The sequence below is a fragment of the Triticum aestivum genome, chromosome 6B, assembly GCF_018294505.1.
Source record: "Triticum aestivum cultivar Chinese Spring chromosome 6B, IWGSC CS RefSeq v2.1, whole genome shotgun sequence".
Classification (NCBI taxonomy): Eukaryota; Viridiplantae; Streptophyta; class Magnoliopsida; order Poales; family Poaceae; genus Triticum; species Triticum aestivum.
In genome coordinates, this window is record NC_057810.1 from 166,719,189 (window position 1) to 166,791,277 (window position 72,089).

Consider the following 72,089-nt stretch of genomic DNA (forward strand, 5'->3'; position numbering starts at 1 on the left):
GGTGGCCTTGAAGGAGAAGATCAAGGCCGACGAGACGCTGCTGGCGAGTGCTGCTGCCGCCCAGAATGCTTTTAGGGAGACTGTGGAGCACTGGACCGAGGGTCTCGTGAATGTTGCCGCCGCCATCGACGGGGAGCTGGCGCAGCTGGGGATGGAGGACCTCGGGTATTCTTCCGACGAGCATCTCCAACCCAGTGCCAAGCTCAGCTTGTTCTTCAAAGGCGTGGCGACGGCCCTCCAGCGACTCCGGGAGAAGATCCCAAAGCAGCTGGCCGACGAGTCGCGCAAGATCTGCGCGGGAGTTCTTCAAAAGGTGCTGGTGAAGGTGGCCTTCCGCAACCCAGGCCTCAACCTCACCAACGTCCTTAGGTCCATGCCGCCGGATGCTGATCTGGAAGCGCTCAAGGCCCTTGTCGCACCCATTGTGGACAAGGTGAGCGAGATCAAGAGGGTTGAGGGCGATCGCGTAGACTAGGCTGCTCGTTTTCTCTTTTTCTTATCGCTGCTGGTCATGTTACAAGAACAATCTGTTAGAGCTGCGACAAGCTATCTTGTAATATAACTCTGTTTTGGATAGCAATTGCTGTGTTATTTACTTTACTTGATTCCTTCCTTTGTATGTTTTTGCCCTACGCTTTTAGGGAACTTGTCGGCGCAGGCACCTTAGCCGCGAGCGCTGAGTGCGGGACATCAGCAGCCTGCTGGCGGTGCCGCTTCCGACAAGAAACCTTGTCGCAACTAGTCGCAACTCACTTAAGTTGTTGAGCGGACTCGAAACAAAGTAAGGGCGCAACTAGCTACGAGTTGGTTCCTCCGCGCATAGGTTTTCCATACAAAGCACGGTCGTTCGAGGAAGATAACTTAAAAATTAAAACTGATTGCTCAAACTTTGGCAACTTAGCTTTTCTGTCGTTTGCTTTCCGGTAAGGTGAAACTTCCTTGAACGATGCCTGGTCCACACCATTATCTCCTCCTTTCCCCCCGGCAAACTTGTGGGCGAGGGAACCTTCCTTTCCTTATTGAGAAATAGAAAGAAGAGAAAATAAAGATATGGAGCCTTATGGCTCGCTATTGCTTACCGGAGGTAGGCGCTGCACAAAGTGTCAGATAACGCATGCCAAAAAATAGTATAAAGCATGAAATTGACAAGATGTGCGGGGCATATGAGCTTTACTTATGCACGGGTTCTGCGCCCGGCTTTGTACAAAGGATTACATGCAACATCGGCAAGACTTGTACAAAAGGTGGTTGCCAGAACAGGTTCCGGCAACCGTGCCCTACGGGTAAAACTTACGAAGGTGTTCAATGTTCCAGGAGTTGCTCACCGGAATGCCATCTTCGGTCTCAAGGCGGACAGCGCTAGGCCTAGTGACTCGTTTCACCCGGTAAGGGCCTTCCCACTTTGGCGTCAACTTGTTGAAATTCTTGGCGGACTGAACGCGCCGAAGAACAAGGTTGCCTTCCTCGAAACTTCTGGCATTAACTTTGCGGCTATGGTAGCGGCACAAAGCTTGCTGGTATCGAGCAGCTCGTACAACAGCCTGAAGACGGTCCTCCTCAAGGAGCAGCGCGTCATCTTGTCACAACTGCTCTTGCTCAAGCTCATCATAAGCGAGCACTCGAGGTGACCCGTATACGAGTTCCGTGGGGAGAACTGCCTCTGCTCCATAGACTAGAGCGAAAGGTGTCTGGCCAGTGGCTCGATTTGGCGTCGTCCTGATCGAGCAAAGTGTTGGAAATATGCCCTAGAGGCAATAATAAAAGTATTATTATTATATTTCTTTGTTCATGATGATAGTCTTTTATTCATGCTATAACTGTATTATCCGGAAATCGTAATACACGTGTGAATACATAGACCACAATATGTCCCTAGTGAGCCTCTAGTTGACTAGCTCGTTGTAATCAACAGATAGTCATGGTTTCCTGGCTATGGACATTGGATGTCGTTGATAACGGGATCACATCATTAGGAGAATGATGTGATGGACAAGACCCAATCCTAAGCATAGCACAAAGGTCGGTTAGTTCGTTTGCTAGAGCTTTTCCAATGTCAAGTATCTCTTCCTTCGACCATGAGATCGTGTAACTCCCGGATACCGTACGAGTGCTTTGGGTGTATCAAACGTCACAACATAACTGGGTGATTATAAAGGTGCACTACAGGTATCTCCGAAAGTGTCTATTGGGTTGACACGGATCGAGACTGGGATTTGTCACTCCGTATGACGGAGAGGTATCGCTGGGCCCACTCGGTAATGCATCATCATAATGAGCTTAAGGTGACCAAGTGTTTGGTCACGGGATCATGCATTACGGTACGAGTAAAGTGACTTGCCGGTAACGAGACTGAACAAGGTATTGGGATACCGACGATCGGGTCTCGGGCAAGTAACGTACCGATTGACAAAGGGAATTGTATACGGGGTTTGATCAAATCCTCGACATCGTGCTTCATCTGATGACATCATCGAGGAGCATGTGGGAGCCAACATGGGTATCCAGATCCCGCTGTTGGTTATTGACCGGAGAGTCTCGGTCATGTCTGCATGTCTCCCGAACCCGTAGGGTCTACACACTTAAGGTTCGGTGACGCTAGGGTTATCAGGAAGACAAGTATGTGATTACCGAATGTTGTTCGGAGTCCCGGATGAGATCCCGGACGTCACGAGGAGTTCCGGAATGGTCCGGAGGTAAAGTTTTATATATGGGAAGTTGTAAACGGACACGGGAAAGTTTTGGGGTCATACCGGTATTGTACCGGGACCACCGGAGAGGTTCCGGGGGTCCACCAGGAGGGACCACCCCTCCCGGGGGGCCACTTGGGCTGCGTAGGGATAGTAGCCAGCCCCTAGTGGGCTTGGCGCGCCCCCCCTTGGGCCCATGCGCCTAGGGTTTGGGGGTGGGGAACCCTAAAGGGGGCGCACCCCCCTTGCTTGGGGGGCAAGCCCCCCACCCTTTGGCCGCCGCCCCCCTTTAGGGTTTCCCCTAGATGGCCGGCCCCCTTGCCCCTCTCCTCCTATATATAGAGGGGTGAGGGGAGGGCTGCTGGAGACAACTCAAGGCGCATCCCCTCCCCTCCCCAACACCTCTCCTCCTCCGTACGTGCTTGGCGAAGCCCTGTCGGAGTACTTCTGCACCAACTACACCACGCCGTCGTGCTGCTGTTGGAGCTGCCTTCCTCAACCTCTCCTTCCTCCTTGCTGGATCAAGACGGAGGAGACGTCGTCCGTCCCGTACGTGTGTTGAACGCGGAGGTGTTGTCCGTTCAACACTTGGTCATCAGTGATCCGAATCACGACGAGTACGACTCCATCATCACCATCCCTTGAACGCTTCCGCACTCGATCTACAAGTGGTATGTAGATGCAAACTCTTCCCCTTGACTCGTTGCTTAGATGAACTCATAGATGGATCTTGGTGAAACCGTAGGAAAATTTTTATTTTCTGCAACGTTCCCCAAAATGTTGCTTAGATGAACTCAAAGGGTCCTTATGAAGGGTAAATAGAAGTTGACAAAATCACGTTGTGGTTATTAGTAGGTAAGAAAACGTTCTTGCTAGAACCCAATTGCAGCCACGTAAAAGATGCAACAACAATTAGAGGACGTCTAACTTGTTTTTGCAGCGATTGATCATGTGATGTGATATGGCCAGAAGTTGTGATGAATGATGAATTGTGATGTATGAGATCATGTTCTTTGTAATAGGATTCACGACTTGCATGTCGATGAGTATGACAACCGGCAGGAGCCATAGGAGTTGTCTTTATTTTTGTATGACCTGCGTGTCATTGAAGAACGCCATGTAACTTACTTTACTTTATTGCTAAACGCGTTAGTCATAGAAGTAGAAGTAGTCGTTGGCGTGACAACTTCATGAAGACACGATGATGGAGATCATGATGATGGAGATCATGGTGTCATGCCGGTGACAAGATGATCATGGAGCCCCGAAGATGAAGATCAAAGGAGCTATATGATATTGGCCATATCATGTCACTACTTTATATAATTGCATGTGATGTTTATTATGTTTTATGCATCTTGTTTACTTAGGACGACGGTAGTAAATAAGATGATCCCTTACAACAATTTCAAGAAGTGTTCTCCCCTAACTGTGCACCGTTGCTAAAGTTCGTCGCTTCTAAGCACCACGTGATGCTCGGGTGTGATGGATTCTTACGTTCACATACAACGGGTGTAAGACAATTTTACACAGCAAAACACTTAGGGTTAACTTGACGAGCCTAGCATGTACAGACATGGCCTCGGAACACGGAGACCGAAAGGTCGAACACGAGTCGTATGGAAGATACGATCAACATGAGAATGTTCACCGATGATGACTAGTCAGTCTCACGTGATGATCGGACACGGGCTAGTCGACTCGGATCGTGTAACACTTAGATGACTAGAGGGATGTCTAATCTGAGTGGGAGTTCATAATTTGATTAGAACTTAATTATCATGAACTTAGTCTAAAAACCTTTGCAAATGTCTTGTAGATCAAATGGCCAATGCTCATTTTAACATGAACATCAACGCGTTCCTAGAGAAAACCAAGCTGAAAGATGATGGCAGCAACTATACGGACTGGGTCCGGAACCTGAGGATCATCCTCATAGCTGCCAGGAAACAATATGTCCTAGAAGGACCGCTAGGTGACGCTCCCGTCCCAGAGAACCAAGACATTATGAATGCTTGGCAGTCTCGTGCTGATGATTACTCCCTCGTTCAGTGCGGCATGCTTTACAGTTTAGAACCGGGGCTCCAAAAGCGTTTTGAGCATCACGGAGCATATGCGATGTTTGAGGAGCTGAAACTAGTTTTCCAAGCTCACGCCCGGGTCGAGAGATATGACATCTCTGACAAGTTCTGTAGTTGTAAGACGGAGGAAAATAGTTCTGTCAGTGAGCACATACTCAAGATGTCTGGGTTGCACAACCATATGACCCAGCTGAATATTAACCTCCCTAATGAGGCAGTCATTGACAGAATCCTTCAGTCGCTCCCACCAAGCTACAAGAGCTTTGTGATGAACTACAATATGCAGGGGATGGTAAAGACCATTCCTGAAGTATTTTCTATGCTAAAGTCAGCAGAGGTTGAAATCAAGAAAGAACATCAAGTGTTGATGGTCAATAAGACCACTAAGTTCAAGAAGGGCAAGGGTAAGAAGAACTTCAAGAAGGACGGCAAAGAGGTTGCCGCGCCTGGTAAGCCAGTTGCCAGGAAGAAGTCAAAGAATGGACCCAAGCCTGAGACTGAGTGCTTTTATTGCAAGGGGAAGGGTCACTGGAAGCGGAACTGCCCCAAATACTTAGCGGATAAGAAGGCTGGCAACACAAAAGGTATATTCGATATACATGTAATTGATGTGTACCTTACCAGTACTCGTAGTAACTCCTGGGTATTTGATACCGGTGCCGTTGCTCATATTTGTAACTCACAGCAGGAGCTGCGGAATAAGCGGAGACTGGCGAAGGACGAGGTGACGATGCGCGTCGGGAATGGTTCCAAAGTCGATGTGATCGCCGTCGGCACGCTACCTCTACATTTACCTGCGGTATTAGTTTTGAACCTTAATAATTGTTATTTGGTGCCAAGTTTGAGCATGAACATTGTATCTGGATCTCGTTTAATACGAGATGGCTACTCATTTAAGTCCGAGAATAATGGTTGTTCTATTTATATGAGAGATATGTTCTATGGTCATGCTCCGATGGTCAATGGTTTATTCTTAATGAATCTCGAACGTAGTGTTACACATATTCATAGCGTGAATACCAAAAGATGTAAAGTTGATAACGATAGTCCCACATACTTGTGCCACTGCCGCCTTGGTCACATTGGTGTCAAGCGCATGAAGAAGCTCCATGCTGATGGACTTTTAGAGTCTCTCGATTATGAATCATTTGACACATGCGAACCATGCCTCATGGGCAAGATGACCAAGACTCCGTTCTCCAGAACAATGGAGCGAGCAACCAACTTGTTGGAAATCATACATACCGATGTGTGCGGTCCAATGAGTGTTGAGGCTCGTGGAGGATATCGTTATGTACTCACTCTCACTGATGACTTGAGTAGATATGGGTATGTGTACTTAATGAAACACAAGTCTGAGACCTTTGAAAAGTTCGAGGAATTTTAGAATGAGGTAGAGAATCAACGTGACCGAAAGATAAAATTCCTACGATCAGATCGTGGAGGAGAATACTTAAGTCATGAATTTGGTACACACTTAAGGAAATGTGGAATCGTTTCACAACTCACGCCGCCTGGAATACCTCAACGTAACGGTGTGTCCCAACATCGTAATCGCACTCTATTAGATATGGTGCGGTCTATGATGTCTCTTACCGATTTACCACTATCATTTTGGGGATACGCTCTAGAGACAGCTAAATTCACTTTAAATAGGGCACCTTCTAAATCCGTTGAGACAACACCGTATGAATTATGGTTTGGGAAGAAACCTAAGCTGCCGTTTCTAAAAGTTTGGGGATGCGATGCTTATGTCAAGAAACTTCAACCTGAAAAGCTCGAACCCAAGTCGGAAAAATGCGTCTTCATAGGATACCCTAAGGAAACCATTGGGTATACCTTCTACTTAAGATCCGAGGGCAAGATCTTTGTCGCTAAGAACGGATCCTTTCTGGAAAAAGAGTTTCTCTCGAAAGAAGTAAGTGGGAGGAAAGTAGAACTCGATGAAGTACTACCTCTTGAGCGGGACAGTAGTGCAGCTCAGGAAGATGTTCCTGTGATGCCTACACCAACTGAAGAGGAAAATAATGATGATGATCAAGGTACTTCGGATCAAGTTGCTACTGAACTTCGTAGGTCCACAAGGACACGTTCCGCACCAGAGTGGTACGGCAACCCTGTCCTGGAAATCATGTTGTTAGACAACGGTGAACCTTCGAACTATGAAGAAGCGATGGCGGGCCCAGATTCCAACAAATGGCTAGAAGCCATGAAATCCGAGATAGAATCCATGTATGAAAACAAAGTATGGACTTTGACTGACTTGCCCGATGATCGGCGAGCGATAGAAAACAAATGGATCTTTAAGAAGAAGACGGACGCGGATGGTAATGTCACCATCTATAAAGCTCGACTTGTCGCTAAGGGTTATCGGCAAGTTCAAGGGATTGACTACGATGAGACTTTCTCTCCTGTAGCGAAGCTTAAGTCCGTCCGAATCATGTTAGCAATTGCCGCATACTATGATTATGAGATATGGCAGATGGACGTCAAAACGGCATTCCTTAACGGTTATCTTAAGGAAGAACTGTATATGATGCAGCCGGAGGGTTTTGTCGATCCTAAGAATGCTAACAAAGTATGCAAGCTCCAGCGATCCATTTATGGGCTGGTGCAAGCATCTCGGAGTTGGAACATTCGCTTTGATGAGATGATCAAAGCGTTTGGGTTTATGCAGACTTATGGAGAAGCCTACGTTTACAAGAAAGTGAGTGGGAGCTCTGTAGCATTTCTCATATTATATGTAGATGACATACTCCTGATGGGAAATGATATAGAATTCTTGGACAGCATTAAGGCCTACTTGAATAAGTGTTTTTCAATGAAGGACCTTGGAGAAGCTGCTTATATATTAGGCATCAAGATTTATAGAAATAGATTGAGACGCCTCATAGGTCTTGCACAAAGCACATACCTTGATAAAATTTTGAAGAAGTTCAAAATGGATCAGTCTAAGAAGGGGTTCTTGCCTGTATTGCAAGGTGTGAGATTGAGCTCGGCTCAATGCCCGACCACGGCAAAAGATAAAGAAGAGATGAGCGTCATCCCCTATGCTTCAGCCATAGGATCTATTATGTATGCCATGCTGTGTACCAGACCTGATGTAAACCTTGCCGTAAGTTTGGTAGGAAGATACCAAAGTAATCCCGGCAAGGAACACTGGACAGCGGTCAAGAATATCCTGAAGTACCTGAAAAGGACGAAGGACATGTTTCTCGTTTATGGAGGTGACGAAGAGCTCGTCGTAAAGGGTTACGTCGACGCTAGCTTCGACACAGATCTGGATGACTCTAAGTCACAAACCGGATATGTGTATATGTTGAATGGTGGAGCAGTAAGCTGGTGCAGCTGCAAGCAGAGCGTCGTGGCGGGATCTACATGTGAAGCGGAGTACATGGCAGCCTCGGAGGCAGTGCATGAAGCTATTTGGGTGAAGGAGTTCATCACCGACCTAGGAGTCATACCCAATGCGTCGGGGCCGATCAAACTTTTCTGTGACAATACTGGAGCTATTGCCCTTGCGAAGGAGCCCAGATTTCACAAGAAGACCAGGCACATCAATCGTCGTTTCAACTCCATCTGTGAAAATGTTCAAGATGGAGACATAGAAATTTGCAAAGTACATACGGATCTGAATGTCGCAGATCCGTTGACTAAACCTCTCTCGCGAGCGAAACATGATCAACACCAGAACTCTATGGGTGTTCGATTCATCACAATGTAACTAGATTATTGACTCTAGTGCAAGTGGGAGACTGTTGGAAATATGCCCTAGAGGCAATAATAAAAGTATTATTATTATATTTCTTTGTTCATGATGATAGTCTTTTATTCATGCTATAACTGTATTATCCGGAAATCGTAATACACGTGTGAATACATAGACCACAATATGTCCCTAATGAGCCTCTAGTTGACTAGCTCGTTGTGATCAACAGATAGTCATGGTTTCCTGGCTATGGACATTGGATGTCGTTGATAACGGGATCACATCATTAGGAGAATGATGTGATGGACAAGACCCAATCCTAAGCATAGCACAAAGGTCGGTTAGTTCGTTTGCTAGAGCTTTTCCAATGTCAAGTATCTCTTCCTTCGACCATGAGATCGTGTAACTCCCGGATACCGTAGGAGTGCTTTGGGTGTATCAAACGTCACAACGTAACTGGGTGATTATAAAGGTGCACTACAGGTATCTCCGAAAGTGTCTGTTGGGTTGACACGGATCAAGACTGGGATTTGTCACTCCGTATGACGGAGAGGTATCTCTGGGCCCACTCGGTAATGCATCATCATAATGAGCTTAAGGTGACCAAGTGTTTGGTCACGGGATCATGCATTACGGTACGAGTAAAGTGACTTGCCGGTAACGAGACTGAACAAGGTATTGGGATACCGACGATCGGGTCTCGGGCAAGTAACGTACCGATTGACAAAGGGAATTGTATACGGGGTTTGATCGAATCCTCGACATCGTGCTTCATCCGATGACATCATCGAGGAGCATGTGGGAGCCAACATGGGTATCCAGATCCCGCTGTTGGTTATTGACCGGAGAGTCTCGGTCATGTCTGCATGTCTCCCGAACCCGTAGGGTCTACACACTTAAGGTTCGGTGAAGCTAGGGTTATCAGGAAGACAAGTATGTGATTACCGAATGTTATTCGGAGTCCCGGATGAGATCCCGGACGTCACGAGGAGTTCCGGAATGGTCCGGAGGTAAAGTTTTATATATGGGAAGTTGTTAAACGGACACCGGAAAGTTTCGGGGTCATACCGGTATTGTACCGGGACCACCGGAGAGGTTCCGGGGGTCCACCAGGAGGGACCACCCCTCCCGGGGGGCCACTTGGGCTGCGTAGGGATAGCAGCCAGCCCCTAGTGGGCTTGGCGCGCCCCCCCCTTGGGCCCATGCGCCTAGGGTTTGGGGGGGGGGGGGAAACCCTAAAGGGGGCGCACCCCCCTTGCTTGGGGGGCAAGCCCCCCACCCTTTGGCCGCCGCCCCCCTCTAGGGTTTCCCCTAGAGGGCCGGCCCCCTTGCCCCTCTCCTCCTATATATAGAGGGGTGAGGGGAGGGCTGCTGGAGACAACTCAAGGCGCATCCCCTCCCCTCCTCAACACCTCTCCTCCTCCGTACGTGCTTGGCGAAGCCCTGTCGGAGTACTTCTGCACCAACTACACCACGCCGTCGTGCTGCCGTTGGAGCTGCCTTCCTCAACCTCTCCTTCCTCCTTGCTGGATCAAGACGGAGGAGACGTCGTCCGTCCCGTACGTGTGTTGAACGCGGAGGTGCTGTCCGTTCAGCACTTGGTCATCGGTGATCCGAATCACGACGAGTACGACTCCATCATCACCATCCCTTGAACGCTTCCGCACTCGATCTACAAGTGGTATGTAGATGCAAACTCTTCCCCTTGACTCGTTGCTTAGATGAACTCATAGATGGATCTTGGTGAAACCATAGGAAATTTTTTATTTTCTGCAACGTTCCCCAACACAAAGAACCACCGGCAGCTCCTCAATCCAGTTCCTTCCGCACTTGCGCAGCCTGTCGAAAGTCCTGGTCTTGAGCCCGCGTAGCACTTCAGCATTTGCCCTCTCTGCTTGACCGTTGCTTCTCGGATGAGCAACAGAAGCGAAGCAGACCTTGGCGCCAAGATCTTGGACGTACTGCATGAAGGTGCGGGTCGTGAATTGTGTGCCATTGTCGGTGATGATCCTATTAGGGATCTCGAAACGGCAAACAATCGACCTGAAGAACTTGACTGCTGACTATGTTGTCACCTTCCTCACTGGTTCCACTTCCGGGCACTTTGTGAACTTGTCGATTGCAACGTACAAGTACTCAAAGCCCCCGACAGCTTGGGGAAAAGGGCCGAGGATATCGAGCCCCCAGACCGAAAATGGCCAGGATAAAGGGATCATCTGGAGAGCTTGAGCTGGCTGGTGTATCTGCTTGGAATGGAACTGGCACGCTTCACACTTGGTTACTTGTGCAGTTGCATCCTGGAGGGCTGTAGGCCAAAAGAAACCTTGCCGGAATGCTTTGTCGGCAAGTGCTCTTGCGCCAATGTGGTGACCACATATGCCTCCATGTATCTCTGCCAACAGCTCTTGTCCGTCTTCCCGGTGAATACACTTCAATTTCATGCCGTTGAGTCTTCTTCTGTACAGTGTGTTGTCGACAAACTGGTACATACTTGACTACCGGGCTACTCTTTCCGCTTCTTCTTGCTCTTCAGAAAGTTCTCCTGTCTGAAGGAAACGGACAATCTGCTGTGCCCATGCTGGAACTTGCGGCTCGACAACAAAAACTAAAGGCACATCTGCTGCTGTGGGAACATTCGCTTCTACGGCGAGAACCTGCGGCTCAACCGGAGCTTGATGTTCCCCGGCAAGCTTGCCGGAGAAAAACTTGTCGGGAGCGTCTGCTTCAACGGAACAAACCCTAAGGCTTGCCGGAGCAGACTGCTCCTCAGCACCTTTGGTGTTGATCTTGAGGACCTTCTTGGCGGCGGCTTCGGGGAGCCCTGCCGGAAAATAGTCACCAGAAATCAACTTCCTCTTCTTGCTCTGTCCAGTTGATGGCGTTACAAATGGTTGAGTCAGCTTGAGCACAAAGATCCCTGGTTCCACAGGGAACTTAAGTGCGACACACTTTGACAGGCCATCGGCAATGTTGTTCTGAGCTCTTGGAACATGTTCCATCTGTAGGCCGTCAAAGTGCTCTTCTAGTTTTCTCACTTCATCAACGTAAGCTTCCATCAATGGACTTTGATAATTCTTGTTCACTTGGCGGACGACAAGCTGTGAGTCACCCCTGACAATGAACTTCTTGATCCCAAGGTCTGCTGCGATCCTGAGACCGGCAAGCAAACCTTCATACTCTGCGGTATTGTTCGTTGCTTGCTCCTTGGGAAAGTACATCTGGACTACGTACTTGAGGTGCTCTCCGGTGGGTGCAACAAGTAGCACGCCCACACCGGCGCCTTGCAGCGAGAAGGCACCATCAAAGTACATCAGCCACTCTTTGCTTGCTTCCTTGACGGGGATGCTAGTTTCTGGAATTTCTTCATCTTGTGTTGGCGTCCATTCTGCTATGAACTCTGCCAATGCTCTACTTTGGATAGTTGAAGTGCTTTCAAACTTGAGGCCAAAGCTTGACAGTTCCAGTGCCCACTCGACAATCCTGCCTGTTGCTTCTGGATTTTGCAGTATCCTCTTCAGCGGGAAACGAGTGACGACTGTGATCTCATGTGCTTGGAAGTAATGGCGCAGCTTTCTCGAGGCCATGAGAAGGCCTAAAAGCAATTTCTGCACACCAGAGTACCTTGACCTAGCCCCCCGCAGAAGGGAACTGACAAAGTAAACTGGGCGCTGCACCACTCTTTTCTTCATCTTCTCACGCTCCTGCGCAGATCCATCTTTGTCGGGACCAGAGCTTGCCGGTGAAGTCCCCTGTTTGTCGCTGGATGCATCTGCCGTGGTTGCTGGCTCATCATCCGCCTCCCTCTCCGCTACTAACGCAGCACTAACCACTTGATTGGTTGCCGCTATATACAACAGCAACTTCTCTTGTGGCCTAGGTGCGACAAGTGTTGGAGTGGAGGACAGGTATCTCTTTAAGTCCTGCAGCGCAGCCTCCGCTTCCGGAGTCCATTTCATTGGACCTGCCTTTTTTAATATTTTGAAAAATGGCAGGGCGCGCTCAGCAGACCTAGAGATAAACCTGCTGAGAGCAGCTACGCAACCGGCAAGTCTTCATACATCCTTGACGCGCTTTGGTGCTTCAATCTGCTCAATGGCCTTAATCTTGTCGGGATTGGCTTCAATTCCCCGCTGAGACACGAAGAACCCGAGAAGCTTGCCGGAGGGGACTCCAAATACGCACTTCTCGGGGTTAAGCTTGAGGTTGATCTTGCGCAGATTTGCAAAGGTTTCGTCTAAGTCTTGAATCAGAGTCGCCTTGTCCTTGCTCTTGACCACTATGTCATCCATGTAGGCTTCTACATTTCTGTGTATTTGCGGCTCAAAAGCGTCATGGACTACCCTTGCAAATGTTGAACCAGCATTCTTTAAACTGAAAGGCATCCGTACGAAACAGTATGTGCCACATGGGTTGATGAATGCGGTCTTATCCTCATCCTCTTCTGCCATGAAGATCTGATGGTATCCTGAGTATGCATCAAGAAATGAAAGCAAGTCACACCCAGCCGAGGAGTCAACAATCTGGTCGATGCGCGGCAAGGGAAATGGGTCTTTGGGACAAGCTTTATTGACATCGGTAAAGTCGATACAAAGCCTCCATTTCCCGTTTGCCTTGCGCACGACTACAGGATTGGCCAACCATGTAGGATGGAGCACTCCTCTGACAAGGCCTGCTGCTTCCAATTTCTTGATTTCTTCTGCAATGAATTCTTGGCGCTCCATCGCCTGTTTCCTGACTTTCTGCTTGACGGGCCGCGCATGAGGACAGATGGCAAGATGGTGCTCGATTATTTTCCTGGGAACACCGGGGATGTCAGACGGTTGCCACGCAAACACGTCGACGTTCGCCCGCAGGAAAGCAACGAGCGCGTATTCCTATTTAGGGTCGAGAGTGGCATTGATGGTGAAGGTACCACCAGTGCCATCCTCCTTAGCGGACACCTTCTTAGTCTCTGGTGGAGCTGCCATTGTCTTCTTACACTTGCCGGTGGAGCTCGATGGTGCATCCTCGACGGTAGCGCAGCACTCCGAAGAGGTGCACTTGCCGGAGTGGGCATCAGAACTCTTGCCGGACTTGGTCTTCTTCTTCGCCCGGTAGATCTTGTCGGCGCAGATAAGAGCATCCTTCTTGTCGCTACGGACAGAGATGACACTTATCGGGTCTGGCATCTTCAGCATGTTGTATGCATAGTGAGAGGCTGCCATGAACTTGGCGAGTGCTGGACGGCCGAGTATCCCATTGTAAGGCAATGGAAAGTTAGCAACGTCAAAAGTGACCCTCTCAGTCCTGAAGTTCAACTCGCTGCCAAATGTTACCGGCAACTTGATCTTTCCTTTCGGCTTGCTCCTTTCCGGATTGATTCCTTGGAATGTGCCGGTCTCTTCGAGCTCGCCATCAGGGATCTGGAGTTTCTGGAGTACCGCGGAGGAGATCAAGTTCAAGCCGGCCCCGCCGTCAACTAGCATCTTAGTGACCTTGAGGTTGCGGATAGTTGGTGAAACCAACATCGGCAAGCACCCGACCGCAGTTATGCGATCAGGGTGGTCCTCAATATCAAAGATGATAGGCGTGCTGGACCATTTCAGAGGCTTGCGTGACTCAATGGGTGGTTCTGCCGCATTGACTTCCCGCACCCACTGCTTGAGCTGGCGGTGTGAAGTATGCAGACAAGCACCATCGTCAACGCACAGGACCTCTGTGGCTTTCTGGAACTCCTGCTCATCGGTCTCGTCATCATCCATATCTTCATCATCGTTGTCATCTTCATCCTTGTCGCGGCCACGGGGAGGTCTATCTCCTTGCCGCTGCTTGGCCTTGCCGCGGCGTCCTCCTCGACCGGGACGTTTCTTGCCGGCTCCTCCAGCACCTTCCTGGGCTTTCTCCTTGTCGCTTCGCTCGTATTCAGCTTTTTGCTGCTCAACAAGCTGCTCGACCTTCTTGCAGCTCTGGAGGTCATGGCCCTTGGTGCGGTGGATCTTGCAGTACTGCTTGTTGGTGCCGTCCTGCTTGTCGGCGACTGCCACAGCCTCCTCGCCGGGGCTACCAGCTTTGACTTTCTTGGCGCCACCTCCGTTGCCGGACTGCTCAACGACTAGCACATCTTTGCCTTTCTTTTTCCTGTTGTTCCGCCGCCGGTTTTTCTTTGTCAGGGCAGTCTCCTCACTATCAGATCCTCCTGCTCCTATATTCTCTCTGGGGAGTTTCCTCCCTTCTTCAGCACGTGCACACTTGTCGGCCAAAGCATATAGCTCACTGACGTCTCTGATCTTGCACATCGCCATCTCCTCCCGCATCCTGCGGTTTCGCACGTTCTGATGGAACGCACTGATTACTGCGGCAGGGTGGACATCTGGGATATTGTGCTGTACACGGCTGAATCTCTGAATATACTTGCGCAGGGGCTCTCCTTCCTTCTGGGCGAGCAGATGAAGGTCGCTCTCTTGGCCATGAGGCTTGTGGCCGCCTGTAAAGGCGCCGACAAACTAATGGCATAGGTCTGCCCAGGAGGATATGGAGTTGTCCGGCAAGTGCATGAGCCAGGATCTGACATTGAGCTTGAGCACCAGTGGGAAGTAGTTGGCCAGGATTTTGTCGTCCCGCCCCCCGGCAGCTTGCACCGCGATGGTGTAGATGCTGAGGAACTCTGACGGATGCGACTTGCCGTCGTACTTCTCTGGTACATCTGACTTGAAATTCTTTGTGCTGGGCCACTGGACTTGCCGCAGCTCACGAGTGAATGCAGGGCAACCTACCGCGTACGACAAGTCGCCTGGTTCCCCTGGTGCATGCATGTCGACAGAAGGCCCAGCGCGCTGGTCGGATTGACGCCACGCTTCTCTTCAGCGCTCGATGCGAGTACGAGCGTCTTCTTGCTGTCGCTCGTGAAGAACTTGGCGCTGAGCGCAACGAGCTCGTGGATCTGATGATGCGGTGGAGTCGCTGTCGAGGTGGATCCGGCAAGTCGGCGATCTTGGCCTTCGGGGTGGAGAGTGCATGGTAGTTGCACCCCCACCGGTTTCGTCGCCATCGGCTCGTGCCTGGCGGTCCTGCCGCGGCAGCGATCTATTCGGCTGCTGCGGAGTGTCGCCGTTGGCGAAGCCGATGAGATTCTGAATGGTGGCCCTCCATCCATCGATCTTGTCTTCCGTTGGAGGGTAATCCAGGAGCAGTTGAGCTCGCGCCAAAGCTTCTGCTGGAGTGGTGGGCGGCAGTGGCGAACAGTGCGAGGAGCGGGATATGCTCGGACTTCTAACTATGTTAGAAGGAGCAGTATCCCGTCCAGGAGACCGTGTCTCGCTCGTGCCAGCATGTCGGCGTGCATGCTGGTCTTGAGCGCCCCGAGATCCACCAGCTCGATCTTGTCCTAACAAACGTATGGCACTACGAGTACCATGACGCTGTCGGTCCTGCGCCTCCTGAGATGGGCGCGGTGCATGTACGGACGCCGAGGTCTGCGCGGCCTTGTCCTTGGACCTGGCAGCACCGTGAGCTCCCGTCCGTTCTTCCGTCGGCGTCTGCCCCACCACCCGTTTGCTCCGGTGGTGGTGGGATCGACGTGGACGGAACAGTTGCCGCCGAAGCCTTCTTCTTCGGTGGCATGTCGATGAAGAAGATGAAGATCTAGCTCGTGTGATCGCCGGATCAGGTTCACACAACCTCGACGCCCCCTACCTGGCACGCCAAAGATGTCGGGGAAGCTGATCCACGAACACCTATGGGGCCGGCGGACCGAGCCCCTTTCGGTTCGGCGGGGGGCGGAGGTCACACGAAGAGCGGACCGAGGCGAAGCACACGAGCAGTTTACCCAGCTTCGGAGCTCTCCGGAGAGATAATACTCCTACTGCTGCTTGTCTAATTGTATTGAGTTCTTGCTCGGGAGCGCTGAGTGCTACAGTACACACGAGCTGCTAACGAGACCGAGCGTGAGTGTTTTCTGGCCTCGAACCCCCCCTCTACGTTGCGCATGGGCCTCCTTTTATATGCTCAAGGGGTCTCTGACAGGTGGCAACGTAGACAAGGGCAAAAATGGAAAAGGAGTTGCGGTTGGTACAACTACCTACACAGTGTATCCTACCTAACCCTGATGACAGGGGACAAAGGCATTAAATGCCCGTCTGCGTCGCCCGAATAGTGCAAAAAGGACCGTCAGGGACGCCACCGCTCGCCACGATGGCAGTCTTGTCAGCGTCGCTTGCCACCGCGCACCGCTGGCTGCACAGCCTCCTGCCACGCGCGCCTGGAAAGGCCCCAGGGCGACACGTTGGTGGATGTGCTGGAGCGCGGGTACAGAGTGGTAGCTTGTCGCGGCAAGCGCCTTGCCGCGGCCGTTGTCTTGTCGCGTCCGGAAGCTTGTCGCTCGCCGGGCCTTGCCGGGACGCGTGGCGCGTTGCGGCAAGTTCCTTGAGATGCCTTGGTTGGCCTTCCCGGCAAGCTCCTCTTGCCGGGGCCTTGTCTCTTTGGCTTGAATACTTTGTTCTTGAATGGTTCCAAAGGAACCACAGAGAACCTTGGCGGTCACCCGGCAAGCCTTGCCGCGGGGTGCTGCAACTGCCCGTGCACAAGTTCGGGATACTAGGGTACCCCTACTCTAGTACACCGACACAAGGTGATTGGGATTTCACCAGTAAGACTGCTGTTAGATACATTCAACTGAAAGAGGTGGTGTAGGGAGTTGATCGAGCTTGGCATTGGTCCTGTGAGTTGATTGCTGTATAAGCCTAGTATCTTTTCAGCTTTGTGAGCTTTGATAACCAGACAGGTGTCTTTCCAGTCAACGAACAGTCGTGCACGGAGAGATATTGAAGGTTCTGGAAGCCGTCAATGACTTCATCTTGTGGCATGGCCTCATTCATGAAGTTTCTGCCGATAAGCAGGATGCTGATGTTCCTACAGTTCTTAAGAGCATGCAAAGTTTTTGTGATGTTCGTGAAGGAGTTTCTAACAAGTGATAGGAAGGATAGGTGCTTCAGATTGCCTATTCTAAGGGAGATCTCACCATGGAAACGGTTGGCCGACAACCGCAGTGCAGTCAAATTGCTGCATGAGTAAATACTTTCTGGAAGTATGCCACTTAGATTATTCATCATGAGATCTAAACTTTTTAGATTCTGCAGGGTGGCGAAGTTTACCTTGCCTAGATCTCCACTGAAGTTGTTGATCTTCAGATCAATGTTTTTGAGATTTTTGCAGTTGCTCAGAGTTGATGGCAGCTCCCCAGACATGTTATTGTTACCCAAATGGAGCTTCTCCAGCCTCCTGAGCTGACCTATGGACTCTGGGATATTGCCACAGAAATTGTTCACTCTGGGATTACTGAGTTTGACCATCTGTGCTCCATCAAGCTCTCATTGTAGACAATTGATGGGGAAGGAGAGGTACTCTAGCGAGGTAGGCTGGAACATTTCATGATTTCAACAGGGAGAGTCCCACTTAGGTTGTTATAGCCAACCTTTTGAGCACTTTGAGCTTGGAGCAGTCACCGAGTGCGGTGGGAATATCACCACTCAATCGGTTGTAACAGAGGTCAAGCAAAGCCAAAGATGGCGACCAAGGCAAAGAGAAGATGGTATGTGCCCAGTGAAGCTGTTGTTGCTGGCGTTGAGCACGATCAGATTCTTCGTCTTCTTCCATATGGCTGATGGAAATTCTGAGCTGAATTGGTTGCTTGAGATGTTGAGTACCTGCAGAGGCCTGTCACCACTGTCGGCGGTGACCAAAGATGGCAGCTCGGGCAGCGGTCCATTTAGCTGGCTGAAGCTGACGTCAAGGACGATGGTGCTTGCAGAGGACATGAGCTCCGGAGGAAGGCCACAAGAGAAGGAGTTGTAGAGGACATGATGCTTGCAGAGGACATGAGCCGCTTCTTGCGATAGCCCGGCAAGGAACTGGAGGAGGTTGCGCTTCTCCTGCTCGGTGCATGCGGTAGCGGGAGAGGCCAAGAAGAGCAGCAGGAACAGATGCAGCATGACCGGAGGAACGGTGAAGAACTGCATTGGTTGGTGTTTTCCCCCTTGTTTTGCTATTGCTTGAAGAATGCTATTGGTTGGTGACGGGCTTTATTCTGTGCATCAGAGCTACTGAACACCATTTATAACATTTTTCTCCATGTCATGTCAGGGTGCAGCTTAGGGTCCTGGGCCACAGTCGGTGGGTTTTGCAAAAGGCTGCAGTACTAGCGTGGGTAAGCTACATCCGTGCAATCAATTTGCTATAACAAAATGCTATCAACTACTCCCTCCGTTCCAAAATAAGTGTCGTGATTTTAATTCAAATTGTATGGATTAAATAGTTACCGATTAGATTGAGGTTAGGCATTGTATACAAATTATTCAATTAACAAGAAATCAATCTGCTATCTACCAGTCCCAAGGTTCATGGTTATGCTTACAAGGCTGAAAAATATATTGGAGAGCAAGGTTAATTGCTAGTTTTCTCATCTTGACCGACTTATTTATTGCGTTGCTGCCATATAGGCGGGGTGGCATAAACTAGTGGCTGGCTGCCATTGATAGCCTAGCCCCTGGGGTACCAACCCAGTTTTGGGCCTGCTGAGGCTTACTGGGAATTTGCATGCTTGACACTGAGGTCTACTGTTGGTATACTTGAGTATGATACGTACTGACCTTATTCAAATGTACTAGTAGTTCACATGGGCTGGATTTCTTTTGATAAATAGTGCAGAGTGGTACCAGTCAAGGTTTTGGTTACCGAATGAGGTAATTTTACCGAGGGGGACTGATAAATGTGGTTACCACGGTTACCGAGAAATACCGACAAATACCGAGAATATTTCGAGCGAATTTTATAGTTGAATTTTGAATTCAAATAAGAAAATGAACGAATATTCAAACCAGAGACCTCTCAAAACAGGAACTAGGTTGCTACCAACATGCCATAACCAACTTTCATTGCATTAATTAGACCCTACATACCTTACTGTAAATCGAGTGTTTAAATTCAAAAATTTCAAAAAAATGGTATTTTTTGCTCGGTATGACGATTTACCGAGGGGCACGGAAATACGTGGTAACCATGGGAAATCTTGAAATTTCGACTGGTAACCAAAACCTTGGTACCAGTAACCAGGCATGATTTGTTTTCCATGCTTTAATGCAGAAGCAAGTTAGATTCTGGAAATTAGAGTCAGATGGTCCATCAGAAAGGTGTGTATCTTGCCTAGTTTTGAAATTTATTCTTATTTCATTGTTGCTTATTGCATGATGGGAAGTGTTCAGTTAGGTGTTATCTTCTCAATTCATGCTTGAGCCTGATAAAATGTTCTAGTTTTCCTTTGTGCTCGCTGTCGGTAGTTAGTAGAGTACTGGAGGTATTAGTGTTTCTATAGAATCTCCTGAGAAGGTACTTACCTAAATTGCCTTATGCAATTCATGCTTTCCGGAACATTTTGAAAAATTGTGTTTCATGTCTATGGGGAGATATTCTGCTTGATATTTATCATGGGGGGTCATGTCCTTCCAGCTCTAACGAATAAATATCTGTTATATCAGTTTGAAACTGGTTGCGTTTACAATACTCATTGTCTTTGTAGCTAGCGGACAAAATATTCATTATAACATGGTTAGTATTTTTATTTATTTTCGAAAATGAGGATAATCCCTGGCCTAGTCTTGTTTTATATACTTCCTGGGATAGGTCCTTAGAAATCAGTTTGTACAGTTTCCTCTGGGATAGGTCCTGGAACGAAGCAGAATCGAAAGCACATATCCATCATTCATGAATGTATTTTAGATGCACAAAGAGTGACATGGACTATTCCCATATTCTCTTATGGAAAAGAAAAGAAGCTTGGAGCTCCAACTTCCCACGGTTCCTTTTCTTGCTATTTTTAACAGAAAAGCAGCAATGTCAAAATGTCTCCATAGGAGAGAGATAGACAGATTGGTCGCTGTCTCCATATGAGATAGCTAGACTGACATATAAGGATGCATGGGTTCCTAATTTCACTACTCGGCAGCTCGAGTTTACCTGTTGAATAGCTGTTATTGATTGATTCTTTTTCTTAGGGTGTCATAGTTATATTTCTTTTTTTGTTATACTTTGCTTGATGCACCGTGAATGAAGACCCTGGCAAAAACCCACGGACACGCACGTATGCCTGGTATGAATCACTGAAGACTTCTTTTCATGGAAAGTTTTGACTCAAAGGCAGAGCGAGCGAGCGACCTGACTTTGGTCATTCGGGTCTCTTGTTCGACAGAAGGTCAGAAGTAGACCATACACCAGGGCCACCCAGTAACTGCTAGTTTATACTCTTTTCTGTTTCCACCATTACTTCATCTTGACTATCTAGGCTCCAATGTGAGCCTTGAAACTGCCTCTTTTTTTTAAAGTAAAGTACACGGTTAGTACAAGAAGTTGCGGCGAAAGTACAGTGTATATGTCAAGTTAGAAATATGACAGTTCAGTACTTCAGTACATGATGTTCTATAAATGAGTGTTAAGTGGTACAAAGTGGTTGTGTTTACAATAACCATGCTCTTTGTAGCTAGTGAACAAAATATTCATTATATCTGAGTTTGAAAACTGTTTCATGGTTCTGGTTTTTCTTATATTTCCTGTTAGTTCCTTACAGATCTATTTTTGTGACATTTCCCTGGCTACAGGTCCTGGAACAAAGCAGAGTCAAAAGCACATGTGCATCATTCATGAATATACTTCAGATGATGCACAGAGAGTGGCCATGGTGTATTCCCCTCTTCTCTTGTGGTAAAGATTTTTTTTGGGCGGAAATATGGTAAAGAAGCTGCAAACTTCAACTTCCTATGGCTCCTTTTCTTGGTTTTTTTTTTTTGCTTTTTTCATTACAGAAAAGCAGCAGTGCAAAACTGTCTCCATATGAGATAGGTAGATATATTGATTGATTGTTGTTGTCTCTGCAACTTGTTCATGGAAACTTGAACAACTACTCATCAAAGGCAGAGGGAGCAACTCGACTTTATCTTGGCAGCAACCATACACCAAGTATGAACTTGGGTGACGGACTTCAGTCATCGTGGTTTGGAATCCATGAATTTCCACAGATCCTTGTAACAGATTTTGTAGAATTTAGTCATCGCAGTCCAAGTAGAATAGGTCTCAAGTCTTCTACGTCTTAGGACAGGCATGCAGCCATGCACCAGGACCAGTTGGGAACTGCTAAATAGTTCTTCCCATTTCCATCATTACTTCATCTTGACTATCTAGTTCCGTTGTGAGCCTTGGAACTCGAAAGTCTGAGACTCTGGCACTTTGCATTGGAACTGCCTTTTTTTGGGCGCTTCGCCTTGGAACTGTTTGCTGGACCTGAGTCTGTTTTCTGCTCTCTTCTTGACAGGGCTGGCTATCCTTTTCGAGCCAAACAATGGACTGAATCGTAAGGTGGCAGGCATGCATTAGTGAGAGTTTAATCCACATACTCACGGCCAAATTGCTGATTCATTGGCTGAAGGGTCACTTGTTCCAATATGGTGTGCCACCGTGGCCAAAGCCCCATTTCCCCATCAACACTGCTTCAACAACCTCCCAAGTTTCTCCACCGAACCCATAACACCTAGGGCGTCCCAAACCCTAAACCTAAAGAAACACCCTCCTTGCCCTTGGAACCAGCGGCAGTGGCGCGCCGAATGTGGACTGTGTTTCCTGTGCTGCTTCTTGTGGTTGGTGCATTCCTTGCCGCTGGCAGTTGTGGTCGTCGCTCTCCCGACTCCCTTTGCCCGATGGCGCTTCCCCTCGCAAATCCTATTCTGAATTAAACCTTACAGGGCACCCCCCCCCCTCTCCTCCACTAGGTTAATTGGGCTGCTGGCCCATCCCCCCCCCCCCCCCCCCCCGCCCCAACACCGGTTCGGGTTTACTGGGCTGGGTTTTCAGTGGTTTTTTTCTTGTCTTTTGCCTAGTTTTTGAGGTTTTTTTGTTTTCTTTTTTATTTTCAATTTTCGTGAACTTTTTCCCCCCAATTTTGTGAGCTTTCTTTCAAAATCACAAACAATTTTCAAATATATGGAACCTTTTCAAATTCACTAACTTTTTTGTCAAATTTACAAGCTTTTTTCAAATCTGCAAACCTTTTTAAAAATTTATGAACTTTTTTCGAACTCGGGATCTTTCTTCAAATTTGGTGATTTTTTTAAAAAATTCACAAACTTTTTCCAATTTTATGATCTTTTTTCAAATTCAAGTAAATTTATGAATTTCTTTTTAAATTTACGTTCTTTCCGAGGCATATTTTTAAAGTCAATGGTCAATCGGGCCAACGGTCGAGCTGGTCCATTGGTCAGCGGTCAACATTTACCAGTCACACCATCACTGACTGGCTCACATGGTCGCACGAGCGCCGGGCTGTTGGGCTCACATGCCCATGCAATTGCTCGCACAAGTGCCGGTTGCCTTGTTGGCACCACAAGCGCTGATTAGAGACTCTCCTTCACCACGAGCGGAGCTTGTTGCTGGCCCGGTGCACCGGGCCAAGCTTGTCCTGATCCAGTGCGGTAAGGGCCTCGCTCGTCCAGATCCGGCATAGGGCGCCTCTGTCCGACTGTTGGGCACATTAGTCTCTAGGCGGAGTCACACCATCACTGGCTCACATGCTCGCATGAGCGCTGGGTTGTTGGGCTCACATACCCATGCAATTGCTCGCACGAGTGCCAGTTGCCTTGTTGGCACAAGCACTGATTAGAGACTCTCCTTTACCATGGGCCAAGCTTGTTTGCTGGCCCGGTGTGTCGGGCCAAGCTTGTCCTGATCCAGTGTGGGAAGGGCCTCACCCTTTCAGATCCGGCATAGGGCGCCTCTGTCCGACTGTTGGGCGCATTAAGTCGCTAGGCAGAGTGGGCCCAGGCAGCTGGGCCTATGGGAGAGCCATGAAATGGGTTCACCGCTTCACCATCTCACACGTGGCAAGCCTCACCTGCCCTGCTCGGGCGTATCGTGGGGTCCTGGTGTAGCTGGGGCCCACACACCGTGAGCAATGGCATGTAGTGGCTCCCTGAAGAATAGTAGTGCACGTTTTCATCCTGCGGCGGGCGATGTTGCGACATCGAGCTGCATGTGCATGCTTGATCTGTGGATGGCGTTGGATGTGCCCTTTTGGTTGTCTCATAGGGTTGAAGAGGCACAACTTTGCTTCCCTTGGGACTTGTCTTCTCTCTCTGATGGTTGGCGTGGGCGGCAGATGCATGACAGCCTAAGCATCTATGCACCGGGCAGTGCCTCACAGTGGCAATACTGCGGCGAAGTCAAAATCCTCAGGTCATGATCACGAAAACATGGTAATTGTGTCCTGAGTCTACAATGCTAATATATTTGGTCTTAATTTTTTGTTGTGATTGTAATATGTTTGACTGAATAGGTTGACATGTTAAGCAGAGTGCAAAATCACATGCTTTTACAATTCTCTTTTATATCAAATGATATCGAGGTTAACATGTGAAAAATGATATTGAGGGTCAGAGTATGTATCAACAGAATTTTTATTCTCATATTACGGTAGCCAAACGTGCTTTGCGGTACAGACATACTAGTCGATGGAAGGCAACGTCTTCTGGGAATCTTTCATCCGTTATTTAATTCTATATGAGAAGTCGAGTGAGCCATGTCCCATATTGATCAGATATAGAGAAAAAAAAAGGAGAGAGAGCTATGGTTAAAAAAGGAAAAGCACTTACTTGCAGAAAGCAACAGCATCCAGAAACATGGTACGTCCAGGTACATACTGACCATACTACTTTGCATGTGCACTCTTTCAGAAACATGCATTCTACAAATAACATGGGCACACAGATTGGTTTGGCAAAAATATTCAACTTCTAAAGATTCAGCTAATACATTATGAAGACCCGTTGCACGTGTATACAAAGATGTGAACAAAATATCAGGATACTAGACGCTTAGCCAAAATATCTGAATAATACTAACTGGTCATATAGCACTCCTACCCCAAAGAACAAACCAAAGGCAATGGCAAAGATGACCTTAGTGCTGCATTCTTTTGCAGAGATGATGTGCATGGGAGCTTCTTCGACTGAACTGCAATCTCTAATAAGCAGAGAGCCACACAGCTTTGGGTTCCCGTCAAAACTAGAAGTCTGAAACGTGCTCAGCTGGCCTGTTGTTGGAATAGGTCCTTCTAGGTCGTTGTAGGAAATGTTGAATTGTGAAAGGAAGCGAAGGATCTCCAATGCTGCAGGAATTTCACCCGTCAGATGGTTATTAGACGGATCTAGTTGCTGGAGGTTCGTGAGGTCGCAGATTGATTGTGGGATCACTCCATAAAAGTTGTTGGAACTCAAGTCCAGGAAAAGGAGTGCTTTCAGCTGACCAATCTCTTGTGGAATCACACCTGTGAATTTATTCTTGCCGAGATTCAGCACTTTGGCCCAAGCACTGTCAATCCGGTATTGAACTGTTGATGATTCCGCAACATAAATAATTAGATCAAGGTCAAGGAGGCTTGGGTCCGAATAGATGGCTGCCTTATCTGATTTAAACATTGGCATCTGCATCAAGGTGATTGGGATTTCCCCAGTAAGACTGTTGTTAGATACATCCAGCCGAAAGAGGTGGTTTAGGGAGTTGATCCAGCTTGGCATTGGTCCTGTGAGTTGATTGCTGTATAAGTCTAGCATCTTCAGATTTGTGAGCTTTGATAACCAAATAGGTATCCTTCCAGTCAACGAACACTGGTGTATGGCGAGATGTTGAAGATTCTGGAAACCGTGAATGGTTTCATCTTGTGGCATGACCTCATTCATGAAGGTTTTTCCAATAAGCAGGACGCTGATGTTCTTACAGCTCTTAAGCCCATGCAAAGTTTTTGTGATGTTCGTAAAGGAATTTCTAACAAGTGATAGGAAGGACAAGTGCTTCAGATTACCTATTCTCAGGGATATCTCACCATGGAAATTGTTGTACGACAGCCGCAGTGCAGTCAAATTTCTGCATGAATAAATACTTTCTGGAAGCATGCCACTGAGATTATTACTCATGAGATCTAAACTTTTTAGATTCTGTAGGGTGGCGAACTTTACCTTGCCTAGGTCTCCACTGAAGTTGTTGAACTTCAGATCAATGGTTTTGAGATTTGTGCAGTTCCCCAGAGTTGATGGCAGCTCCCCAGACATGTTATTGCTACCCAAATGGAGCTCCTCCAGACTCCTGAGCTGACCTATGGACTCTGGGATGTTGCCACCGAAATGGTTCCCTCCAAGGTCAAGAGTAAGCAGATTACTGAGTTTGATCATGTGTGCTCGATCAAGTTCTCCTTGTAAACCATTGTTGGGTAAGGAGAGGTACTCTAGCGAGGTAGCATGGAAGGTTTCAACAGGGAGAGTTCCACTTAGGTTGTTATGGCCAACCTTGAGCACTTTGAGCTTGGAGCAATCACCGAGTGTGGTGGGAATATCACCACTCAATCGGTTGTAACAGAGATCAAGCAAAGTCAAAGATGGCGACCCAAGGCAAAGAGAAGACGGTATGTGCCCAGTGAAGCTGTTATTGCTGGCATTGAGCGCGATCAGATTCTTCGTCATCTTCCATATGGCTGATGGAAATTCTGAGCTGAATTGGTTGCTTGAGATGTTGAGTACCTGCAGAGGCCTGTCGGCTGTAACCAAAGATGGCAGCTCGGGCAGCGGTCCGTTGAGCCGGCTGAAGCTGACGTCGAGGACGATGATGCTTCCAGAGGACATGAGCTCCAGAGGAAGGCCACCAGAGAAGGAGTTGTACGAGAGGTTGACACGCTGCAGGCTGGTGAGGTCAGCAAGGGATGGCAAGATGCGCCCTTCAAGTCCTCTAGATGCCAGGGAAACCTCAGTAACGGCCCCGTCTCCGTTGCAGGTGATGCCTTCCCACTCGCAGCAGTCCGTGCCATTGTCACGCCACGACGTGGCGAGGCCGCCATCTTGCGACAGCCCGGCAAGGAAACCGAGGAGGTTGCGCTTCTCCTGCTCGATGCATGCTGCGGCAGGAGAGGCCAAGATGAGCAGCACAAACAGCTGCAGCACGACTGGAGGAACGGTGAAGAAATGCATTGGTTGGTGTTTCTTCCCCTTGTTTTGCTGTTGCTGGCAGAATGCATGCACTGCTGGTACTATTTATCATCTAACAGTGGCCATATAGGTGGTGGCATAGGGGTGGCATGAGTAGTGGCAGGCTGCCATTGATATAGCCTGGCTCCTGCCACGTTGCGGTACCAACCCAGTTTTGGGCCCGCTGAGGCTTACTGGGAATTTGCCTGCTTGACGCTGAGGTCTTGCTATACTTGAGTGTGGTATGGATATACTAGTTCACATGGGCTGGATTTCTTTTGATAAAGATAAAGAATGCAGATTGGTACCAGTAACCAGGAAGCATGGTTTGTTTTCCATGCTTTAATGCAGAATCAAGTTAGATTCTGGAAATCAGGGTCAAATGGTCGATCAGAGGTGTGTGTATCTTGCCTATGTTTTGAAATTTCTTCTTATTTCACCGTTGCTTATTGCATGACGAGAAGTGTTCGGTAGGTATTCTCTTCTCAATTCATTCTTGAGACTGATAAAATATTCTGGTTTTCCTTTGTGCTCGCTGTTGGTAGTTAGTAGAGTACTGGAGGCTTTCGTGTTTCAATTGAATCTCCTGAGAAGGTACATACTGCCTAACTTGCCTTATCCAACTCATGCTTTCCGGAAAATTTTGAAAAGTTGTGTTTCATGTCTATGGGGAGATATTCTGCTTGATATTTATCATTGGGGTCTCATTTCCTTCCAACTCTAACGAATACATATCTATTATATCCGTTTGAAACAGGTTGTGTTTACAGTACTTGTGCTCTTTGTAGCTAGCGGAGAAAATATTCATTATATCAGTTTGAAAACACTATCATGGTTGGTATTTTAATTTATTTTCGAAAATGAGGATAGACAGATTGGTCGCTGCCTCCATATGAGATAACTAGATTGACGTAAGACGATGCATGGGGGTTGCTGCTTTCACTACTCGACAGCTCGAGTTTACCTGTTGAATAGCTGTTATTGATTGATTCTTTTTCTAAGGGCGTCGTAATTATATTTCATTTCTTGTTACTTTGCTTGATGCATACATCGTGAATGAAGACCCTGACAAAAACCCTCGAACACGCACGTATGCCTGGAATGAACAACTGAAGACTTCTTTTCATGGAAAGTTGACTCTACGGCAGAGCGAGTGACTTGACTTTGGTCATCGGGGTCAAGTCTTGTACGACAGAAGCAGACCATGCACCAGGACCACCTGTGAGTCTTGAAACTGCCTCTCTTTTTTTTTATGTGAAGACACGGTTAGTACAAGAAGTTGTTGAAGTGAGTGTCAAGTGTTACGAAGTGGTTGTGTTTACAGTACCCGTGCTCTTTGTAGCTAGTGAACAATATATCAGAGTTTGTAAACTGTTTCATGGCTGTGGTTTTTCTTAGATTTCCTGTTAGTTCCTTACAGATCATATTTTTGTGACATTTCCCTGGGTGCAGGTCCTGGAACAAAGCAGTCAAAAGCACATGTGCATCATTCATTAATAATGCACTTCAGATGATGCACAGAGTGGCCATGGTGTATTCCCCCTCTTCTCTTGTGGTAAAGAAGCTGTGAGCTTCAACTTCCTATGGCTCCTTTTTTTGCTTTTTTTATTACAGAAAAGCAGCAATGTAAAACTGTCTCCATATGATAGGTAGATGTATTGATTGATTGTTGTCTCTGCGACTTGTTCATGGAGGGTTGAACAAGTGCTCATCAAAGGCATAGCGAGCAACTCTGACTTTATCTTGGCAGCAACCATACACCAAGTATGAACTTGGGTGACGGACTTCGGTCATCGTGGTTTGGAATCCGTGAATTTCCCCAGATCCTTGTACAGATTTTGTAGAATTTAGTCATCGCGGTCCAAGTAGAATAGGTCTCAAGTCTTCTACGTCTGAGGCCAAGCATGCACCAGGACCAGTTGGAAACTGCTGCTAGTTTACCTTTTCCATTTCCATCATTACTTCATCTTGACTATCTAGTTCCGTTGTGAGCCTTGAAACTTACTTTTTTTTTTCTTTTGGCGCTTAGACTTGGGACTGTTTGCTGGACCTGAGTCTGTTTTCTTTTCTCTTCTTCTGGACAGGGCTGGCTATCCTTTCCGAGCCAAACAATGGACTGAATCATAAGGTGGCAGCCATGCATTAGTGAGAATTTAATCCTGTGGTGCTGATGGTTTAGGTTTCTATCATCCGAGACGCGGCTGATATCACGAAGATGACTGAGTGAAGGGGAACCTGCAGGCGCATAAGGATGAACAGCGACGATGTGTAAGCAGATGATCCACGACTGATAGCAAAATGCGTCTTGTTAGCGCCACTCCCAAATTACCAAAATACGTTGACGTCATCACTGACCGGTCGCTAAGTTTAGCCGTCACTGTAGTTTGTTAAGACCAACTGATTTGCTTATCGACCGGTCAGTGATGTTATTTATGCGGCCATTTAAATTCCAATTTCACCGCCTTGTGCTCCCCTAACCTGTCGCCGCCGACCCCCTCGTCGAGTAGTCTCCACCATCTTCGGCTGCCCACCGACACTCCTCTCCCTCTGTTCCCATCTTCCTATTCTCCCTTCCTTCATCGATTCGTCGCCAGGTTGAGGCTAGCCTCACCGATGCCCGTGCAGCTACCCGGGGTCACCACGTCATCTCGACGCAGTCGCTCCCCTTCAAAAATGCAAGTGTTGTCCTGGACACCCCCGTGACCACTTGCCGCCACCTCGCCTTCCCCCTCCCGTCATGCGCATGGTTGATCCAATGGGAGGGGCCAAGGTAGAACATTTTACTCCCCCCGTTCATTTTTACTCCGCGTTTTAGATTTGTGTCAAGTCAAACATTACAAACTTTGACCAAATATATATTAAAATGCATCAACATCTACAATACCAAATATATATATACTATGAAACTACATTTCATAATGAATCTAACCAGAATTGTGCTGTGGTCAATATAATCAAAGGTGAGGTGCTGAAAACTAAGCTGTGTGGCTTGCTGTCTGTTGTGTTTTGCAAAAATAGACATTGGCCATGGCAAGTTAGAGAGTTGTCCAGCAAGACCTTTTTGGTCAGGTTTCCACCCTGGAAAGTGCTGAAGACCTAATTGAATTTCCAGCTTTTGATCTTCCTAAAGAAGGGGTGAATGTAAATGTGTCTGAATGGAAAGGGGCATGTGATCCATTTGGGGAACTGGTTGAAGCCTGGGTCCTAATTGAGGGCATGCCACCCAAATGGTGTACCTTCAAGGTGTTTTGCCAAATTGCTTCAACGTTTGGTGTTCTTACTGATGTGGACTGCAATGACATGTTCAGAACATTTTTTGAGAATGTGAGGGTTAAAATTGCTTGTAGAGATCCAGCCAAAATCCCTTTTGAAAGGCTGATAGAGATGAAGAAAAAGTTGTTCTTTCTTGGATTCACTGTGGAAGGATATGAGCAAACTGGTGGTCTGGATTCTGTTGTTAGTGATGAAGAAGATGATGAGGAGGAGATTGATGAAGATAATGATAATATACATGGGAGCAAGACTGATGGTGGTCAAGATGACCTCCCGTCCAATGATGAAAATGCTATTGATGACTTGGATAGAGCTAACTTGAGCTCAAATGGAAATGCTAATGCTGGTAGACACAAAAAAGCTTCTGATGCTGTTGATCACCATGCTAGTTGGTCAGACATCGAACATGAGAACTTCATCATGGAATGTGCTGTGGTGGAGGCTAAATCTAAAGGAAAATTAAAACAGGATGATTCAACTAGAGGTGAAGTTGAGATTGGAGCTTGTGCTTCATCTGTAGTGAAAGGGAAAGGGGAGGCGATGCTGACTTGGCCAGTTGAGTCCTAGGATGGGCCTTCTATAATGGGTGATGTTGCTTCTTATGAGGTTGTGGATCCTCATACTACCTTCAAGGACAAAATTGTTCTAGATAATTTGGCTGTTTGTGATAATGATGAAAAGCTAACTGGCGGGGATAGTGTGGGCTACTGTAATCTGCTACTGAAATCAATTGATTGCTCTGATTCCGAAGATGAGAAGAATGCTGAAGAGGACATGATAACCTTACCTGTAGATGCTGTTGAAATGATCAAATCTTCTGGTTTAAAGAGGTCTTTGCTTTCCTCAGTTGATGAGGTGATGGGAGTTGGGAAGAGCAAACATACCAAACCTAAGTGGGGGCCTATCCTAGCTCAGAAGCCACAGACCAGAGGGCATGGCAATGTGAACATCATGTAAAAAGCTGCTGAGTATAAGAGGAAAAAGAACTTGGAAGTGCCTCACACTTACAAAGGTAACTCATTTGCTCTCCTTGATCCTGATCTACTTGCTAGTCATACTGAGAAGATAAAATTGAAAATGGGTAATGATGTGTGTTCTAAACATGAGATTATTGATGATTTGATTGCTGATGAAAAGGAAAAATGTCTGTTATTTGCTAATAATAACCCTGAAACTGTGTTACCTTCTAATTTAGATGTTAATGATGTAGAAGTTGGGTTCACTCCAGCAGGGGCTTCTTTTCATCAATCAGCGGGCACTGCTGATTGTTTAGAGAATTCCCCAACTGTTCTGACCAAGGTTAAGCCTTGTGGCTTGTCACATCCCTTCAAAATAGCTTAGATCATGATAGGTCTCATTTGGAATATTAGAGGTCTTGGACAACCAGGAAAAATACAGTGTGTGTGTGATACTATTGCTAAGGCTAATCCTGATTTTATTGGGTTTCAAGAAACTAAGAAAGAGCTTATATCTGAGGGTTTCCTCGGGGCTTTAGACAAACAGAACCACTTTACCTGGCATTTTTTACCTGCTCTAAATACTGCTGGTGGTATTTTGGTAGGCTTTAGAAATGACGTGTTTGACGTTATTGGCTTTACTAACAAAAGATTTGGTGCGGTTTCTACCATTAAAAACAAATCTGATAGTTTCGTCTGGCATTTAGTTGTGGTTTATGGCTCGGCTTATCCTGAATTCAAGGCGGATTTTGTTGCTGAATTGCATGATATCTTGGAGGCTCCCTCTTACCCTGTTTTGGTGTGTGGTGACTTTAATCTTGTTAAGCAGCAAACTGATAAAAGTAGTGGTAATATTAATCCCCATTTTACCTTTCTCTTTAATGACTGGGTTAATAGATGGGCTCTGTTGGAAATCCCCATCTCCAACAGGTCCTTCACTTGGTCCAGTAATCAAAGTAATCCTATTTTTGCAATTCTTGATAGGGTGTTCACTTCTGTGGATTGGGATGCTCATTTTCCTTTATCATCTTTAATTGCCCTACCTAGGGTGGGAAGTCATCACACCCCCCTAGTTTTAGACTCTGGGGCTAGGAAAGTTACTAGCCCTAAGATGTTTAGGTTTGAAAAATGGTGGTTAGCTTAACCTGGGTTCTCCCAACTTGTTCATGAGGTGTGGGTTAACAATCGTGATGCTAGATCTTCTATTGAAAACTGGATGTGTAAGGCTAGAGTACTTAGGAAAGTCATTAAAGGCTGGAGCATTAATATAGAGGCTGCTATGAAGAAGAAAAAAAAATCCCTCCTTATGGAGTTTGACATTTTAGATGTGAAGTCAGAACAGAATCATCTTTCAGCTGGTGAGTTTGAGAGAATGAATCTGATTAAGAAAGAATTAGATGATATCTGGAAGAAGGAGGAGACTGCCTTGTGGCAGAGATCCAGAGATAGAAAGATTCTGGAAGGGGATCGTAATAATGCTTATTTTATGGCCCTGGCAAACCATAGACAGAGGAAAAATCACCTATCTGAACTAAATGGTCCTGATGGCCCTGTTACTACTACTGATGGATGTTTAGATGTTGCTACTAACTTCTATAAGAAATTGTTTTCTTTTGAACAAAAACCTGACATTCATATAGAGGATGATTTTTGGGATGACTGTGACATGATCACAGAAGACGATAGGAGAATACTTGAGAAACCGTTTTCTGAGGAGGAGATCAAACAGGCAATTATGAGTTCTTATGCTAGAGGGGCCCCTGGTCCTGATGGCCTGTCGTTTATTTTCTATCAAACTTTTTGGGATTTAATTAAGAATGACTTCATGTGGTTAGTGAAGGACTTTGAGAATGGCAATCTAGATGTTTCCAGATTAAATTTTGCAATTATTACCCTTACACGTAAGGTTAGCAATGCTAAAGATATGATTTTTTTAGACCTATCAGCCTTGGGAATTATTCTGTTAAGATCTTTTCAAAAGAAATGAATACTAGGGCTTCCCCTATCCATGATAAAATTATTTCCCAAAATCAAACTGCGTTTATTAAAGGGAGGTTTATACTGGAAAGTGTTGTCATGGCTCATGATGTGATCCATAGAACTGGCTCTAGTGGCCTGGTGTTAAAGTTGGATTATGAAAAAGTCTATGATAAGGTGAATTGGGATTTCCTTGTGGAAATGCTTAAATCTAGAGGATTTGGTGATAAGTGGATAGGTTGGGTCTGTAGTTGTCTTCATCATGGGACAATTGCTGTTAAAATTAATGATACTATAGGACCACATTTTGTGGGTGGGAAAGGGCTTAAACAGGGTGACCCTTCTTCCCCTCTACTCTTTAGCTTGGTGGCTGATGTATTTTCTAAAATGTTGAAGAAGGCTATTAGTCATAATTTGATTAAGGGGCTTCTGCCTCATGTGGTGCCTGGTGGTGTGGTCAGCCTGCAGTATGCTGGTGATACCCTGCTCTTCTTGGATGCTTCTATTAAAAATGCCAGAAACCTAAAATGGATTTTAGATTGCTTTGAAAAACTGTCTGGTTTATGCATTAAATTTCATAAAAGTGACCTGCACACCATCAATATTGATGAGGAGACTGCTAATGAGTTTGACCAAATTTTCTGTTGTCAAATTGGGGATTTCCCATTCAAATATCTTGGTGTCCCCTTGCATTTCAAAAAACTTAGGAGAGAGAGGATATCCAACCTATTATTGATAGAATTATCAGGAATATTGCTGGGTGCTTGGGGAGAAATCTGTCACATAGAGGAAAATTGATCCTGCTTACTACTTGTATTGCTAGTATTCCTTCTTACTTAATGTCCATGATGAAGTTCCCTAAATGGGCAATTGATGCCATCACCTCTCAAATATCCCACTTTTTCTGGGGCAATGATGGTGATAATCATAAGTATCATTTAGCCAAATGGGGGTTGATCTCTCAAAGGAAAGAGTGGGGTGGTTTGGATGTCCCTAATCTTAGGGAATTTAATATGTCACTACTTGCTGCTTGGAGTAAACGGTTCTTTGATGATAGAGATAGTGACTAGAAAAAACTGCTTAGATTCAAATACAATGTGGACAAACCAAATATCCTTTGGTCCAGAACTTGGGTGGGCTCTCCTTTCTGGAAGAGCATCACCTGGGCTTTTTCTACTGCAAGAATTTTTTATAAGTGGATCCCTGGGGATGGGAGGAATATTTCCTTTTGGCATGAAACTTGGGAAGGTGACTTCTCACTCAAAACTAGATTTTGGGATCTGTTTGATATCTGTCAGCAACAAGATCCCTCTGTGGCCCAGGTTTGGGACGGGGAGGACCTACAGTTGACCTTTAGAAGATGTGTAAATGAGGTTACTCTGCGGTCCTGGAATGAGATGCTCAATGTGATTAGAAGTGTTACTTTTACCAAATATGGCTGATAAGCCTGTGTGGACTTTAGAATGTAAAGGGGTTTATTTAGTGAAATCTCTTTATAGAATGATTAACTTTGGGGGAGTGGTTTCTATCTGGAGAAATTTTATTTGGAAAATTAAAGTCCCACCTAATATCCATGTGTTTCTTTGGTTAATCGTGCATAACAAGAGTCTAACTAGGGATAATCTGTCTAAACGTCAACATGTGGAGGATTTGACTTGTGTCTTTTGTGGTGAATCTGAAAGTATACATCATCTTTTTTTTGATTGTGTGGTGGCCCGACAAGTATGGCTTGTGATATCTGATTGTTCTAAGATGCCTATTGATGTCTACTACACAACCTTCTTCTTGTAGACATTGTTGGGCCTCCAAGTGCAGAGGTTTGTAGGACAGTAGCAAATTTCCCTCAAGTGGATGACCTAAGGTTTATCAATCCGTGGGAGGCGTAGGATGAAGATGGTCTCTCTCAAGCAACCCTGCAACCAAATAACAAAGAGTCTCTTGTGTCCCCAACACACCCAATACAATGGTAAATTATATAGGTGCACTAGTTCGGCAAAGAGATGGTGATACAAGTGCAATATGGATGGTAGATAAAGGTATTTGTAATATGAAATTATAAAAACAGCAAGGTAACAAGTGGTAAAAGTGAGCGTAAACGGTATTGCAATGGTAGGAAACAAGGCCTAAGGTTCATACTTTCACTAGTGCAAGTTCTCTTAACAATAATAACATAAGTGGATCATATAACTATCCCTCAACATGCAACAAAGAGTCACTCCAAAGTCACTAATAGCGGAGAACAAACGAAGAGATTATGGTAGGGTACGAAACCACCTCAAAGTTATCCTTTTTGATCTATCTATTCAAGAGTCCGTAGTAAAATAACATGAAGCTATTCTTTCTGTTCGATCTATCATAGAGTTCATACTAGAATAACACCTATCAACCAAAACCCTAATGTCACCTAGATACTCCATTGTCACCTCAAGTATCCGTGGGCATGATTATACGATATGCATCACACAATCTCAATTTCATCTATTTAACCAACACAAAGTACTTCAAAGAGTGCCCCAAAGTTTCTACCGGAGAGTCCAGATGAAAACGTGTGCCAACCCCTATGCATAAATTCACAAGGTCACTGAATCCGCAAGTTGATCACCAAAACATACATCAAGTGGATCACATGAATATCCCATTGTCACCACAGATAAGCACGGCAAGACATACATCAAGTGTTCTCAAATCCTTAAAGACTCAATCCGATAAGATAACTTCAAAGGGAAAACTCAATCCATTACAAGAGAGTAGAGGGGGAGAAACATCATAAGATCCAACTATAATAACAAAGCTCGCGATACATCAAGATCGTGCCAAATCAAGAACACGAGAGAGAGAGAGAGAGATCGAACACATATCTACTGGTACATACCCTCAGCCCCGAGGGTGAACTACTCCCTCCTCGTCATGGCGATCACCGGGATGATGAAGATGGCCACCGGTGAGGGATCCCCCTCTGGCAGGGTGCCGGAACAGGGTCTCGATTGGTTTTTGGTGGCTACAGAGGCTTGCGGCGGTGGAACTCCCGATCTATCTTGTCTCCGATGGTTTTAGGGTATATGGGAATATATAGGCGAAAGAAGTCGGTCGGGGGACGCTCGAGGGGCCCACGAGACAGGGGGGCGCGCCCAGTAGGGGGGGGGCGCCCCCACCCTCGTGGACACCTCGAAGCTTCCTTAACTTAAACTCCAAGTCTCCTGGATCACATTCGTTTCAAAAATCATGCTCCTGAAGGTTTCATTCCGTTTGGACTCCGTTTGATATTCCTTTTCTTCGAAACACTGAAATAGGCAAGAAAACAGCAATATGGGCTGGGCCTCCGGTTAATAGGTTAGTCCCAAAAATAATATAAAAGTGTATAATAACGCCCATAAACATTCAAAACAGATAATTAAATAGCATGAATGCTTCATAAATTATAGATACGTTGGAGATGTATCACCTGTACCTGAATCGTTTGAGTCCTTCATTCCTTTCTGGAAGAAGAAAAAAAATTCTATGATGCAATTAACTTGATCTCTGCTGCTACCTTATGGAGCTTATGGTTGCTTCGGAATGAATTTGTGTTTCAGGGGCGAAGACGACGAAGTATCAAATGTGTGCTGGACCTGGTGGGGAGACATATCTGCCAATGGAAAATCCTATGTGTGGACTCCCAAGCTGTGCTACTCCTCCAATGCTTGAAGCTGCTCGACCATCATCACTGGGAGTTGCTTAGGATTGCTTGGCGTGTGGCTGGTCCTGTGGGGATTGCATAATTTCTTTGCGTTGCTTTGCTTTTTCATCCATGGCCCGAGTCTCAGTTCTGTTTATGTCCGGATGTTTAGTGCACTTCGGTCTGTAATAATCTGCTACAGCTACTTTCTGGCTGGAGCCGAGAGCTGTTAAATGGTCTGTGTTGTGGGTTGCCTTTGCTTTTTCAATAAAAAGTTGGGGCATGGGGGCAACCCCTTTCATTTCAAAAAAAATCTAACCATATTGGTTTCCATTGTGAATGTTGATACTCTTTTCTGTAAGTTTGGTCAAAGTAGAGATGCTTTGACTTCCGACAAAAGTTATATGTAGACTAAAAAGGACCGGAGGGAGTATGTTTCATGTTTGATGACCAAGCCGAATAGACCACGTTACACCGAGATGAAGAGCAACGAGGATGTGTGTCGATAACTTGGCTCTAATGGGAAGACCATGTGCTGAATGGTTAATGTTGTAATATAATCCATTTGTTACTAAATATAAGTCTTTTTGCAGGTTTCAATATAGACTACATACGGGGTAAAATGAGTGAATCTATAATCTAAAATGTCTATATGCATCCGTATGTAGTTCATATTGAAATTTCTAAAATGACTTATATTTAGGAACGCGGGACGGAGGACGGGCTGCTATGAGCTGGTGCAGGAGACGGTGCAGGAGCAGGTGCGGGAGCTGGTGCAGGAGCAGGTGCTGGTGCAATGCTAGTGGAGTTGCTCCGAAGAAGTCGACAAGGGGAAAGTCCGCTGCATTTTTATTTGGATTTTGCCTGCTCCAACTGACAACGGCCGGAACCAAGACACCATACGAATTTGCAATCGCCTGTTTTGTGGCAGCTATCGCTGTTGCGACTATCTCAGTTGATTTCTTCTCAACTGAAATCTCAACCTACTTGTCGATGTTTTCTTCAGTTACCTCTGTCTTTCCTTTCTCTCCTCCATGGTCTCACGATAGTACTTCTTCCACATGGCGCCGTCTCCGACACCATGCACACGTCCATACGACGGTCGAGTGTCCACCGGGAGTCGTTTCAATATGTTCAACGCCCGGTTGAATGGGGTTTCCCACTTGGGCCTCCCCAATGCCTCAGACAGCGAGTCGCTTTTGGCCGCAATCCTGTGTTGCTCTCTCTGCAAAATGAACAAGGATCGTTTATAAATATGACTAAACATGCAGTCGAATTGATCAGAAACTAAAATTACCATCAGGCTCACACTACTAGGAAAAGGGCTATAGATAGGATTGATACTAATGGCGCACCATGGAAGTAGTGCGCCACTACTATATACTAATGGCGCACCTATTGGTGATGCGCCATTAGTGTGGAAGACACTAATGGCGCACCAGAAACAGGGTGCGCCACTAGTATTATTTTTTTTCCCATTTTTCCATACATACTAATGGCACATCAGGTCGAAGTGCGCCATTACTAGTTCTAACTAGTAATGACGCACTACCACGTGGTGCGCCATTAGTAAGCTTCCCCCTCACTCCACCTGTTCCCCTCCCTCCCTTCCTCCCCACTCGACCTAATTTGCCCCCTCCGCCCCAACTGTACGCCGTCGCCGCCGCCCCCTCCGTCCCCTCTGTCCCCTGCCGCCGCCGCCCCGACCCCCGCCGGAATCCACCCCTGCCGCCGACCCCGACCCCTCCGGCAACCGGCCGCACCCGCCCAGGTACCTCTCCTCCTTCCTCCTTCCTCCCTCTCCACCGTTCCTCCCCATTCCCTCCATCCCTTCCCTTCCGCCGCGCCCTCCGCCTCCCCACTGTCCTAGCACCCACGACGACGACACGAGGCCTCGCGCCCCCGCACCACCGCAGCCCCATCGTCTCTGCTCCGGCTTCGGGCCTCCTCCCCTCTCCAGATGGAGCGCTACCGGACCTCCGCCCGGCCGCTGCAGCCGCAGCCCGCTCCCGCCCCGGCCCCAACCCCAGGTGCGGCGCCGATCCACCCGCCAACTCACTAGCCTGCTCACGCACGCGCCGCGCCGCCCTCTCTAGCTAGATGAAGCACACATTTGTCTCAGCTCATGTCTCTAGCCTGATATCTTCTGCTTTGCAAAGAAAAATGAGAGGAGATTATAGAGGCGATAGAACATTTACATGTGCATGGGTTAAATCACCTAACAGAGACAGAGACATATGACCTTGACATGGTTACTGATATGATAATTGGTCCTGGCATATGACCTTGACCTTGACATTGTGCATTAGCTCTAAATTTCTCTCTTTCACGGTGAGACAAGGGACCGGTTTGCATCCACACTAGCTTGGAATATATTTTTGCTGTTGATGAGCTGAACAATGACAGACACACTTGATTGCACATTTTGTTCTTGGAAAATGAAGTATTGATTGAACATTTTGGCGTTGAGAACTTGGGATGGATGTTCAATAGTTTGTTAGTGGCTTGTCGGAAGTGATTCATCTAGGTGAAGATCTCTCTATTTTACTTGAAGCAGTAAGATCTATTAGATTTCACAATCCAGCACAACAACTGTAAACTGAGCCTAAGGCCCCCTAACCAAAATTTGGTTATCTTCATTTGCGCTAACCAGTTTTTTTGGCTACTGTTCTATAGTAGGAGTAGATTACAGTTTGTCTGAGCACAGCACGGTTCAGGAACAGAGATAGAAAAATGTCCGACTTTCTTTTGATTGGAGATCTTTTTTTCTTTCTGTTTTTAGACACTGCATAGATGCATGCGCTATCATTTTGGATTTTCTTAGCCTCCCATTTGATATGTTCTACAGCCGCGCTCTCGCCGGAGTGGGCCGCCGAAGCTCCCCTCGGGACGCGGGTCCACGTACCCATCTTTCACCGGCGATGATTGAACAGTGAAATGATATTTGGAAAGCGAGTTAGTGTGCTTGACACACCGACTGTGGACTGTAGCCGACGCACCTTCTCGCATAATCCATAGGCGTACTATACACCGACGGTGCTCCAGGATATTTGTACTGCATCTCACACGGTTGGTGATAATAAACTATGTGGGATCTACTTGATTTTTCATCTTGATTTGAATTACATAATGGGGTCACAACTGCAAAGGATGGTGTTTGAATTTCTAGAACTTCTATCTATAGTGAACATGCAACTATAGGTGCGTCGTCAAAAAATTTGGAATTATTCTGGGTTCGTTTGGACATTTTTATATAGTAACTTGGTTTTCTAGGCATTTCAGGTGCACAATTAAAAATAAACCACATGCACATGCTCCGGTGCACCAAAATGGGTTGTAAAATGATATATGTGTCCATGGGTTGATGCTTACGTCCCGTTCAAGAAATGGGGATGAATATCAAACACCATGGCATTGTGGCTCTCCGGCAAACGTTGAGGTGCTTGCTTTTGTAATTCTAGTAAATACAAAACTCGTCTGAAATTCATGAACCTTGGCATGCTATCATGGAACGGCATCAAGGTGCTGGATTAAAAAAATATTGTCCCATTTGGGCCAGGTTATGGTAGAAGCTTCTCGCAAACCAGAGCTTCTCTCACAACAAGAATGATGGTTTCCGTAGGGAACGTGCCACCTTGGGGGACGAAACGATATCTGTTGCCTCTTCTTACTTTCAAAATTTTTCTCATGTCAACATAGAACAACAGGAGTGTTGTGCATTTTTTGGGATTTTTCGGGGTTCGCATGGACATTTTTATACATTAACTGAGTTTTCTATGCATTCATGTGCATAATTCAAATTTGAACTTTATGCACATGCTCGAGTGCATATAAACAGGTTGAAAAATCAAATGTGTGTCTTTGGTTGCAACCTTAGGTCCCATGCAAGAAATGGGAATGAATGTCAAACACCTTTGCCACCGTCGCTCGGCCGCTAACATTGAGATATATGGTTTTAAAATTCTAGTAAATCGAAAACTCGTCTGAAATTCATAAAACTTGACATGCTATCATGGAACGCAAGCAACATGCAGTGGTAAAAATATTGTCCCATTTGGAGCAGGTTGGGATATAAGCTTCTCACAAACCAGAGCTTCTCGCAACAAGCCTCATGGTTATGGTAGAGAACGTTTCACCTTTCTGGACGAAACGATATCCGTTGCCTCTTCTTGATTTACATTTTTGCTCTATTGTCAACATAGAACAACAGGAGTGTTGTGTTAAATTTTGAAATTTATCGGGGTTCGTTTGGACATTTTTTATGCATTAATTGCCCTTTCAATGCATTTATGTGCATTATTCAAATTTGAACTACATGCACATGCTCTAATGCATATAAATTGATTGAATATTCAAATCTGTCTCCTTGGTTGCATGCTTAGGTCCTATGCAAGGAATGAGAATGAATGTCAAACACCATGCCACCGTCACTCGGACACAAACATTGAGATACCTAATTTTTAAATTCTAGTAAATCCAAAACTTATCTGTATTCATGAAACATGGCATGCTATCATGGAGCGGCATCAACATGCCATCGTAAAAAATTGTCCCATTTGGGGCAGGTTTCGCTACAAGCTTCTCACAAACCAGAGCTTCTCACAACAAGCCTGATGGTTTCGGTACGGAACATTTCCCCTTTCTGGACGAAACGATAGTCGTTGCCTCTTCTTGATTTCAATTTTTTCTCTAGTGTCAACATAGAACAACATGAGTGTTGTGTTAAATTTTGGAGTTTTTGGGCTTCGTTAGCACATTCTTATGCATTAATTGAGTTTCAATGCATTTATGTGCATACTTCAAATTTGAACTACATGAACATGCTCTAATACATATAAATTGGTTGAAAATTCAAATATGTGTCCTTGGTTGCATGCTTACATCCCATGCAAGAAATAGGAATGAATGTCAAACACCCTGCCATCGTCACTCGGCCGCAAACATTGAGATACCTAGTTTTTAAACTCTAGTAAATCCAAAACTCATTTGAAATTCATGAAACCTGGCATGCTATCATGGAATGGCACCCGACATGCTGTGGTAACTTTTTTGTCCCATTTGGGGCAGGTTTGGGTATAAGCTTCTCACAAACCAGAGCTTCTCACAACAAGCCTGATGGTTTCGGTAGGGAACATTTCACCTTTCTGGACGAAACGATAGCCGTTGCCTCTTCTTGGTTTCAATTTTTCTCTAGTGTCAACATAGACCAACATGAGTGTTGTGTTAAATTTTGGAATTTTTTGGGGTTCGTTAGCACATTTCTTATGCATTAATTGAGTTTTTAATGCATTTATGTGCATAATTCAAATTTGAACTACATGCACATGCTGTAATGCATATAAATTGGTTGAAAATTCAAATATGTGTCCTTGGTTGCATGCTTAGGTCCCATGCATGAAATGGGAATGAATCTCAAACACCCTGCCACCGTCACTCGACCGCAAATTGAGATACCTGGTTTTTAAATTCTAGTAAATCCAAAACTCGTCTGAAATTCATGAAACCTAGCATGCTATCATGGAATGGCACCCGACATGCCGTGGTAATTTTTTTGTCCCATTTGGGGCATGTTTGGGTATAAGCTTCTCACAAACGAGAGCTTCTCACAACAAGCTTGGTGGTTTCAGTAGGGAACGTGCCACCTTTGGGGACGAAACAATACCCGTTGCCTATTATTGCTTTCAAAATTTTTGTTGTGTCAACATAGAACAACAGGAGTGTTGTGTTAAATTTTGGAATTTTTCGGGGTTCGTTTGGACATTTTTATATATCAACTTGGTTTTCTAGGCATTTTATGTGCATAATTCAAATTTGAACTACATGCACATGCTCTAATGCATATAATTGGTTGAAAAATCAAATTTGTGTCCTTGGGTGCATGCTTAGGTCCCATGCAAGAAATGGGAATGAATTTCAAACACTAGGGCACTATTGACTGCCGGCAAAATGTTGAGATACTTTGTTTTTAAATTCTAGTAAATCCAAAACTCGTCTAAAATTCATGAAACTTGGCATGCTATCATGGAATGGCACCCGACATGCTCTGGTAATTTTTGTGTGCATTTTGAGAGAAGGCGCACTTGAATAACAGTCAACAAATGCATTTTGAAACAACTAGTGGCCACTCTAACACCGCAAATGTTTTAGATAAAACACTCGTATGTACACTAATAGCTTCCCAAGTAGGCCAAGGAAAATGTGCCGAGGAGGATTTGTGCAGCACTTCATTGCAAACGTTTTAGATAGAACACCTGTATGCAAACTGAGAGCTATGGTCTTCCATACTAAGCCAAGGGAAAATTCAATGTGCAGGATTTGTGCATCTCTTCAACGCAAACGGTTAAGATTGAATAAGGTATGCAAAGCGAGACTTCGGTGTTAAGCCAAGAGAAAATTCGGCAAGCAGGATTTCTACCTCCCTTCAATGCAAATGGTTTTTTTGGATGACCCATGTTCAACCACGTACAAACAATTTGGTAAAATTTGCATCTGTCATATTGGGTATATTGCCATTTGTCAAACTGGAAAGATTAACATTTTTTGATCTAGTAACATTGCCATTTGTCAATCCTTGTAACACTGCGATTTGTCAAAATATGCAGCTAAAAATCACTAGCACTATCTAATTTTTGCAACTAAAATTCAGTAATTAAGCATAGATTTCATTCATAGATTAAGCAATCATGCTTAATTTATACAAACGGTTCAACTTTACAGCTGAACCGACCAAAATTCCCCCCAATTGTTGCCAACCACGTACTAAAATAGGTAGTTCAACTATATATAGTAGCTAATTTTAAGTACGTTGTATAGTTCCACCACATCTATAGTCAGATGAACTAAACAAAATAGCCCCTAAATACTACTACTACTATGGAGGGGCTTTGTACTACTTTCGGCAGCCCCTCCTCTGCCGAGCACACTCAATAAGAGTTAGAGGAGGAGGAGCCTACCGATGAGATGGACAACTGCAATACGGCTCCTGCCGCTGCTGCACCTTCAGCGGTGCTCACCTCGAACGCCCTCTGCCGCTCTAGATGACCCCTCTTGAAGCGGCCGGACTGCTCATAGATCTCTTGATTCCTCGCCTCTGCATCGGCGTGTGCCGCGGCCACGGCGGCGGTAAGGCTCTTTGGGTGCTTGACAAGGCGCTCCTCCTCCTCCCGCAGGAACTCGATGTAGTGCGCAAGGTCGCTACCGCACGTGCGGGCCTCCACCTCCGCCTCCCTCCTGCTGGCGGCGGTGGCAGAGCGGGTGATGATCTCGGCGATCAACGATGGGCTGGCAGCCATGACGGAGGACGATGGGGTGGCGGCATGACCACCACCTCCCACCTTCGAGCCGCGGTGGCAGAGCGGGTGATGGCCATGGTGGCCGGCAGGTGGGTGGCGGCCATGATGGCCTCCTCCCGCCTTCGAGCTACGGCGGTGGAGCGGGCGATGGCCCTGGCTTTCGATGGAGCTGTGGTGGCAGCGGCGGTCGGCAACAGCTGCCGACGGGCACCGGTGGCCGAGCGTGTGTTGCGTGTTCCACGCACACCCAACTGGGACACCACGCACACTACACTACGGCGGGGACTGCGCCGCCGCCGTGGTGTAGCCTCCCAACTAGAGTTGTGCTCTGATGAAGGCTGAGTGGTTGAGTGACGATGAAGGTCCGGTGCCATTGCTGATTTTGGGAGAACCAGACGAGATAAGCTACAGGGAGGGAGGGGAAAATGCGACGCAGGACTCGCCGGTCGTGAGGTTTTATATAGTAGGCTGATAAGCATTGGGATTTTGGGGGATTTCACCGAGTCGAGCGAGAAGCTTGCGGGAACCTGCGTGGTTCCGCGGGAACGGGCTCAGCACCATTTGGCCACAAGAACGCCCCTGCGCACTGCTCAAGCTTGCGCTCAAATCGTATGCGGCAGTGGGGTGACAAGGCGTGCGAGAGAAGGACGAAAGGAGATGTACACATACATTTAATTAAAAAATGTTTGCGATTTAATTAACTACTATATGCCCGTCCTGGTTTATAAGTAGGTTTTAATTAATAAAATATGAATGCATGTCGCTAATGATTATATCGTCAGATTCGTATTTGAACATAGTTCCAGTTATATAATTTTTGTAACATGCATTAACATTTTGTTGGTTAAATTTGAGGCTATATTCCAGCAAGCGTTTGCCCACAACACACACGGCGCCGGCCTCTGCTCGCGTCCATCGGCAAGCTCTGCTCGCCGTTAGGCGCAGCATCATGCTATGGTCGCCGTTAGGCGCCACGGCGCGCTCTGCTCGCGTCAGTCGGCGCGCTCGGGTTGTGGACAAATTATCCTTGCATGTTCAACTACTATATGCATATATATGGTTGCTCGCCGTTGAGGTGACCGTGGAGCACTCTACTTGCGTCCCTCCATGCGTTCTCTGCCAGCGGTTGGGCCTGCGCACGATCACATCGGGGGCCCCATATGCATGCGGTTGCCCCACGCGCGTTGCCACGTGATGCAGTTACATGTGGCATGACGGAGTTACGCGCTGCAAACATGCCGATCGATATTCCAGGCCGCCCGGCCTCCCGTTTAATTCCCGCGGCCATTATAATCTTAGTCTCTTCAACCTTTCGATCGCGCCTCACAACACAACAAGCACACCCACGATGACACATAGAGAGGGGATGTCTAGCGGCGCTCCAATGGAGTTCGGTGAGCATAAAGTGGAGACCCGCGCAAGGGAGACGGATCCCTCGGTGGTGTACACCATTAACCCGGCCGTGGTGAACGACTACATCAACACCATTGAGCAACTGCTTGCTGGACACAAGTACAAGGTGGTCGGCATCGACCTCCAGTACACAGCCGGTCTTCCCGGCAAAGATCAGAAGGTTGTCGTCGCCCAGTTGTGCGTGCACCATCATGTCCTCATCTACCACTACTGCATGGCCACAGAGCCTTGCGTCCGTTTTGCCAGGTTTGTCAACAGCACCAACTACAAGTTCGCTACAGTGGAAACCACCGACAATGTAAAAGCGCTCAGGGTGACGGGCTTGGCCTGCAAGAACCTTGTCGAAATTTGTCTGCACTATAGGGTCTGGGGCCGCACGAAGAAGGACTCCCTGTTTGAACTCGCCTCGGCCATCATCAACCCCTACTACGAAAAGATGAAGCAGGATGCCTAGAGAACAAGTCCCGTATCCTGGCACAGGGCCTGGATGCGGCAACTGGATGAACCTCACCTCAGGTTCGCGGCCAAGAGCGTGTACACATGCTACGAGATGCACAGGCGGTTCGTTGACATGAGTAAGTGCCTCGTTACCCAAATCGACGAGCCCGGATCGAGCCACAAGCAGTAGATGATGATCAGATGATCGTTTATGCTAGTTAATCATGCATGTAATATATAGTTTACTTTCGTGTGTGGAAACGACATGTGTGTAGCAGCCACCTATGTAATTATGCATGTAATAATTTACTTTGGTGTGTGCAAATGCCATGGTTATAGTAGCCACCTATGTAAGTGGATGTTTAATTTTGTTCTGCAACCATGTCCTTATAAGTGTGCATATATATATATATATAAGTACATATATATATAAGTATATATATATATATAAATATATAAATATATATATATATATATATATATATATATATATATATATTGCTGTTCTGTATGCAATCCCATCGCACAACACACACGTCTTATTAGCAGCAATCATCTATGTTATTATCGGTCTTCGCACACATTTCTGATTACAGACCTATTTGCCACGTATCACACACATTCTTGTTATATTGAACCGTTTATGTTCTCTTGTCTCAACACAAACAATTCATTCGCGTGAACCGCATGCCGTATATCAAACACACCTTGATCTGGCTGACCGTTTCTTTTGTGTTGCCTAATCACAAACATTTCATCCTAGTGAACTGTATGTTGTTTATCGCACACACCTTCATCTGGCTGCCCGCTTATTTTGTTGCTCCTCATCGCAAATGGTTAATTGCATCAAACCGTATGCCCTACATCACACACGGAACTAAAATCTAAACCGGGTTTGATGCATCTGTCATCACAAACTTTCTGCACCTTTTTGACGGGGTTTTTACACCACCATTTGCGATTAATGCATTGCACATAGTTTTGTCAAAGGGTCTCTGGTCATAGTGTCGCGTTAGTAGCATCCTGCACTAGTGTTAGCCGGAAGTAACAGGCGTATGATGCTACGAAGCTCTTCAAAGTTGTTTTTGGAACGGAGGTCCGGATAGAATAATTCGCTTTTTGCTACGAATTTAAGAAAAGGCCTTCCAAATAGCGATATTTGGAAGGCTCTTGCTGAACTTCGTACCAAAAAACTAACTATCCTATCCGGGACTCCGTTCCAAAATAACTTGGAGAGCTTTGTACCATTATGCGCTCGTTACTTCCGGCTAATGATGAAGCCATGGTTTTCTCGAATCCTTTGACACTAGACAATGTGACATATAGAAGGGTAGATGAGCTCAGGAAAAATATGGACCATCTTTTGCACATCCAGAATGGCGCCATTTTGTTTAATCCCTTAAAGGTTAAGAGAATCTGTTATGATTATGAATCCTGTTCCTAGCCAAACATTTAAAAAATGTTACATATTTGTATAGAATCTGTTATCGATGTCAACGATGACTGGCCCGCATCCTCGTCGTCGACCCGTTCACGACGATGTCCTGCTTCAGAGGCGCCATGTACGGGACTGGGCTCCGCCGGGATGGCACTGGGAGGTGCTACCTTCAGGGGCGCGCATCTTGGTGAGGAACCCGGGTCCCGTTGTCGACCCGGAGCTTCTTTGGTGGCGGGCACGTGGGCCAAATTCGGTGCGGAGGCTAGCGTCCCCCGCGGAGGTGGTACGTCACCGTGTGAACGAGGAGGATGAGCACATCCGTTGCTACATGGTTGCGTCAGACGTCAGGTTCTCCAATACATGGCAGGTTCTTCAGGGATCTCACTGCAGCTATGATCTTGTGGTGGTTCATTCTCTTCGGGTGTCCACCGCGATTCAACTAGATTATTCGATAGTATTCGATCTGCATTAGCTAGTGATGTATTCGAGATATTCGAGACGATGTATTCTATATTATTCGATAATATTTGAGACGATGTATTCAATATTATATTCGATGATGCATATTATCTACTATGATTCAGTTTTATCTTTCAAGATGCATATCTATTATCTACTGTTATTCGAGATGCATATAAATTATCTACTATTATTCGAGATGCGTACTAAATTGTTTTATATTTCTTCTGGATTAGTTAAATAAAAGCTATGGCGGACAATACCGGCACAGAAGGAGAAGAGGCCATGTTCGAGATCATACACTCCCTGAGCCAGCCAGATGAGAATGAAGAAGATGACGGCTCACAATATCTAAACAATACCGGGGAGGGTAATATGATATCAATGAAGACGAGCGAAGGTATGAAGTACAAAACTATAATGATTTTTAAATAACAAACACCGGCGAGGTATATTTATATAACCAGGCATCTGGTGATCATCAGATGGTTTAATTGATTTGTATATATATATATATATATATATATATATATATATATATTAACAAATTGATCTTTCTTCTTTCAGCCCTCCGGATCGAGCAAATCTTCTACAGGCAGCAGGACAGTGCAAGGCCCGGCCAAAAAGTTGAAGGATAGCGTAAAGTACAACATCGATGCCATCATATATAATGGTGAACCGCTCAAGCCTAAGAAGAATGCGGGCAAGTTCATTCGTCAGTGCAGAGTTCTCGTGAAGGGCCAAATCCCGATCTCCATTCAAGAATGGAAGAAGCCAGCAAAGGAACGTCCAGATCTTACTTTTGTCGACCAAAGAGATAAAGATCGGCTTTGGGAATCTCTCATGTCACATTTCATGCTACCAGATCATTTCACAACCGCATCTGTGGAGAGAGTCAAGAACGCTGCTCTTAGGAAGATGGCGATGGCGTTCAACAACCACAAGAAAACTGAATGGAACAAGTATGTCGAAGGAGGAAAGAAGACTCTAGAATTCAAGGGAACACTTGAGAAGGCAAGAGATCACTGGGATGCTTTCGTGAAATTCAAGGAATCGGAAGTAGCTCAAGAATGCAAGAATAAACAAGATCAATGCTGCAAAAGAGATATGGAAACATAAGCTGGGGCCAGGTGGCTACGAGGTGGCCCGGCCTAAGTGGGATCTCGCCGAGCAACAGATGGTGGATGCAGGGGTCACTCCAGTTACATTGAGCTGCCCCCCAGGGTTAGGACTTGGTTCTATGTGCATGGGGGGACATTGGACCCAAAGACAGGCGAGGTTTTCGAGTGGGCAAGTCTTAAAGAATCCACCGACAATTTACTTGGTGCAATAGAAGAGGCACGAATAGGGGTGTTCACGCCCAAAAGAGAGAACGATGATCTTACGCGCACCCTGAAGAACCCTGAACACCCGGGAAGAACACGAGGCAAAGGCGTTGTTCCATGGTTTGAGGGGTTTGCTGACTGGAATGCCGACTACAGAAGTCGTGCGAGAAGGAAGATGGCGGAGGAGAAGAAGAGGAAGTTGGAAGAGGAGCAGAGGAAGCAGGAAGCAGACCACCTTCAAGGCCTAGAATCAGCGTACGCGGAGTTGGCACTCGCTTTCCAGCGGCAGCAGCAGCAGATCGACTCACTTAGCCAGGAAAGGGGGTCTCAGCAGTGGCAGTAACTAGCGGATCCAACATTGGATAGCACTGTCCCATCGATGCCGAGAAGCAGCATGGGTTCCGCCCCGGGCAATGAGGCACTACTAGATAGATACCCTGTGGATGACATCATGGATAACACTAATTCTGAGATACACTTTAAAATAAAGAACATATCCATGAAGGTGGCGGACGACATTGCTTATACGAATCCCCCTGAAGCAACCTTCCATTGCACTCTGATTTCCAGCTGGCTATGCTCGTACCGCAGTTGATGAAGTGGTGGCACAATATTCAGGGCTAGAGATTGACATTCCTGGAGGTGACGACGAGCGCACACTAGGAGAGGCCATACATCGTATCATTCTATGGAGAAAGGATTGCATCATATCTCCAAGGTAACCGACACCACATCAGCAGGCTCCTCCTCCAAGTCCACCACCGCGTCAGCAATCAACTCCAGCTCCCCCAAGTCAGCCACTGCCTGTGCAAACTTCTGCTCCTCCAAGTCTGCCAACGCATGAGCCCACTCCTGCTCCTCCAAGTCCAGCACCGCGTGAGCCCACTCCTTCTCCTCCAAGTCCATCACCGTGTCAGCCCAGTCCTCCTCCTCCAAGTCAGGCACCGCGTCAGCCGTCTCCGCCGCCTAGGCAATAGCAGAAGAGAGCCGCCGCAGCTCCGGCAGCTAGCAGTACAAGTACAGGAGGCAAGAGATACCAATTTGGTCCAAGCCTCAAGCCTCTTCCTCGTTGGCCTTACGACCGGACTGAGGGGGAAACCAAAGCTGAAGTGCAAGCCCAACTGAGGGCCCATTTTGGACAGAAACCGCCACCGATGCCAGAGGAGATTGTACCTGAGCATGTTGTTGACCACTCTATTCGTATGGCTCAAGCACAAGCTCCCAAGCATGTTGAGACTATGAGCGCCAAATCAAGAAGTCATATCAAGCACAAAAAAGGAGTCGAGCTCGAGCTCAAGACAAGTAGCTGCCAAAAAAGCGGGAAAATTGTTCCCCAGTTGGGAGAACAGGCGGTGCAATCGATCCCCCCGCTCATTGTACCACCAACACATGTGAGTACCGGCGCCGATCAGCTGGTAATAACCGACGCTCATAGAAGGATGGGTGTAGAGGCCAGTGTCACTGTATATCAACTCCTAGAGCTTGAGCCCATAGATACGATTAAAGAAGATGAAGTAAAACGGAAATATGCCCGCGGCCAACCTATGGTCATGCCTGAGGAGGTCAAGAAGCTCTCAGCGAGACTGTATGAATTGCATGAATGGTACATAAAAGAAACCAATACTATCGATTGAGAGTCCCTCATGGTGAAAGTCAGGTCAGAGCATTACTTCCATGAAAAAGATTTGTGGGTTGAGTTTCTAGAAATGTTTCTGTTATTCAATCAACACACACTCGACAAATCTATTGTCAGTTGCTATTGTTTGTAAGTGATTTCTTTCTGTAATTCAATTAAGTCTCTAGCTAGCAGTACAACTCGTTGATCATTACCTATAATTATCCTCACTATATTCTTTTCTGTGGTATTATGCAGAATGAAGATGTATGAAATGAAAAAAGCTGGACACTATTGCATTGGGTTCATTGACCCAAATATCATTAATTAAGAGACATGGACACGTGAATATGATCGACCATAAACAGAGAAAAGCTTGCTAGAGTTCTTGAAGCACCTAAATACCTGTCCAGATATACTACTTCCTTACAGCTTTGGGTGACTCACACTGTCTTGTACTACAAGTTCTTTTTTTGCTTACTAGCTAGATGTTAATAAGTGTATAGGGTTTAATTAGGGTAGTTGATGAGTTATGCACATGCCCGCTTAATTTATACATGCAAACGTGTGTGCATGTAGTTTCCACTGGATCTTGTTAATTCAAGTTGACAAGGGAAAAGTTGAAGTACTGGACTCACTACTTAAAGAAACTACTGAGTACCAAATCGTGAAGGGGATGGTCGACAGGTAATTCAATCATTATCGAATTATATGTCGACCTATTTAAGTTCGTCTTTTCCTGATATCAACAAATTAATAACTCCTTTATTCATTTTATTAGCCGGCGGGCAGGGCTTGGGAAAAGTTCATCAAACAGGTTGATGGCAAATGGAAACAAAAGCTGACATGGCGTCGACCCAAGGTAATTAAGTAGTACTAGCTAGCTAGCTAACATCTCTTTAATTCTAGTTTCAATACCATTATCATGCTTGATTAATTAATTATTATATGATTGGTTATATTATCGTAAAGGCCCTGAAGCAGGCGCCGGGGACTGATTTATGTGCATACTACGTTTGCGAGAACATTCTCATTATGGCGTCCGAAAGGAGCAGAGATGATAGACAACAATGGGTACGTTTGCCGGAACACTATTCACAATTTTTACATCATTATCTAATATATACACACACAACTAATACATGCATATCGATCTACTTCTTTAAAGATGAAGGACATGCGACATAAGCTCCTACCGGAGAATCGCGTACGAGCGATTCAAGAGGAAATAGCGGGATTTTTGCTCGACCAGGTCATAGATCCCAAAGGAGAATTCCATTACCCGCTACCATAGTAATGCCTCCATGTAATGATCTACAAATTGTAGGAGAAATTGTATATACCAACTTGTATATATATATATATATGCATAACGTGTACAATATGTAGTAGTGTAAAAATATGTTTCAAATGAAAAATAATTAAATGGAAAACACAAAATTAAAAGGAAAAATAAATCATAAAACCAAAAACCCCTAAACCTTTTAGTCCCGGTTGGTGTTACCAACTGGGACTAAAGGTCTCCCAGCCCCCGGCGCGGGCTCGTGCCACGAGTGGGCCTTTAGTGCCAGTTCATTCTGAACCGGGACTAAAGGATGACCTTTAGTCCACACCCTTTAGTGTCGGTTCCAGAACTGGCATTAAAGGGCCTTACAAACTGGGACTATAGCCTGTTTCTGCACTAGTGGTGGTGGGAGCCGTGGTGCTTGTGGGCAGATCTCACGGCTCGAGTGTTTAATGTTTGCCATCACGCATGTGGGATGGTGGTCAGTGTGCGACAGCCGGTGGCAGTGGTGCGGTGGGTTGGTTTACTCCGTCTCGTGGATGAAGAGGACGTGATGGGGTGAAAACTCTTTCTGACCCTACCATGTGATAACCCACAAGTATAGGGGATCACAACAGTTTTCGAGGGTAGAGTATTCAACCCAAATTTATTGATTGGACACAAGGGGAGCCAAAGAATATTCTCAAGTATTAGCAGTTGAGTTGTCAATTCAACCACACCTGGATAACTTAGTATCTACAACAAAGTATTTAGTAGCAAAGTAGTATGATAGTAATGGTAACAGTGGCAAAAGTAACGATAGCAGTTTTGTAGTAATTGTAACAGTAGCAACGGAAAAGTAAATAAGCAAAGCGCAATATGTGAAAAGCTCGTAGGCATTGGATCAGCGATGGATAATTATGTCGGATGTAATTCATCATGTAATAGTTATAACATATGGTGACACAGAACTAGCTCCAGTTCATCAATGTAATGTAGGCATGTATTCCGAATATAGTCATACGTGGTTATGGAAAAGAACTTGCATGACATCTTTTGTCCTACCCTCCCGTGGCAGCGGGGTCCTAATAGAAACTAAGGGATATTAAGGCCTCCTTTTAATAGAGTACCGGACCAAAGCATTAACACATAGTGAATACATGAACTCCTCAAACTATGGTTATCACCGAGAAGTATCCCGATTATTGTCACTTCGGGGTTGTCGGATCATAACACATAATAGGTGACTATAGACTTGCAAGATAGGATCAAGAACTCACATATATTCATGAAAACATAATAGGTTCAGATCTGAAATCATGGCACATGGGCCCTAGTGACAAGCATTAAGCATAGCAAAGTCATAGCAACATCAATCTTAGAACATAGTGGATACTAGGGATCAAACCCTAACAAAACTAACTTGATTACATGGTAAATCTCATCCAACCCATCACCGCCTAGCAAGCCTATGATGGAATTACTCACGCACGGCGGTGATCATGATGAAATTGGTGATGGAGGATGGTTGATGATGACGACAGCGACGAATCCCCCTCTCCGAAGCCCCGAATGGACTCTAGATCAGCCCTCCCGAGAGGTTTTAGGGCTTGGCGGCAACTCCGTATCGTAAAACGCGATGAAACTTCCTCTCTGATTATTTTCTCCGTGAAACGGAATATATGGAGTTGGAGTTGAGGTCGGTGGAGCATCAGGGGGGCCACGAGACAAGGGGTGTCGTGGTTCTAAGGCTGACAGTAGAAAGGGGGGTAGGTATGGAGAGGCAAGATCTCAGCTATGATGAAGGTGTACACACGAGATTTATGAGTTCAGGCCCTTCTCAGAGGAAGTAATAGCCGTATGTTTTGGTGCCCGGAGATGGTCGACTGGATTATATGTGTGTGATGTTACAGGAGGTGCGAACCCTTGTCCCAGAGGAGGGGGGTGGCTTATATAGAGTGCGCTAGGACCCCATCCATCCTCCATTACAAGGGGCTTAATGTACATAAAGTAGGGGCGTTATTGATAACGCCAGTCTTAAGTGCTATTAATGACCTTAAAGACTACAGAGTGAACGCCTGGCTGTTGCAATGCCGAGTGACTCCTGATCTTCGGTAGGTCGAGTGATTCCTTGTATGGTCGAGTGACAACAAGTAGGAGAGGCATCCGAGTGATATGATTAGTCGAGTGGATTGCACTCGACACCTTTGACTACGGGTTCTTCGGTGCCTCTTGGACTTCTTACCTTCTAGGGTAGTGACCTTGGGTAGGACATATAGGTCAGGCCTATGACCCTATCCCAGGTCTATATCCTCATCAGTAGCCCCCAAATGGATTATGGTTTGAGTCGAAAGTAGGTTGAAGTTGAACTTGCTCTAAACTTTGCACCTCGCGAGTGTTTTTTGCAGGAAGGAAGACTCACATTGGTACTTCAGCGTTGATTCAGTCGCCTTGATCCATTCAGAAAGTTGTCGACTGAACTTGTAGCATCATCTGCCGAGTGCTGTCTTAGGGTGCAGAATCTTTGGCGCGATTGATCGTAGTGTATCCCGGATTTCATGGGATACGAAATTTTGGGGAAGCACGCGGGACGGGGCACACTGAAGTAAGCGGGGTGGATAAACTGTAGTGCCTCGATTTCCACGCCACCTTTTTTGCCACATACGTTACACGCGACTGTTGCGGGATTTGACAGGATCGCCTGGTCCCACGCGTCATCCACTCGGAAGCAGCCCTTTATAAGGTGACGGGGCCGAGGCCTCTGCACTGTGCACGCCTGCTTCTCTTTCTTCTTCCTCTGCTTCTCCACCACATCCAGTTCTTCTGCTCTCGATGCTGCTTCTCGTCCGCCATGGTGAAGGACAAGATGGCGGCGCTGGAGCGTGCGAAGAAGGCGACGGGGGCGGCGAAAGGCAAGAAGCAGAACTACGGGTCATCATCGCGCGCGGGGTTGCCGCCAGGTTGGATCCAGGGCGATTGGATCCGGTCTTCGCTCCGGCAAGAAGATCTGGACAAACTGGCGGAGTCCAGGCTGATTGCCAAGGGTGCAGCAAGGCTGCCTGTGGGGGAGATGGAGCCGCAGCCTCGACCGGGTGAGTGTGTACTGCTCGCCACCCACGTCGACCGGTTTTTTTGCCACACCCCTTCTTCCGGAGCTTCCTGAACTTCTTCGGTGCCCAACTCCACCATTTTTCTCCCAATACCATCATGTACCTTGCCGCGTTCATGTCGATGTGTGAAAACTTTTTGGGGTGTCGACCGCACTGGGCCTTTTCAAACATATCTTCACCATCCGTTCCCAGTCGGTGAAGAAAGCGAAAACGAGTGACTCGAAGACCCATGTCATCCAGATGTGTGGGGGTTTCGGTATCCAAAAGAGGCATAGGAGTTCTTTCCCTGCTATGACTCTCCCTGAATCGGTTAGGTGTTGATAGTCGACCTGGTTCTACTGCCAGGATGTTCCAACTCAAGGTCAGTCGACTGGCCTTCCCCACTTCACTTTCGACCATGTCCAGACCCATTCTCCACTGAAGGTGACTGCTGCTAAGAACGTGGAGACGAAGATGTTGGTTGAGAAAGTGGTCCAACTAATTAACGAGTGTGTCACTGGCCTGGACCTTCTGGAAGTATTCCTCAGTCGATGCATCCAGCCTCTTCAGGCCCGTGACCATCCCATGTGGCTATACTCTGGGTCCGTCGACACCGCTCGGGTTCATCCAGAGGAAGTGCCACCCAAGACTGTGGCCGTGTGGTTGAAGGGCATCACAGGCAATCAGGACAACCCCAGAGGAGCTAGGCGAGCCATCCCCTTTAGTGACGACAATCAACCTGACAAGGCATGATCTTTATTTCGACTGTCTTTGCATACATACTTCGTCTGTGCTTGATCTCGACTGACTTTTACTCGACTTTTTGTCTTGTAGGTTTTCGTTGACATGTATTCGATGCCCAACGGTGAACAAACTCTGGAGCAGAACCAGGAGGGAGAGGCCAGCGCAGAGGAGAGTGGTGAATGGGAATCTTCGGATGAAGACGAGGAGGAGGAGAGCGAGGAGTCAGATGATGAGGAAGAAGTCGACTCGCCGCCGCGCTCTGAACGTTGATCTAAGCAACACCATGACCCGGTGGGCGGGCATAGAAAGAACGTGGCTCCAAGTACCCACACACAGAAGCGCACTCGGAGATCGACTCTGGAGCCGACAGAGAAGGTCGCCAAGCAGCCCAAGGTTGCTCCTCCAAAGACTCGGAACACTTTGCCGCGGATCAAGATGGACGTCTCTATTGCTTCGGGGTGAGTATCTTGCTTGCATTTATGTAGGCGACTGAAGTTTTTGTTCTGACCAACTAGATCATGTATCTTTCTAGCCCCACCTCTGCTTCCACTGACATGGACATCGACAAGGCCCCAGGAGACAAGGAGACCGACGATGCGGCTACTTCCCGAGCTGGTAAGTCCGTTCGACCAGAGTTCAATTAGTCAATTGGATTGTCAATCTACTAAATTTCCAATATTTCTCTCTCTCTACAGTTCCGCGAGAGGTCTTCGTGCTTCCCGATGATGAAGAAGAGGAAGTGCCTCTACAGGAGAGGAGGAGGAGAGGTGGAGGCTCGAGCAGGAGAAAACTGGAAGTTCAAGTCCCTCAGTCGACGCCGGTGCTGGAGGCGGTGGTCGAGCATTCCGGAGATCCGGTTCGGACCAACGTCACATTTGCTAGCCCGCTGACGACTGATCGTCCGTCGGGGTCGACTGCTCCGGTTACTGCCGCTCCAGTGCAACTCCACTCGTCTGACCCAGTAGCTGCTTTGGCTCCCTTGGAGCCATCACTCTTCGTTGCATATCAGACCCCAGACGATTCGCCAAGTGCTGCCAGGGAGGCTCTTCGCCAGGTGAAGCTTGTCATGGAGCAGGTGAAGGTGATGCACGAGGCTAGTCAGGTGGCTTATAACGCGAGCACTGCCCTGCAGACCAATGTTCAGGTTAGCGAACTCTGACTGAACTTTTTGAATGATGTTTTATATCCGATCACCCACTGGGGTCTGCCTGTGTTTAGAGTTTAGGAAATCCTCCACTTCACTCGACTCGTGCTGAGTCTTAGTAATCTGTGAGGACTAGTGGGGGCACGCCGAGTGCACCCACTAGGTGTAGTCCCCGAGACCACGGTCGACTACTGGCAGTCGACTGAGGTCTTAGAATCTTCTCTCTTTTTTTTGACTCGCGCTGGGCATACCCTGCTGAGTGTTGATTTGAACCAGTGGGGGCACGCTAAGTGCACCCACTGGGTGTAATCCCCGAGACTATTGTTGAATATTTGATTCGGCAGTAGTCTTAGAGTAACTTTTCACTATCATTGTCTCTTATGTCTGTCGAATGACATATCTTTCTCACTGACTGCAGAGGTCTTGTGATCCTGGAGCTCGACTTTCCGAGTTAAAGAAGAAGCATATCAGCATTGAACTTGATCTTGAAGTCGCAAAGAAGAACCTCAAGACTGCTCAAGAAGAGACGGCCATCATGGGAGGTAACCAATCGACTCTTGCCCACTTAGTAGCTCGCATCTTCCACTGCTTTTTCTTTCAGTCTCTTTGAACCGAGTGACTTCACACAGGAAGATGTGCGTAGTGAAAACCGTCAACTTCAGGCTCGTCTGAAGAATGTTGTTTCTTTAGAGAGAGTGAAGGAAGCTTTGGTGAAGAAGGACCAAGATCTTGCTACTGCTCAGAAGGAAGCACGTGAGAAGACAACGCTTGCAGACAAGAAGCTGGCTTCAGTCGGCAAGTTGGAAGAGGAGAACGCGAAGTTGAAGACCGCCATCTCGGAAGCCAATCGGGAAGTCGAAAAACTGAAGAAGGACAAGGAGAACCTGACCACTGAAGTTGGAGGCCTCAAAGCCAAGACAGGCAAGTTAGAGTCCTATCCGGGACAACTTGCCGCGAAACTAGTTCTAAAGCTTGAAGGTACCGCCGCTCGACTGGTTAATTGTCGTCGATTGAAGTATGTTGTAATATTGTCGACTCACTATTTTTCGTGATGGGACAGAACATTGTCAGGATTTTGAAGCTAAAACTAGGCAGGTCGAGACAGGTCTCGACCCCATCAATTGTCCTATGAAGGATGGCGTTGCGATGAACTTGTTGCGGTTGGAATCACTCTTGGACGGCGCCGTTGCCTATCTGGCTCGACTGAAGGCTGTGATGACCCAGGTGGATGCTGAACTCTGGCCTCAGGCGGAACTTTCTCAAGACCTCGAGTCGCTGATGATTCGCCTCGACCAGATTCCTGGTCGAGTGCAGGAGTGGAAGAAGTCATCCGCTCACTGTGGCGCTGACGTTGCCCTGTCACTGGTTCGAGTGCACTGCAAGGATGCCGGGGAATACAAGTTGGCAGCTCTCAAGGTTGTGAATAATAAGAAGCACACTTTCCAGTCCTTCATGGACACCTTCCTTGAGGCTGCCACTCGCATTGCGGATAACATTGACCTTGAAAGCTTCTGCGATCCAGCCAGCCCTTCTCCCGCTGAGTGATCAAAAAAACGTTATGCTTCACCCTTATTTGCCTCGGGATGCCGAGTGAATTTGTAATCGTTGAAACTCCTTCGGGCCTGACGCCCGAGTACTTTATTTCGTGGTTAGAAACCTTTGGATTTATCTGAACTTGGCTTATCTTTGAATATGTTGTGTTTGTCTTTGAGCGGGACTTGCTCTTCACTCAGATTAGTGTTTGTACTCTCGGTGCAGCTTCCGAGGAAGAGGCCGCAGTCGACCCATTGGACGAGCCTTGAGCGCTATTGATCAGCTTATCAGCGAGGCACTTGGCAATGGTCTTGACATTCCTGGAAGCAGTTTGGCTTGGCCCTAGCTGTTGGATGAACCTTTGGCGGCATTGATCAGCTCATCAGCGAGGCATTCCGCAATGGTCTTAACGTCCCTGAAAGCAGCTAGCTGTTGGATGGGCCTTTGGCGGCATTGATCAGCTCATCAGCAAGGCATTCAACAATGGTCTTGACATCCCCGAAAGCAGCTAGCTGTTGGATGAGACTTTGGCAGCATTGATCAGCTTATCAGCGAGGCATTCAGGAATGGTCTTGACATCCTTGAAAGCAGCTTACGCAGGCGTCAGTTTGCCTCGGTAGTGCGTACAATCTCGTCCTTCTTCTTGACGGTGCAGCCCCAGGGGGAGGGGTCGTGGTCGACCCATACCCCTCGGCTGGGTTTTTCAAATTTAGGCGAGTACTGGGCTGCAGCTAAGCCTCCGAGTGAGAGGATTGCTCGCCACTCGGTAGGATTTTTTATACTTAGGCAAGTACTGGACTGCAGCTAAGCCTCCGAGTGAGAGGATTGCTCGCCACTCGATAGGATTTTTTATACTTAGGCGAGTACTGGACTGTAGCTAAGCCTCCGAGTGAGAGGATTGCGCGCCACTCGGTAGGATTTTTTATACTTAGGCGAGTAGTAGACTGCAGCTAAGCCCCCGAGTGAGAGGACTACCCGCCACTCGGTAGGATTTTCTATACTTAGGCAAGTACTGGACTGCAGCTAAGCCCCCGAGTGAGAGGACTGCCCGCCACTTGGTAGGATTTTTTATACTTAGGCGAGTACCGGACTGCAGCTAAGCCCCCGAGTGAGAGGATTGCTCGCCACTCGGTAGGATTTTTTATACTTAGGCGAGTACTGGACTGCAACTAAGCCCCCGAGTGAGAGGACTGCTTGCCACTCGGTAGGATTTTTTTATACTTAGGCGAGTACTGGACTGCAGCTAAGCCCCCGAGTGAGAGGATTGCTTGCCACTCGGTAGGATTTTTTATACTTAGGCGGGTACTGGACTGCAGCTAAGCAGTGCGCACAATCTCATCCTTCTTCTTGACGGTGCAGCCCCGGGGGGAAGGGTCGTGGTCGACCCGTACCGTTCAGTAGGATCTTTTAAACTTAGGCGAGTACTGGACTACAGCTAAGCCTCCGATTGAGAGGATTGTTCGCCACTCGGTAGGATTTTTAACACTTAGGCGAGTACTGGGCTGCAGCTAAGCCCCCGAGTGAGAGGTTGGCTCACCACTCGGTAGGATTTTTTAACACTTAGGTGAGTACTGGACTGCAGCGAAGCCTCCGAGTGAGAGGATGGCTTACCACTCGGTAGGATATTTTAACACTTAGGCGAAATGGATTCGCAGCTAAGCCCCCGAGTGAGAGGCTGGCTCACCACTCGGTAGGATTTTTTAACACTTAGGTGAAACGGATTTGCAGCTAAGCCCCTGAGTGAGAGGCTGGCTCACCACTCGGTAGGATTTTTTAACACTTAGGCGAAACGGATTCGCAGCTAAGCCCCCGAGTGAGAGGCTGGCTCACCACTCGGTAGGATTTTTATTTTCAACTTAGGCGAAATGGATTCGTAGCTAAGGTACCCACTGGGGGATTTTAGAACATGTCAAAAAATGAACAACAATCGTTCAGAAGACTGTAAAATCATGTCTTTGATAATCAAACTAAAGGTATTTCTTATTACATCTCAACAGTCTGAATGCTTAAAAGTAAAAGGGGCGAAGCAGTTCCGCATTCCAGGTGTGTGGCTCATCTTTATTGTACTCGATGTTGAAAATAAGGTATGCTCCATTGTGGAGCACTTTAGTGATGATGAAGGGGCCCTCCCAAGCAGGAGTGAGCTTGTGTGATTTCTGCTGGTCTACTCGAAGAACCAAGTCTCCTTCCTGAAATGCTGGACTCGACCCCTTATGTTTCTGGCATGGAATCGACGCAGGTCTTGTTGATAATGGTCGACCAGATCAAGGCCATCTCTCTTTCTTCTTCCAGAAGATCGACTGCATCTTGCCGAGCCTGTTCTGCTTCTGCTTCCGAGAAGAGCTCGACTTGGGGCACATTATGGAGCAGATCACTCGGGAGTACTGCTTCATCTCCATAGACTAAGAAGAATGGAGTTCTTCCAGTCGATCGATTAGGATTTGTCCTTAATCCCCAAAGTACTGATGGAAGTTCATCGCCCCAGGCACCTACTGCATGCTTGAGGTCACGCATCAATCGGGGTTTCAGTCCTTTGAGAATCAATCCATATGCTCTTTCAGCCTGCCCATTCGACTGAGGATGGGCGACTAAAGCGTAATCGACCCTCATGCCTTGGGAAGCACAAAAGGCCCTGAACTCATTAGAATCGAAGTACGACCCGTTATCCGTGATGATGTTGTGCGCAACCCCATATCTGAATATTAATTCTCTGATGAAACTCACAGCCGTACTCGCTTCAAGGTTCTTAATGGGCTTGGCTTCGATCCATTTGGTAAATTTGTCGACTGCTACCAGCTCATGGGTCAACCCACTCCTATCGGTCCTCAAAGGTCCAACCATGTCTAATCCCCAGACAACGAAAGGCCAGACGAGTGGAATAGTCTTCAGAGCTGATGCAGGCTTATGGGACATGTTGGAGTAAAACTAACAACCTTCACATTTGTCTACTATTTCTTTCGATCTCATTGGCATGAGGCCAATAAAATCCGGCTCGGTATGCTTTGGCCATGATGGTCCGACAGGACGCATGGTGACCACAGGTCCCCGAGTGAATATCATTGAGGATATTCGGCCTTCTTCGGGTGTGATGCATTTTGGGCTGACTCCACTTACACTTTCTTTGAACAACTGTCCTCTTATCATTGTAAAGGCTTTGGATCGTCGGACGATCTGTCGAGCCTCTTCTTCATCCTCTGGAAGTTCTTTCCTAAGAATGTATGCAATGTATGGTACTGTCCAGTCGGGAGTGATGACCAAAACCTCCATGATCAAGTTGACCACGGCTGGGACTTCGACTTCAGTCGGATCTGTGGCGCTCTTAGGCTGTGGGGGCTCTTCAGTGAAGGGATCCTCCTGAACTGAAGGCGAGTGAATATGTTCCAAAAACACATTGCTAGGGATGGTCTCTCTCTTGGATCCTATCTTTGCCAATTCATCTGCAGCTTGATTTTTCAGTCGGGGTATATGGTGAAGCTCCAACCCCTCAAACTTCTTTTCCAGCTTTCTTACTGCATTGCAATAACCAGTCATGGCTGGGCTCCTGACATCCCATTCTTTCATCACTTGATTAACCACCAAATCCGAGTCACCGTAGACCATAAGGCGACGGACGCCGAGTGAAATGGCCATACAGAAATCGTACAAAAGTTCTTCATATTCAGCTTCATTGTTGGAAGAGTCAAAATGAATTTGGAGAACATAGTTAAGCTTGTCCCCACGGGGGGATACCAACACTACCCCCATGCTGGAACCGTTCAGCATCTTGGAGCCATCGAAGAACATGGTCCAATGCTCCGAGTGAACTTGAGTCGGTAGTTGCTGCTCAATCCAATCGGCAAGGAAATCTGCGATTTCTTGGGACTTGGTAGCTTTATTTGCCTCAAACATGATATCCAATGGAAGGAGTTCAGTCGCCCATTTTGCTACTCGTCCAGTTGCATCTCTATTGTTCAGAATTTCAGATAATGGTGCGTCATTGACGACTATAATGGAGTGATAAGAGAAATAGTGTGCAACCTTCTTCATGGTCATGTAGATTCCATAGACAAGCTTCTGATAATGTGGATATGTTGCTTGGATGGAGTCAAAACTTCAGAGAGATAATATACTGGGCTTTGAACTTTGTAAGCCTTTCCTTCTTGTTCCCGCTTGACCGTGAGTCTGTACTAACAAGTTGTCCAGTGGCTGCAATATAAAGTAGTAAAGGCTCTTTGCTAATTGGCGCAGCAAGCACCGGCTGGGTGGAAAGCAGGGCTTTGAGCTCTGCAAATGCTGCGTCAGCTTCCTCAGTCCACTCGAACTTATCAGATTTCTTCATCAATCGGTAAAGAGGTAAGGACTTTTCACCGAGACGAGAAATGAATCGACTCAAGGCGGCCAAACAACCAGTAAGCTTCTGAACGTCATGCACACGCACAGGGCGTTTCATTCGGAGGATGGTATCAAGTTTTTCTGGATTTGCGTCGATCCCTCGTTCAGAAACGAGGAAACCGAGTAACTTTCCACCTGGAACTCCGAATGTGCACTTTGACGGATTAAGCTTGACATCACACCTTCTTAGGTTGGCAAAGATTTCTACGAGGTCAGTCAGTAGGTTGGAACCTTTACGTGACTTAACCACAATGTCATCCATGTATGCTTCCACATTCCGACTGATTTGAGTGAGCAGGCACTTCTGAATCAGCCTCATGAATGTGGCTCCAGCATTTTTAAGACCAAATGTCATGGTGACATAGCAAAAGCACCCAAATGGGATGATGAAAGCCGTTTTTATTTCATCGGGACCATACAGTCGGATCTGATGATACCCGGAATATGCATCTAAAAAAGACAAGCGCTCGCACCTCGGAGTCAAGTCAACAATTTCATCGATGTGGGGAAGAGGGAAATGATCTTTCGGGCAGGCCCGATTGATATGCTTGAAATCGGTGCACATACGGAGTGAATCGTCCTTCTTAGGGACCATGACCACATTGGCAAGCCACTCAGAGTGGTAGATCTCTCGGATGAACTCTGTTGCTAGGAGCCGAGCCACTTCCTCACCAATTGCCTTTCTTTTCTGCACGGCGGACCGCCGAAGATGCTCTTTGACGGGTTTTATCTTGGGATCGACGTGCAAACAGTGCTTAGCCAGTACCCTGGGTATACCTGGCATGTCAGAAGGTTTCCATGCGAAGATGTCCCAGTTCTCATGGAGGAACTGGATGAGCGCTTCTTCCTATTTGCTGTCGGTGCGGCATTGGGATCGGTCGGGTCAATATGAGTCGGTTTCGTTTCACCGGACAACTGAAATGCAGAATATGTGGCAGGTCTCTTAGTTCGGAGTAAATTTCTCGGATCTGCATTCTTCTGATATTCTTGAAATTCAACTGCTGCCATTTGCACATCGACAATTTTGGAACCCTTCTTGAAGCATTCCTCCGCCTTTTGCCGATTGCCAGTAACTGTGATCACATCTCTGGGACCAGGCATCTTCAACTTGAGGTACACGTAACATGGTCGAGCCATAAAACGTGCGTAGGCAGGCCTACCCAGAATGGCATGATAAGCACTCTGGAAATCCACAACTTCAAATGTCAACTTTTCCTTACGGTAATTCTTGGAATCACCGAAAACCACGTCAAGGGCGATCTGGCCGAGTGATTCAGCTTTCTTTCCAGGGATAACGCCATGTAAACTCATATTTCTCTTACTAAGTTTGGACATCAGAATGCCCATCCCCTTCAAGGTTTCAACATAAAGGATATTCAGGCTGCTACCACCATCCATTAGCACTTTGGTCATTCAAGTGCCTTCGACCACTGGGTCGACCACCAATGCTTGCCTCCCAGGGGTGGCTATACGCCCAGGGTGATCAGACTGGTCAAACGTGACGGCTGTTTGGGACCATTTCAGGTATGTAGTCGCTGTTGCCGGGGCGACCATATTCACTTCTCTGTTGATAACTTTCAATCAACTCTTGCTCTCAACATCAGAAAAAATCATCAGGGTGGAATTGACTTTGGGATAACCATCGTCTTCTTCTTCATCCTTGTCTCTGTCCGACTCTTTTCCCTTTTCATTGGGTTGATTCACTCGGAACTGCTGGATCAGGAGTCGACACTGTCGAGTGGTGTGTTTAGGATAAATCAGATTACCCTCTTCATCCTTCTTCGTGTGAATGTGACACGGCAAATCCAACACATCATTTCCTGCTTAGTCCTTTACCTTCTTAGGGGTCCAGGGTCCCTTAGGTTTTCCTTTAAACTTTCCTTGAGCCACTGCCGCAATTTCCCCGGGTGCCGCGGGCTCGGCCTTTCGTTTTTGTTTCCGATTGGAATTGATTCTGCCGGCATCCTGGCCGACTAGTTTGCCCTTTCTGCTGCGGAGTCGATCTTCTTCTTCTCCGTTCGCGTACCGGGTGGATATCTCCATCATCCGAGTCAGAGTCATATCCCCAGTCTGACTGAACTTCAGGAACTGTTCTCGGTATTTAACGCCTTCTTTCAAGGCACACACTGCTTGATGTTCAGATACATTCTCCACTGTGTGATGCAAAGTGGTCCACCTCTTGATGAAATCCCTCAGAGTCTCACTCGGTTTCTGCATGCAATGGTGCATTTCTGTCAACCCCGCTGGCCGCTTGCAAGTGCCCTCAAAAGTTCTGACGAACACTCGAGCAAGTTCTTCCCAACTGTATATAATGTTCGGGGCTAATTGAGTCAACCACGCTCTGGCTGATCCTTCCAACATCAGAGGGAGATGCTTCATTGCCACTTCATCATTCCCGCCACCAATCTGCACAGCCACTCGGTAGTCTTCAAGCCAAGTTTCAGGCTTGGACTCCCCAGTGAACTTGCTGACTCCAGTTGCCAACCTAAAGTTGGGGGGAATCACTGCGGCCCTGATGGCTCTGCTGAAACACTCTGGACCTGAAACATGAACCCTGTTGCCAGTCGGGCGATCTCTGCCAAGGTCTTCCCTCTGCGCTCTGTTCCGGTCGACTAAACCCTGAACGAGAATAGATCTTGCATCAAAGCCTGGCTCCCTTGGGTCGACTAGTGCTCTACATTCACCACTGTGAAGGCGTCTGTCATTGTACTGCTGAGGCACATATGATGTACTCCTCGGAGGAGGTGTGGGCATCTGACGACGGTTGTCGTGGTCGAGTCGGTGATCGTACTGCCCACGGCCCTCACGCCGTAGGGGCGATCTTGGACTATGGGCCAACTGGACAGTATCCGCAACCACGCATCTGCTATGAATCCTATCCTGCGACTGAGATACCGTTGAGTTCAGCTCTCCTGCTGCCCGGAGTAAGGCCCGGATCTGCATCAAACCTCTACCAGCCTCTGACTGGGAAGGTTGAATTGACTGTGCTATTCGGGCTGCAGCTGTGAGATTTTGAATCGGAGTGAAGTATACCTTAGGTGGAGGTGGGAAAGGCTGTCGTCGATTGGACTCGTGAATCCGTTCCCGAGCACGCTCGTCAAGAGCGCGCCGGAGGTTTTCTAGTCGAGTGTGCTTAGCCAAATTAGCCAAACGCACCGCTTCCAAGGCCCGATCCTCGGGGGTTTCTCCAACGATGGGTGTGTGGAGTGCATCCATGTTGCGGTGACGAAGTTCTTCCCTCTGATATGAAGAGAGGGGTTCGGGATGGTACTCCTCGTGGACGCGCGACGGATTGCCGCCCCCGTCCTCGCCGTCTTCATGGCGGAAACCAGGTGGACTATGTGGTCCGTCGACCATCAAGACTTCAGCCGCAGGATCGCTGCTATCGCACTCGGATGTGGTCTCGATGGAGCCAGTCGACAGATCGAACAGGCTGTAGAGAGTTTCATCGGGCTCAATTGCCGCAACTTGATGGGTGGCCGAATGTCAAGCCACAACGTGTTTTACCCACCGCTGAAGCCGTGACCGACCGGATCGCTTGTGGTGGCGAACAGCGGAGGGAGACGACATCATTGGAGCTGACTGATACTGAGTCGATGGCTGCCAGAGAAGGACGCCGCGAATGCACACGCAAAAGTGCGTCGCCCCTCGGACAGGGAGTGCCTTGACGTCAAGGGGAGCTTCTTGAAGCCAAGCGGAGTCATCGGCGATGAAAACGAGTGCGCCGAGACGGATCTCGCGCCCCTTAGCCAAATCACCACCGGAAACCATGATGATGGGGATCGGAAAAATTGCAACTTCACCAACAAGTTGCTAAGACACCTGCCCCATGGTGGGCGCCAACTGTCGTGGTTCTAAGGCTGACAGTAGAAAGGGGGGTAGGTATGGAGAGGCAAGATCTCAGCTATGGTGAAGGTGTACACACGAGATTTACGAGTTCAGGCCCTTCTCGGAGGAAGTAATAGCCCTACGTCTCGGTGCCCGGAGGCGGTCGACTGGATTATATGTGTGTGATGTTACAGGGGGTGCGAACCCTTGTCCCAGAGGAGGGGGGTGGCTTATATAGAGTGCGCCAGGACCCCAGCCATCCTCCATTACAAGGGGCTTAATGTACATAAAGTAGGGGCGTTACTGATAACGCCAGTCTTAAGAGCTATTAATGACCTTAAAGACTACGGAGTGAACGCCTGACCGTTGCAATGCTGAGTAACTCCTGATCTTCGGTAGGTCGAGTGATTCCTTGTATGGTCGAGTGACAACAAGTAGGGGGGGTATCTGAGTGGTATGATTAGTCGAGTGGATTGCACTCGACACCTTTGACTGGGGGTTCTTCGTTGCCTCTTGGACTTCTTACCTTCTAGGGTAGTGACCTTGGGTAGGACGTATAGGTCAGGCCTATGACCCAATCCCAGGTCTGTATCCTCATCAAGGGACGCGCCCAGGGGGAGGGGGCACTCCCCCCACCCTCGTGGACAGGGTGTGGGCCCCCTAGCCTTGATTCTTTCGCCAATATTTTTTATATTTTCCAAAAGTTATCTCCATGGATTTGTAGGTCATTTCGAGAACTTTTATTTCTGCACAAAAATAACACCATGGAAGTTCTACTAAAAACAGCGTCAGTCCGGGTTAGTTTCATTCAAATCATGCAAGTTAGACTCCAAAACAAGGGCAAAAGTGTTTGGAAAAGTAGATACCTCAGAGACGTATCAACTCCCCCAAGCTTAAACCTTTGCTTGTCCTCAAGCAATTCAGTTGATAAACTGAAAGTGGTAAAGGAAAACTTTTACAAACTATATTTGCGCTTGTTGTTGTAAATATGTAAAGCCAGCATTCAAGTTTTCAGCAAAGATTATGAACTAACCATATTCACAATAACACTTAGGTCTCATATTTACTCATATCAATGGCATAATCAGCTAGCGAGCAATAATAATAAAACTCAGATGACAACACTTTCTCAAAATAATCATAATATGATATAACAAGATGGTATCTCACTAGCCTTTCTGAGACCGCAAAACATAAATGTAGAGCACCTTTAAAGATCAAGGACTGACTAAACATTGTAATTCATGGTAAAAGAGATTCAGTCAAGTCATACCCGATATAAACTAATAGTAATGCATGCAAATGACAGTGTGCTCTCCAGTAGGTGCTTTTTAATAAGAGGATGATGACCCAACATAGAAGTAAATAGATAGGCCATTCGCAGAGGGAAGCAGGGATTTGTAGAGGTGCCAGGGCTCGATTTTGAAATAAAGATAAAAAACATTTTGAGCAGTATACTTCCACTGTCAACATAACAACTATGAGATCTCGATATCTTCCATGCTACATACATTATAGGCGGTTCCCAAACAGAATGGTATAGTTTATACTCCCCCACCACTAACAAACATCAATCCATGGCTTGCTCGAAACAACGAGTTCCTCCAACTAACAACAATCCTGGGGGAGTTTTGTTTAATTATTTTGATTTGCTTTGATCTTTTTGATCATGGGACTGGGCATCCCAGTTACCAGCCATTTTCTCATGAATGAGGAGCGGAGTCCACTCCCCTTGAGAATAACCCACCTAGCATGGATGGTACAGACAACCCTAGTTGATACATGAGCTTCTCGAGCATACAAAACAGAATTTCATTTGAAGGTTTGGAGTTTGGCATATACAAATTTACTTGGAACGGTAGGTAAATATCGCGTATAGGAAGGTATGGTGGACTCATATGGAATAACTTTTGGGGTTTATGGAGTTTGGATGCACAAGCAGTATTCCCGCTTAGTACAAGTGAAGGCTAGCAAAAGACTAGGAAGCGGCCAACTGAGAGAGCGACAACAGTCATGAACATGCATTAAAATTAATCAACACCGAGTGCAAGCATGAGTAGATATAATCCACCATGAACATAAATATCGTGAAGGCTATGTTGGTTTTTGTTTCAACTACATGTGTGAACAAGAACGATGAATCAGGAACGATGAACTCATAATAGGTTGAATCAGGAACGATAAACTCATCATATTTACAAAAAGAAGAGAGGTCGAGTTCATACCAGCTTCTCTCATCCCAATCATTTCATCATATATCATCATTATTGCCTTTCACTTGCACGACCGAACGATGTGTATAATAATAAGAGTGCACGTGCATTGGACTAAGCTGGAATCTGCAAGCATTCAACTCAAGAGAGAAGATAAAGTAATATGGGCTCTTCGTTAAAGTAAATCAATTATGCATATGAGAGCCACTTAGACATTTTCATTATGGTCTTCTACTCTTGCACCCCAAAGGAAAGAAAAGAAATAAAACTATTTACATGGGAAAGCTCCCAACAAGCAAAAAGAAGAATGAGAAATATTTTTGGGTTTTCTTTTTAATTACCACTACAAGCATGGAAATTAAACTAACTTTTTTTTCTTAAAGTTTATCAAACACACAAGAAGAGAGCGGGAAAAAGAAATTAAACTAGCGTGGGTAGTAAAATGAAAGAGTATGAGCATCGACAACTAGAATAATGCGTGAACATGAATGTAAAGTCGGTGAGGAATACATACTCCCCCAAGCTTAGGCTTTTGGCCTAAGTTGGTCTATGGCCATGGGTAGCCTGGCTGATATTCGTAGTTGTAACTGGGGTCGTACTGAGATGCATCAGTCATTGCCTCCTGAGCTGCAGCCTGGCGGCGGGCTGCCTCCGCTCTCCTCTCGTACTCGTTTGCCTCCTCCCTGGTGACAACAAATCTTGTTTTTGCCTGATAGTCAAAGAGGTTAGGAGCAGGGAGAGTAATATGGACAGCACGACGTCTGTCAAAGATTAGTCGATATTGGAGAAATTGTTCATTCCACTCAAGAAAATGATGACTAACCATGGCATTATGATCTAAATAAGTGGGAGGCAACTGCGTATCATTTTCATGTATTGGTATATCAAGATAATTAGCCAGACATGTTGCATAAATTCCTCCAAAAAAGTCTCCAGCTAAACCATTATGATGCAACCTACGTGCAACAATTGCCCCCAAGTTGTATTGTTTATCACCTAATACAACACTCTTGAGAACACAAAGATCAGGAACACACATGTGACATGCTTCATCTTTACCATTAATGCATCTACCAATGAAGAGAGCAAAATAATATATAGCAGGAAAATGAATGCTCCCTATGGTAGATTGTGCTATTTCTCTAGATCCTCCCACAGTGATACTAGCAAGAAAGTCTTTATATTCAGATTTACTAGGTTCATTAACATTTCCCCACTGCGGGAGTTTTCAAGCAGTAGTAAAAGCTTCTAAGTCCATGGTATATGATTTATAATAAATATCAAACAGGACACTTTGAGAATTGCGCGAGGATGTAAATTTAAACCTTTTCACAAATGAATCAGTTAAGTACTGGTATTGCGGGCACTTATCTTGCATGAATTCCTCAAGGTCAACATTACGCACATATGCATCGAATTCATCCTTGATACCCGCTGCAACCATAAACGGCTCTGACGGCCATTCACAAGGCACGTCAGCTTCCCTTGGTGGTTCGTCGTCCAGCTCACGTATCACGAGCATGTGTCCTTTCTTCCTTGAAGAACCACCTTGATACATTTTCCTAAACATATTTCTTTTTCTGCAATATTTTTGAAATTTTTAGTAAATTCAAAATAAAAGTGAATCAAACTAAACAAGATTGATAGCAACTACTCCCATAAGTGCCTACAGCCTATATCATGCATTAGAATTACTTGGGACCTCATAAATTTAACATGCAAGCTCAAGAACAAGGTCACCAAGGCAGCAAGAATTTGCAATGAATAAAGCACTAGAACAAAAACTAATTGGATCATTGGAGGAGTCACATACCAAGCAACAATGTCCCAAAGCAGTTTTGTGAATGGAGCTTTGAGCAAGGAGATCGAAAATCGCAGCAGAATGAGCTAGAACTCGTGCTTGAGCTGGATGGGGATTTTTTTGGGAGGAAGATGGAGTGTGTGGGTGCCGGAATAAGTGGAGGGGAGCCACCGTGGGCCCACGAGGCAGGGGGCACGCCCTGGACCCTCGTGGCCAGGTGCTGGCTCCCCCTGATCTGTTCTCAGTGCCAAATATTCTCAAATATTCCAGAAAAAATCATATTAAATTGGCATGGCATTTGGAGAACTTTTATTTTCGGGATATTTTTTATTGCATGGATAATTCAGAAAACAGACAAAATATACTACTTCTACTTTATTTATTCTAAGTAACATAAAGTAAAGAGAGGGTACAGAAGGTTGTGCCTTCTAGTTTCATCCATATCATGATCATCAAAAGGAATCCAATAACAAGGTTGATCAAGTCTTGTTAACAAACTCATTCTGAATAATATGGAATAGGAGAAATTTCAAATTGACACTAGGTTACCTCAACGAAGATATGAACATCCCCAATAATAAGAATATCATACTTTTTCTTTGCAGTAGGAAGAGGAAATTCAAAACCTCCAAATATAATTGATGGAATTTTCCCAATAGATTTTATGCTGTGAACTTAAGGTTGTTTCCTTGGAAAGTGTACCGTATGCTCATTTCCATTAACATGAAAGGTGACATTGCCTTTGTTGCAATCAATAACAGCACCTGCAGTATTTAAAAATGGTCTACCAAGGATAATCGATATACTGTCGTCCTCAGGGATATCAAGAATGACAAAGTCTGTTAAGATAGTAACATTCGCAACAACAACAGGCACGTCCTCACAAATGCCGACAGGTATAGCGGTTGATTTATCAGCCATTTGCAAGGATATCTCAGTAGGTGTCAACTTACTTAATTCAAGTCTAGATATAAGGAAAGAGGCATAATACTAACACCGGCTCCTAAATCACATAAGGCAGTTTTAACATAATTTCTTTTTATGGAGCATGGTAAAGTAGGTACTCCGGGATCACCAAGTTTCTTAGGTATTCCACCCTTAAAATTATAGTTGGCAAGCATGGTGGAGATTTCAGCTTTGGGTATTTTCCTTTTATTTGTAATGATATCTTTCATATATTTAGCATAAGGGTTTGTTATAAGCATATCAGTTAAGCGCATGCGTAAGAAAATAGGTCTAATCATTTCAGCAAAGCGCTCAAAGTCCTCATCATCCTTTTTCTTGTATTGTTTAGGAGGAAAAGGCATGGGTTCCTAAACCCATGGTTCTCTTTCCCTAACATGCTTCCTAGAAACAAAGTCTCTCTTATCATAACGTTGATTTCTTGATTGTGGGTTATCAAGATCAACAGCAGGTTGAAATTCAATATCGTTGTTATTACTAGGTTAAGCATCTTCATGAACATCATTATTAGTATTATCATTAGGTTCATATTCATCTCCTGATTGTGTTTTAGCATCAGAGATAGAAGTATCATTAGGATTCTCAGGTGTTTCTACAATAGGTTCACTAGGAGCATGCAAAGTCCTATCATTTTTCTTTTTCTTCTTTTTAGAATAACTAGGAGCATCTAGGTTATTTTTCTGAGAATGTTGTTCAATTATCTTAGGGTGGCCTTCAGGATACAAAGGTTCCTGAGTCATTTTACCAGTTCTAGTATCCACTCTAACAGCAAAATCATTTTTATTATTTAATTCATCA

General features: G+C 46.4%; 1 protein-coding gene and 1 pseudogene across 1 annotated transcript; both read right to left on the reverse strand.

Moving 5' to 3' along the window:
- Positions 1–17,084: 17,084 nt before the first annotated feature.
- On the reverse strand, positions 17,085–18,469 carry LOC123139038 (receptor-like protein 3; annotated as a pseudogene).
- A 5,782-nt stretch (positions 18,470–24,251) lies between these two features.
- Positions 24,252–26,503, reverse strand: LOC123133864 (tyrosine-sulfated glycopeptide receptor 1-like). Its single transcript, XM_044553257.1, has one exon. The coding sequence runs from the start codon at positions 26,501–26,503 to the stop codon at positions 24,362–24,364; it is 2,142 nt and encodes a 713-aa protein (XP_044409192.1). The 3' UTR covers positions 24,252–24,361.
- Positions 26,504–72,089: the final 45,586 nt, after the last annotated feature.

Excerpts from the sequence above, each read along its gene's own strand:
- LOC123133864 (XM_044553257.1), bottom strand. The coding sequence starts at position 26,503 with ATGCATTTCTTCACCGTTCCTCCAGTCGTGCTGCAGCTGTTTGTGCTG.